This window comes from Simochromis diagramma, unplaced genomic scaffold (genome assembly GCF_900408965.1).
Source record: "Simochromis diagramma unplaced genomic scaffold, fSimDia1.1 OVJJ01000660.1, whole genome shotgun sequence".
NCBI lineage: Eukaryota > Metazoa > Chordata > Actinopteri > Cichliformes > Cichlidae > Simochromis > Simochromis diagramma.
The window spans coordinates 10618-82706 of NW_024387084.1; the positions used below are offsets into that span (position 1 = coordinate 10618).

A 72089-nucleotide genomic window follows, 5' to 3' on the forward strand; every position below is an offset into this window, starting at 1 on the left:
CCAGATAAAATGGGGCCGAAGAGGACACCGACAGCTGAGGAAGTCGAGGACATTAAAAAGTCCCTTGACTTCATAATGGAGGAAATTTCTACTATCAGGTTGCAGCAGAAAAATATCATTGAAATTGTGGAGGAGGTAAAGCTCCTCCGCATCCAAAATGCCGAAAAAGATAAAAAGATTGCATACCTGGAAAGTAAGGTCGCTGACCTGGAACAATACTCCAGGATAAACGACGTCATCATCACTGGGCTCCATATTAAACCCCGGTCATACGCTCAGGCGGTGACCGCTGACAGCAATGAGCAACCTGGAGAGCTTGACATTAGCTCCACGGAACAACAGGTGGCTGCTTTCCTGCGGTCCAAAGGGATTGCCCTGGACTGTAACTCTGTCGAAGCATGCCACCCTCTTCCCAGGAGGAACGGCAACATACCGGCTATTATATTAAGGTTTGTAAATCGAAAGCACAAGATTACGCTGCTGAAACAAGGAAGAAAATTAAAAGGATCTAATGTCTTTATCAATGAACATCTAACCAAACACAACGCTGAAATAGCCAAAAAAGCGCGACACCTTAAGAAGCTGGGAAAAATCCAAAGCACTTGGACGACGAACTGCAAAATATTCATTAAACTAAACGGATCACCAGAGGAAGCCAAAGTTCTGACCATTAAAAATATGGCGGATCTCGAAAAATATCAGTGAGCAACACGATCTGGACGGCAAACAAGGTAACAGACAACCACACACTCACTTATGACACAAACTGGAAGGAAGAACTCAGATACATCTGGAAGAATCAGCTGCATCAGTCAGACAGTTGCAGAATATGATCAATTGGAACTGAAAACATTTAACTATATGGATCACAATACACATGACTTGGAATATGAAATAGATCCAGACAACAACTTTTTCTCATCTAACAATAACAATTGCTGCTACTATACAAATAAAGACTACAATCAGAGGATTAAAACTGAGAATAAATTATCAATTATCCACTTTAACTGTAGAAGTCTCTATACTAATTTTAGTCATATCAAAGAATATCTTAACCAGTTTTCACATCCATTTAGTGTCATTGCCTTATCAGAAACTTGGATCAATATGGAAAAAGGAACAGACTTTGAACTGGAGGGTTATGAATTCACATTTATAACTAGGCGAAACAAAGGAGGAGGAGGAGTGGCCTTGTATGTGGACAAATCCTTGAAATTTAATGTGGTGGAAAAGATGACGATGGTGATTGATAATGTACTAGAATGTATTACAGTTGAAATTTGTAAAGAAAAAAGTAAAAATGTAATCATTAGCTGTATATACAGAGCTCCAGGTAGTAGTATTGAGACATTTAAAGACTGGATAGAAGAAACATTTATTGAAATAGCTCGCAAAAAAGTTTTCATTTGTGGAGACTTCAATATTGATTTGCTAAACCCAAATAAACATAAAACCACTGAGGAATTTATAAACACAATGCACTGTATGAACCTATTCCCTAAAATTACTAGACCTACCAGGATTACATCACATTGTGCAACTCTCATAGACAACATTTTTACAAATGACATTGAAAATAAGACTGTAAGTGGACTCCTGATTAACGACATAAGTGACCATCTTCCAATTTTTACAATCTATGATAGGAATTACAAGATCAATAAAATGGACAGTAAAAAAGAGTACAGACGAGTAAGAACAGAAGAAAGAATGAATGCATTTAAAAAAGATTTATTGAAGGAAAACTGGGGTGAAGTATATCAGGAACAGGACGTTAATAGTGCTTATAATAAATTCCTCAGAATATTTACATTACTGTACAATACCAACTGTCCAATAAAGCAATATAGTAGGAAACAGAAATATATGGACTGTCCATGGATAACAAAAGGTCTGCAAAATGCATGTACAAAGAAAAATGCTCTATACAGAGAGTTCTTAAGAACGAGAACTAAAGATGCTGAAATCAGATACAAAAGATATAAAAATAGGTTAACTAATATACTTAGATTTAGTAAAAAGGAATACTATAAGAAGCAATTAGATATAAATAGAAATAATAATAAAAGATTATGGGAAATCCTGAACAGTGTTATAAAATGTGGGACTGGACAAAAGAACTATCCCAAGTATTTCATTTGTAATGACCATGAAGAATACAATATGGATGTTGTGGCAAATAGTCTCAATGAATTCTTTGTAACTGCTGGACCAAATTTAGCAAGAACAATCACTGATCCTGGGAAAGCACAGGAAAAACCCGATACACTGATAGACAGAAATCCATATGTTTCTCACAGCCGTTGATGAAAATGAAGTTCTTGAAATTGTCAAAAAATGTAAAAATCACAAATCTTTGGATTGTAATGATATTGATATGATAGTGGTTAAAAGAGTCATTGAGGCTATTATAAAACCATTTACATACATCTGTAATTTATCATTTCAAACTGGTCGATTTCCAGACAGAATGAAAATAGCAAAAGTTATACCTCTATACAAATCTGGGAACAAACACCATTTCACAAACTACAGGCCTGTCTCTTTACTACCTCAATTCTCAAAAGTTCTTGAAAAACTGTTTAAAAACAGACTGGAAAAATTTATAGATAAACATAAACTACTCACTGAGAGTCAGTACGGATTCAGATCAAGCAGATCAACATCATCGGCACTATTAGATTCAATAGAATACATCACAAATTCCATAGACAAAAAGCAATATGTGGCTGGGTTATTCATAGACTTGACAAAGGCATTTGACACTATAGATCATGATATATTAATAAGAAAACTGGAACGTTATGGTGTCAGAGGGGTAGTTTTAGATTGGGTCCGGAGTTATTTAAGTGACAGAAAGCAGTTTGTGAAAATAAATGGTGGTTGCTCCTTATGTATGGACATTGCTTGTGGTGTACCCCAAGGGTCAGTTTTGGGTCCAAAATTCTTCAACTTGTACATTAACGACATCTGTAAAGTGTCCAAAGTATTAAAAATGGTTCTCTTTGCTGACGATACAAACATTTTTTGCTCTGGTGATGATCTGCAAAATTTATTGGAGGATATGACTAATGAAATAAGTAAAGTGAAGTTCTGGCTTGATAAAAACAAATTATCATTAAATTTGAATAAATCTAAACTGATGTTATTTGGAAATAGTAGTTTAAATACAAATGCAAAGATTCAAATAAATGGTGTTGATATTGAAAGAGTCAGTGAAAATACATTTCTGGGGGTAATAATAGATGAAAAACTTAACTGGAGAGCTCACGTAAGATATATTCATTCCAAAGTATCACGAAGCATTGCAGTACTAAACAAGGCAAAACAGGTATTCGACAGAACATCACTTCATATTCTCTACTGTTCACTGGTTTCACCATACTTAAGCTATTGTGCAGAGGTCTGGGGCAATAACTATAAAACCACATTACATTCACTTTTTACTCTTCAAAAAAAAAGCAATTCGAATCATCCACAATGCAGGTTATAGGGAACATACAAACTCACTATTTTTGCAGTCTGAAATATTGAAAATTGACGATATAGTGAAATTCCAAACAGCACAAATTCTATTCAAAGCAAAAAATAAAGAACTGCCAGGTAATATTCAGAGTATGTTTTTTTTGAAAGAAGGAAGTTATAATTTAAGGGGTTTCTGTAACTTCAAAACAATGAAGGTACATACTACAAGAAAAGGCTTTTGTGTTTCTGTTCATGGAGTGAAACTATGGAACAATCTGAATATGGAATTAAAGCAATGTCCAAACATAAAACTGTTCAAAAAGAGTTATAAAAATATGATCTTCTCGATCTATAAAGAAAAGGAAAATATTTAAATTAAGTGAATGTCTCTATTTAAAAACAAACAAACAAACAAAAAATTCATGATGTGATATTATAGTATATAGTATATCAGAAATCTGTTCACTATTTTTATTACAAATTATATCAGTAAGGAAGCTGACTAAATATTCACTGATAATTTATGGCAAAGGGGTGGGATTAAATAAGTGTATACTTCTTCCCACTCCCTTTCAACATGTAAATTAATCAGAATGTTTTTTTGTATGTAATTTGTATAATATTTTTTTCCTCTCTTATTTCTTTTCTAAATGTACTTGTATATTGTTCACATGTTGAAATAAATTACTAATCAATCAAAATCAATCAATCAATCAATCAATCAATGTCTTGCTCATGCTTTTATTATGAAAGACCTGGTGAAGAATTTTCTCTTAAGTATGAAAATTAAATAAAATCTTTATGGTACCATTCTCCTCCAGCTTCTTTATAAAAGAAAACAATAATAACAAAAACTTTCCATTTGAACTTTCTGCCCTCAGTGGTTGTGTGAGGTTTCCTTCATGAGGAGAACAAACAGAATATAAACCAGTGTGTTTACAGTGAATGTGTCAGGTCTGAGCTGCTGTGCAGACCAGTTAGAGAGCAGCAGCTGGATTCCAGTGGTTGGACTGGTGGACGACTTCAGTGAGGAGTAGATGACATTTGGCTCTGGTAGAAACTCTGCACACACAAACACACAGGAGGAGAATATAAGCACAAAGCAGAACCTCTCTGTTCTCTTTATTTACAGAGTTTAAGTTTGTCATGAACTTTCTAACTGTGTGTCATTCATAAAGCACCGTTCCACTTTATCAGTTTTACACGTTATTTTGTCATATTTAAGAACATCTTTGTAGTAACATGTTTAGCATCTGTTTTTCTTCATTTTCTGTTTAGAATGAGCGATGTTCATAATGTATGATTAGGCAGCATGACTTGTTACTGAGAGAATGTGATTAATGTTTCAAACATCTTTGTACGTTTTGACAACAGCTGTGTAATTTAACTTAATATCTGATTGTTTCTAGTTTTAGACTGGTCGGTTAGCCTAATTTTATTTTCCTCGTTTAGTCAACAGGAACATCAGCTGAAACTTTATTTAGAAGCTGATTTGTGAAAGTCTGTCAGCGATTATGAAAAATGTTTTCCTGGATTTATCTGTCAGACACTATTTCAGTTTCTCTCTCTGTGATGCAAAAACTGAACATGTCCGGATAAGCCCCGCCCATCATTTAGAAACACGATCAGAAAAATGGAGCCAAACAAAGAAAGAAGAGGAAAAAAAGTGCAGAAGACAGATTTTAGTAAATAAGGACTCTTTATGATTTGAACTTCTTTGTTGTGAGTGACGAAATGTTTCTCGTCTACATCTCATTCACAGTCTACAAGCCCACATCAAATCAAATCAAATCACTTTTATTGTCACATCACATGTGCAGGTACATTGGTACAGCACGTGTGAGTGAAATTCTTGTGTGCGAGCTTCACAAGCAACAGAGTTGTGCAAAATACAATAATGTAAACAAGCAAAATACAAGAATGGCTACATCTGAAACTAATAAATATATGTACAATATATAATAGTATATGCATTCCTGGATGTGTATACTAAATATTTTTCTACGTGTGTGTGTGTGTGTGTGTGTGTGTACACATATTTTACAAATTAAATAGAGTCAACAATAAATAAAATATATAAAAATATACAGAGTTGAGACATGTGCAAAACAGTGGCATTACTGTACAGTATGGAGTGCATAATGTTGAAGTTCCAGTAGTGAAGCTGAGGTGTCTATGACGTGTTCAGCAGTCTGATGGCCTGGTGGAAGAAGCTGTCTCTCAGTCTGCTGGTACGGGACCGGATGCTGCAGAACCTCCTTCCTGATGGAAGTAGTCTGAACAGTTTATGGCTGGGGTGACTGGAGTCCTTGATGATCCTCCCCGCTTTCCTCAGGCACCGCTTCCTGTAGATGTCTTGGAGGGAGGGAAGCTCGCCTCCAATTATCCGTTCAGAGCACCGCACTACTCGCTGGAGAGCTTTGCAGTTGTAGGCGGTGCTGTTGCCATACCAGGTGGTGATGCATCCATTGAGGATGCTCTCAATGGCACAGTGATAGAAGGTCCTGAGGATGCGGGGGTTCATGCCAAATCTTTTCAGTCTCCTGAGAAAGAAGAGGCGCTGCTGCGCCTTCTTCACTGTTTTGTTTGTGTGTACTGACCACGTAAGATCCTCAGCCAGATGTACACCAAGGAACCGGAAGCTGCTCACTCTCTCCACAGCAGCGCCGTTGATGGTGATGGGGGTGTGTACTTCTCTGCACCTCCGGAAGTCCACTATCAACTCCTTTGTCTTTGCGACGTTGAGGGTGAGATGGTTGTCTTGACACCAGTGGGTCAGGGCGCTGACCTCCTCCCTGTAAGCCGTCTCATCACCGTTGGTGATAAGACCCACCACTGTAGTGTCGTCCGCAAACTTCACAATGATGTTGGAGTTGTTAGTGGCTGTGCAGTCGTAGGTGTAGAGTGAGTATAGGAGAGGGCTCAGTACACACCCCTGTGGAGCACCAGTGTTCAGTGTGACGGGGGATGAGGTGATGCTGCCCAGTCTGACCACTTGGCGTCTGTCAGACAGGAAGCTAAGGATCCAGCTGCAGAGGGAGCTGCTCAGTCCTAGATCCTGCAGTTTCCTGTCCAGCTTCGAGGGAACGATGGTATTGAATGCTGAGCTGTAATCTACAAACAGCATTCTCACATACATGTCTCTCTTCTCCAGGTGTGACAGGGCAGTATGTAGTGTCAGGGCTATGGCATCATCAGTGGACCTGTTGTGGCGGTATGCGAACTGTAGAGGGTCCAGTGAGTCGGGTAGTGCAGAGCAGATGAAGTCCCTGACCAGCTTCTCGAAGCATTTGCTTACGATGGGGGTCAGGGCTACAGGTCGCCAGTCGTTCAATGAGGAGATGGTGGAGGATTTGGGTACAGGGACGATGGTGGCCATTTTGAAGCAGGCTGGGACTACAGACAGAGAGAGGGAAAGGTTGAAGATGTGTGTGAACACTCCAGCCAGCTGAGCCGCGCATGACTTTAGGACGCGGCCGGGAATCCCGTCTGGACCAGTAGCTTTGCGTGCGTTCACCTTCCTGAAGCACTTCCGCACATCCTCCTCAGACACAGTGTGTGCACTGACGTCATCCGCGGTGCGCACACTGTCCGGTCTCATGGTGTTTGCTGTGTCGAATCTAGCGTAGAATACGTTTAGATCCTCACACAGAGAGGCCGTGGTCTGCGGTGTGCTGGGTTTCCCTCTAAAGTCTGTGATCGTGTTTAGTCCCTGCCACATACTCCGAGGGTTGTCAAACTGTTGCTCCACCCTGTCCCTGTACTCACGGGCTGCTGTCGGTTCCACCTCTTTACCAGATGAGCTATATGAATTCTTCACTCGCTTTGAGGCACAGAGCTACACCCTACTACACCAGCCTCACCTGAGAAGCCCTCTGCATTACAGGTGACCTCACTTATCAGCTTCTTCAATTTGCTGCCATCAGGAAGGAGACTGAAGAGCCTCCGGGCTAGAACCAGCAGACTGAGAGACCGCTTCGTCCATCAGGCTGTCAGGATGCTGAATTCACTGCCTGCTCTGTCCCAGGGGCGGATCTAGATTAATTTTCTTAGGGTGGCAAATAAATCAAAGGGGGTGGCAAAATCAAAGCCTTTTATTTTCCCCAAACACATACGCAGGCGGTTACATATGGTTAAAATGATTCAAATGCAGTAAGCATACATGTTTATCATATAAATATAGTCTATGACTTAATTATTGTCTGTAGCCCACATAATTACACACTTTAGTTACATAAAACATGCAAGTTTTGATCTTATGTACTGTATAGCCTGTATAATAAATAAATATGTAGCCCAATAAGTATAAAATCCAGAAAGCTACACAAAATGGGGCGGTTCATTTACAAACACTCCTGTCAGGCATCATAGCGGCTAAGATGAACAGGCACATGGGTCAATACATGAGCGGGGCACAGAAAGGGATAGGCAACAATACCAGAGGCGCAAAACACCAGCTACTGGCAGACCAAGCAGTCAGCCGAGACTGCAGGACCAGACTGACCAACCTGTGCACTGCCTTGATTGATTACAAGAAGGCCTATGACTCAATGCCCCACACCTGGATCCTGGAATGCCACCTCCTGTACATGGATGACATCAAGCTGTATGCCAAGAGTGAACGAGACATTGATTCACTGATCCACACTACCAGGCTATACAGCAATGACATCGGAATGTCGTTCGGGCTAGAGAAGTGTGACAGCGTGCTCAGTGAATACCTCAGGCAGCAGAAACCCAAGAAAAGTGGAGGAAGGCGAGGAACCATCATGGAAGGACAGGCCCCTGCACGGTATGTACCACCGGCAGATAGAGGAGGTGGCTGATATCCAGAAATCCTACCAGTGGCTGGACAAAGCTGGACTGAAAGACAGCACAGAGGCACTAATCATGGCAGCACAAGAACAAGCTCTGAGTACAAGATCAATAGAGAGAGGCTGGGGTCTATTACACCAGGCAAGACCCCAGGTGCAGGCTGAGTAAAGATGCTCCAGAGACAATCTAGCACATAACAGCAGGGTGCAAGATGCTAGCAGGCAAGATACATGGAACGCCATAACCAAGTGGCCGGCATAGTGTACAGGAACATGTGTGCCGAATATGGCCTGGAAGTGTCGAGGTCAAAATGGGAGACGCCCCCAAGGGTGGTGGAGAATGACCGAGCTAAGATCCTGTGGGACTTCCAGATACAGACGGACAAAATGGTGGTGGCTAACCAACCGGACATAGTGGTGGTAGACAAACATGAGAAGACGGCCGTAGTGATTGATGTAGCGGTTCCGAATGACAGCAATATCAGGAAGAAGGAACACGAGAAGCTCGAGAAATACCAAGGGCTCAGAGAAGAGCTCGAGAAGATGTGGAAGGTGAAGGTGATGGTGGTCCCAGTGGTAATCGGAGCGCTAGGTGCAGTGACTCCCAAGCTAGGCGAGTGGCTCCAGCAGATCCCGGGAACAACATCGGAGATCTCTGTCCAGAAGAGCGCAGTCCTGGGAACAGCTAAGATACTGCGCAGGACCCTCAAGCTCCCAGGCCTCTGGTAGAGGACCCGAGCTTGAAGGATTGACCACCCACAAAGGGGGGCGAGTGGGGAATTTCTTTTTTTATATATATACTAGGGGTGCAACGATATTCGTATCGATATTGAACCGTTCGATACAGTGCTTTCGGTTCGGTACGCATATGTATCGAACAATACAAAATTTTTAATTTATTTTATCAACTTTCCTTCTGACGATGCTGTCTGTGTTGAGCGCTCAGTGGATCTGCGCTCGACAGTGCAGCCTAGGCGGAGCAGTCGAGTGCAGATTCACTGAGCGCAGGGCAAGCTGCACTCGACAGTGCAGCCTAGGCGGAGTAGTCGAGTGCAGATTCACTGAGCGCAGGGCAAGCTAGCGAGACTAGAAGTTAAGCTCTCCTTGCAACATGGCAAATTGAACCTCCCCCATCCTCATTCAGATCTGGCGTTTGGAACTATTTTGGTTTTCATGTGACGTATGACCCTGAAGGTAAGCGCGTCATGGACTAAAGTAAAACAGTATGTTGGATGTGCCACGCAATGCTCAATTACATGGGTGGGAGCTACTGTGTTAGCGCAGTTAGCTCGTTAACGTGTTGGCTGTCCAGCCCCACGTTCACGGCGATCCGCGGTAGCTCGTTAACGGAGATTTGCCGTGTTGTGGCGTTAACGTCATTTCAACGAGATTTACGCTGACAGCACTAGTGGGAACACAACGAATATGACTGCACATTTACTCCGAGAATCCTAGTTCAAAGACAAGTGGAAGCCGACAAAAACAACAAGCATGCATGCTACAAACTTTACCCGAGTCATTTAGACAGCCGTTAGCACATGATTCTCCTTATGGGGACCTGATATGTTTAATATGCTGCTGAGAATATAGCTCAGAAGAAGCGTATAGTATAGCTTTTATTTTGGAAAGAGACATTTCTCTGTAATAAACTCTCTTTTCCAAAGATGAGTGATTCCTCAATCAGATACAGGGCTCGCAAAATTTTTCCAGTCAGGCTACCAAATCTCTCTCTGCCCTGCCCGTCGGGCTATCGCAGGAAGGAAAAATATATGTCAATGCTTTTGCATTCTTTCAGAAATGTAGCTGGGTAATTATGTCATTGGCATCGGTGAGCCACTGTCAATATGTGACATATTGAAATCGCGTTTGAATTTGCGCTTGTTTTTTGCTTTCACTTTGCAATCGCGCGAACTGTGTATAGAGAGCGACAGCACTGATTGGTGAGTGACGATCATTTGCGCACCAATTCCTCTGACATCATCTTATCAATCGTTAGCTTACTATGCAAACATGACAAGTGAAATCTCCGGCAGCTTAAACATGTGAGAGGTTGATCGCGCAGAGGATCGCTGAGCATTATGTGAGTGCGTGTGTAAAAGCAGCAGGATATATATTTTAGTTCTGCTGAGCCAAATAAGACAGGTCAGGGTGAAGAAGTGACAGCCAAAGAAAAGCTTACCACAAAACGGAAAAGTTATGACAAATCAGACTATAAGGCAAAAAGAAAGTGCAGCTTTATGGTTTCATGGACAAAAGAATTTCTGTGGCTGCAATATGACGAGCTAAATAACCAGGGCTGCACATAAGTGGTCCGCAGGTGCGCATTCGCTGTCAAAATAAAAAATGCGCACAAGATAAGAAGTTGCAACGCGTGTTTGCGTACATAAGATTTTCAGGAGGACAGACATTTGTTTAGAACTCTTAAAGATGTCGAAGAAGCTCCTTTAAGCAATTACTTTGGTGTTCCTCCATCTCCAAAGAAATGTCAGAAGGAGTCCGAACCACAAAAGAAGCGCGTATTCTCGGAAAAGTAGTTGCAGGAGGTGAGCTGGCTTCAAACAAATGATGAACGCACAGAGATGTGGTGCGGAATGTGCCGTGAAAATTTAATAAATGACAAATTAAAAAGGCATGAACATTTTTTTTGTATCGAAAAAATATCGAACCGTGACACCAAAGTATCGAACCGAACCGTGAATTTTGTGTATCATTGCACCCCTAATATATACATATACTTATCTAAAACTGCAGCCAATACACCTGCCATTTTTTTCATTTTGTACAACCATTTAAAAATATTACTAAAACTAAAATGAGAGAACAATCAGGTTTCGCAATAAGATGCCCCACAAATGATGTGTGCCCGTAAAAAAAAAAGTTTTTCCACCAGAACACAGAGGAGGACAGCACAGGGATAAACCCGCAGGCCTGACAACAGGTGTATCACTCCGCTGGTTTTCGATACAGTGACAGTGTTTACACTGCAATGTGCCTTTGTGACATTCATTAGTGCCCTCACTGATACACAAAACGACTACACAAGACAACACAACACACTAAGTATACACTCCACACTAAACGTCACAAATCTAAAAACTCTCTCTCTCTCTCTCTGTCTCGCTGCCGTTACCGTCACTCCCAAAACTTTTCCCTCTTCCTAAACAACCAAATCCCACTTTGACTTTTTTTAATTGGTCGACATGGTGCATTTTTCCACCGATTGGAAAGAGGTGGCTTGTTTTCCTTTCTTTACTGTTTTCGCGCTTTCCTTAGAAAACGCTTAAAACACACACACACACAAAAACGTGACGACAGTATTTAGAACAAAACATGGCTTATATATATTATCATAACTCTGGATTTACTGGCCTGTAATTAAAATTTAAAAACTTTGAAGTCCGAACTTTCGGTGTGGGCTGAAATAGAGACTCAGCTGGCTGCAGCTTGTTGCTGTGTCAGCTTACATCAGTCATATGATTTGGAGGTGCAGCGGATTAATAACACTCACCTTCCGTCCATTTCCAGAGTGTAACATCCAACCACCTGTGTAAAATCCGAAATTCCCATGGTGTTGTTCAAAATGTGCTCTGGCACAATCATAAGCATTGCTTGCTACTGAAAACAAGAAAAAAAGCCGGTCCTGCAATGGACTGAACCATTTGTTAATGGTGGAGGGGGGGAACATTATGCAGTATATTCAGTTTTAGCATTTATATTCACTGTTGACTGTAACTACGCTCAAACTGTTAATGCTATCTTATTTTAATAAACAACACTGTCATATGCAAAACTGGGGTGGCACTTGGGGTGGCAAGGGATCATTTTAGGGTGGCACTTGCCACCCCATGCCACCCTTCTAGATCTGCCCCTGCCTGCAGACAAATACTGCACCATGCTGGGACCTTTACAGGACTGCAACCTTTGTGTTGACTGAGCTGCTTGTTATGTCCAACTAAAGTCGTTGATGCACAGATAAGCTAGTATTGTAATTTGCATATTTGTAAGACAGAGTAGAGACAAAGACTGTTAGACAAACTTAGATCAAGAAATATGATTACAAATTCCACACTCAGGCACTTAGTATGTTCACTGATACTTTCACAACCTGGTGTCAGAGTAAGATTTCAGTCTTGTGTTAGTGAGAACGTGATACTCTGCAATTTTCATGTCACCTGGAGACAAAGGTGACAGAGCTTTCAGTGTGGAACTGTCCACACAGGAGCAGGGTCATTGTGCGGGCTGTTTGGCATTAGTTGACTATGGATTTAAAAGCAAAAGAAACGCAAAAGTTTCAGTGCCACTTGCCACCCCATGCCACCCTTCTAGATCCGCCCCTGGGTCCAGACCAGGTCCACTGCCAGTTCAGATAGAGGGAGAGGAGGTGGACTGGTCATGCAACACAGAGCACCTGTAAAAAAAAAAAAAAGCCCAACATCTGCAGGAAGCTCCTGAGGATGTTTTACCAGTCAGTGGTTGCTGGAGTACTTTTCTATGCTGTGGTGTGCTGGGGGAGCAGCACAGCAAAGGAGGACTCATGCAGGCTGGAAAAACTGATCAGGAAGGCTAGCTCTGTGGTCGGCATGAAGCTGGACACTCTGGTGACAGTGGCAGAGAAAAGGACACTAAAGAAACTGCTGGGCATCCTCTGCACATGGCCATTAACAACCAGAAGAGTCTGTTCAGTGACAGGTTGCTTCTCCCAAAGACAAGAACCAACAGACTTAAAAACTCCTTTGTCCCACACGCCATCAAACTGTTTAACTCCTCTCTGGAGGGGAGAGGGAGGGGGTAAAGGAGGACAAAGGAAGGAGGGACAACTAAGCTGTAGTGTAGTTTTCACTGTGCAATACTTTTTGTTAATATCCATCAGTGCAATAGACTTCAATACTGTGCAATTCCCTTGTATTCTTATTCCTATTTATTCTATTTATCCCTTTTGTATATTCTGTATTTATATATGTGTATATATGGTATATTTCTGCTCACATTCTGCAACTTCTACCGGTGCTGTGCTATTGGAAACCGAATTTCCCGGAGGAACCCACCCAAGGGATAAATAAAGTTTTATCTAATCTAATCTGATAGCCCAAAGTTATTCTGTTACAGGGTTAGTGTTAGTCTCAAGTCTCTTAGCATCAAACCATCCAGACAATGGAGTCACTTTGTGTCAAAGCCACTATGATGACTAAACATTTGTAACATATTATGTGAGGGCGCTTCCCTCATTTCCTGCAGGACGTCCTTACGCTGTTGTTGTAACTGAAGACCTGTCACATGTGACAGTGACTCACTTTCTATGAAATACCAACTCACCGCCAGCTAAAGAGGCACTTTTAACCTGACAAAACCACTTTCGGTTTTTGCCTATAAACAAAATTTGACCTAAAACAGCCTGTGTAGACAAATCCACACAAAGTTTTTATTGGTTATTATTATTTAGACAGCAAGCAACCATGCACGCTTACTCACCGTTTCCACTCACATAGTCATGTTATTGTTAATCTTCATTACTCACCAAAACATTTTAAGTAAACAGTCGCTCACGTGTCACAGGAGCTTGTTACAGCTCCATGTTTGATTTTTTTTTGAACACCAAAATATCTGCTCACTGACTTTTTTGTCACTTTATCTCTAAAACTGTCCGACAGACTGGATTTACTGATATGTCCTAACATGAGAGGCTTGTATAGCTTTGGTTCTACAACAGAAAACAAAATATATATACACATTAATAAATTATTAATCAGAAAATACTTATTACATTGCTATAAACAAACACAGCATAACAGATTTTGTTTATTCTGGGTGACCAAGACAAGCCACGGGCACCTCAGTCATTTTTCCAGGACTGTGTGGAAAACCGCCAAGCATGGACTAAAGGAGAAAGCGATAGGATTTTGGTATTCCTGTGGTATGGAGGGAGCCCCAGAATCACCTCTGCTTAGTCAGCATTGTGATTAACAATGTGCTGTGGTTTGGTAAATGCACGTTTACAATATTGAAACTAACTGAATAAAATTACAAAGGAAAAAAGTAATTTTATAGTAGTCCTGTACACAAAAAAAACCAAGTGTGCAATGAGGACAAGTGGAAAGGTTGACACCGTCATGAAGGTGTGAATCAAACTGCACGCTGAGTAAAAAGCGGATTGTGTTTTTGTGTTGCAAAGATTCTTATTCATTTCTGCAAACACTGATTTTTGCAGTTTAATTTGCAGCAGGTCAGCAGTCTATGATTTATTGCCCTTTTGTTTCTGATATTTCACAATTTACAGGAACAATTTGTTTTTGTTTAGGTTGGAAGGCTGCCAAGGGCCCATTGAGCATAATTTCCAGGAAGCTGAATCACTTTGTGTCAGCGTCAGAAACAAAGACAAAGATACGGCTTTGCATTGTGCAATTAAAGTCACACAAAACATAAAGCTAATGAATATAAAATCATTCACAATTTGCCTTCTCGTGCGAAGCGGACAGTACTCTTCCCGTTTCACACTGAAACTATGCAGGGGGAATTCCTCCAAACACTGACCTACCTCCATTTTGCCTTCACCTCCATTTTGTATGGAGTCAATGCAGTAAATTTATTTCATCACCAAATTTATTGATTTGTGTCTTCTGTCACTAGCATACAATGACCACAGCTACACAAGCTCACAACAACGTGATAATTAGAATTCATCCTAAAATCTAAGCAAACATTGAAGCTGGGCAGATTGAGAAAATGTAAAAAAATAAATAAATCAAGTTGAAGTGTTGTTGTGGAATGAATTCAACTTTAATTAGGATTCTCAGGATGTCTCAAGTACAAAAGCTGGACTAACAAATCATGAATGAAACAGTTTTTTTTTTGTACTCATTACAAAATAAAAATGAAACAAACATACATGAATCAGAACAAAAATGGTTAACATGACAACCAAAACAAACTGTAGGTTGGAATTCAAAAAACAAAAAACCAAGGGCCCCAATTTATGTATGCGTATAATTAATTGTATAATGTTTATCTCTCTCCCTCTCATTCATATACATATACTATGCTTTACTGTTCTATTTAATGCACATTATGTTGTTGTTATTATTATTATTATTGTTATTGTTATTATTATTATTATTATTATTATTATTATATGATCAACCTGAATATCCAATCATTGTCAAAATATATAGTGTTTAAAAAATTTCACGCTCTCACTCCTCCATGTACTGCTACTTAGGGCTGTGCGTACAGCAAAATATATGATGACGAAATGGAAACATCTGGGGTTTTTTTTCCAAATTATACACTACCATTTAGTGGTTTCGCAAAATACACCGTTTCTGGGGTTTTTTTTTTAATCATTCAGAAGGTCACCGCGTGACTGCTGGCACAGAGAATACCAAACAATACTCCACACAGAAGGACCAGTCAAGACAAGTACTTCCTAAATGAGGGGCTACCTTTGTACTGTACTGTGCAAATTATGCTGTAAAACAGTCCCCACCACGGACTCAAACACGACAAACCTCTTCTACCACCTCCACAAGAATCATGTGAAAGAGGAGAATTTACAGATGGGAGGAGGAAAAAAAAAAAAAAAGGGGGGGGGGGTCTTTTAGCTATCAGGTGCTAAAAATAACCTGAGACTAAAACGTTAGAACGGGCTTTTCCCCGAAGCACGGCATGTAATAAATACTCACAAAGAAAAAGGCGGATGTTAGAATTTATGTCTAAAAATGTGTAGCTTCATGGATCGGTGAAAACACTCGACTCCAGGTACATAATGCCCAGCTGAAAGCACTTCACGCAGGTAGAGTTGCCTGAGATCCACAGAATTTACAGAAAATACAACATTTTGTGATATACATCATTATCGGGATGAGAAATGTTTATATCAGGATATCAGATGTTGGTCATATCGCACAGCCCTGCTGCTACTTGCATATTATTTATAATTAGATTTGTGCATCTTCTTCAAATCTTCCTCCCTACTATTCAGCCAAAAAAGAAAACAAACACCAAAAAAAAAGTGTTGCAACAAGCTTTGTTTCAGGCTGGCTTTTGTTCAAACCAATATGACTTTTTCAGTTTTCCAATGATCAAAAAAGCAGCGAAAACACCACAAATGACACCAAAGACTGACAGACCAGCTACCAGAGCAGAACGTCCTCTACTGACTGGATCCTCCATCTCTCCATCCTCCTTCCCTCCTGCCTCCTTCCCTCCATCCTCTGTGTCTCCTCCTGGCTGACCTGCAGGTGAGAAACAGGTGTGAGGTGTCAGCTGTCAGGTAGGTGATGAGTGAAGAACAGAAGAGAATCCATTTCCTCTTCAAACTGCTGTCAGACATTATCTACTGCACTCTGATCACATCACTCAGACCAGCTGCTTTCTACAAAGTCTCATCAACAACATCTTTAGAAACAAACATCAACAACCAGGAAGCAGCTTCACCTCTGATCACACACACACTCAACTCTACTCACTCACCTGGAGGATCAACAACTCTCAGGTAGATTCTGCTGATGGGCTTAGTCTTCAGGTTAGCTCTCTTCCTGCGGTTTGATCTTTTCATGAAGACACGACACTCGTATGTTCCAGTGTCATTAATCGTCACATCCTTCAGAATCAGAGACACGTCTCCATCCTTCATCTGTCTGTCCTGCAGATCCACCCGGTTCTTAAAAGATGGATGCTGGCTGTCTGGAACAAATCGCTCATCTCGATACAAAAGGACATATTCATCTCCCAGGTCAGCTCTGCTCCACTCTACAACTAAGATGTTGTTGTTTGGCGCTCGACATGTCAGAGTGACGTTCCTTCCAGACTGAGCTGGGATGACTTTGGTGTCTGAAATAGAGCAGATAGGTAAAATGGTACAATTACTCATTTCTACAGCAACAATAAATGAGAAAAGGTACAAAAAAAAGAATGAAAGAAAGCAAAAGACACGACTGGTCACTTTAGTAAATGCAGTACAGGACACTGGATGCTAAAATTGATTGCAATCTGATGTTTGTTATCACAGACTCATGGCACTCTTTGCCTTGTGTTTTTGCCCCACTGGAGATTTGAACCAAGGAATTCAGGAAACAGGTTCAAAAGTGTGACACATCATAAAGCTGGACCATGTCAGTGTTTTCTCTGATTATTTCTGACAAAAGGAATCACTTCAATGCTACAATGCTGAAGAATAATCCAAGAGACTGTGCTGATCTGGTTTTGGGGTCAGAATATGATTGTGGTTAGAGCTAAGGTCAGTTTGACGTGTTGTGACTAGGTGTGGGTATCCATTTCAATTGATCCAACTCAGTTTTGACTCAGAAATATTTAAGTTCTGATCACTTATCAGTACATGCCCATAGTTTTATACGCATGTATGAAAGCAAAGCTCACACTTGTGAGTTTTCATTAGAGGTATAAACGTCACTTTGTATAAAATAACTGAGGATAAAACAAAGAAGAACATGAAGGAGATTTAGATTTAGGTCTGGCTTCAGGGGGAATACCAAGGCGTTCCCAGGCCAGCCAACAGAGATTGTTCCAAAGCCTTAAGATGCAACCACAGCCCAGCGTTTCGCGATTTGCCAAAAATGATCACTTTTTATTGCAGTAATCTAAACCATGCAGGAGTACATTAATGACTAACTTTGTGTGGTGGATAGATCATCTCGGGTCTTCTCTTGCCTTAATTTTGGTCAATTTCCAGCATGTTTTTCCTGCACTTATAGCCAACGAGGTAACTTCCTGCTAACGTAACCTTCCTAGCGTTTAAGGAGACTTGCGTGCGGGTTTTTTTTTCTCCTGGGTGAATTCGGTCTTTAAGTATATCATTTAAAAGTAAGGTTGATAAGGTTTACACCTAAACACTCGTGTTTAATCAGTGTTAACGTCAGTTTAGCCGAACTGCTAATTTAACCTGCGTGAATTGTAGAAAGTACAACAACCAAAGTGTTCGACAACATATAAAACATGTGAATTCCTGCAAAGCTCACCTTTGGAGGCAGAAACAATCGAATAGAAGAATAGAAGCCAGACAAGTTTAAGAAATAAAGTCAGGATGCCCATGTCATTCCCCCCGTGCCTTGTCTCAAAATTGCGTACGTCTGTGCACTTTGGTTCTGGTGAATTCGTGATACCTTGATCAGTCGGAGACCAAGTGCTGTTCTAATTAAAAGTACCAACCCAGCAAAGAACGCGAAAAAAAAAATCCCGGATTTTTTCTCGCTAAATTAAGAAAAGACGGCTCCGTGAGATCATCGAGTACACTGCTGTTCCAGATGTACAAATCGCGTGTCCGTACTTGAGAAATGAAAAAGGGCTGTAGATCTTCTTTCTTGTGTTGTTCCGGGTGTTAAAGCAGCAACATATGTTCGTCAGAGCCGCATGCAGGCGTAAAACGTAAATGCAGACCGTTTACACCCACTTGGTGATCACAAAAAATGTTGCCAAACCTCTTTACAGTAATAACTCTTGTTCCGTCGGACTACACTTGTATCGCACATGCAAAGAGCGCCACCATCCGTCCACAGACAATCCAGTTTGTCATGTCATACCGCAAAGAGGCAAAGCAACTACTTTGTGCCCCTTTCTTGCCACAAGGGGTCGCCCCTGCATAAAGGCCTGGGTGTGTGCGCTATCGACAAGCTGAAAATCAAGGCTGACGCAATCACTAAAGACCGGATCATACCCCTATGTGTTTTCAGTCATATTTAGTGGAAATGTACTATCTTAATCTAATGAGCTAAAATAAATGATAAAAAAGGAAAGATAACAGATTAAAAACTCAATATACCTCATTATTAATCTGTGTCCATTGTCCTTAGAGTCCTTTTTAGAGTCCTTAGAGTCTCTTTTGCTTATCCAATTCAGGATCACGGAGGGATAGAGTCAATCAGTTTTCTTAAGGCTAAATATTCCAAATAGAATAGAAAGTTTCAATAAACTATGCGTATCTAAAGACACATGAGAAACACTGAGACTGTTTTTTTTTTTCGTTGAACTTTTATACTCCCGCAGTTTGAGTGGGCTGTTTGCCCGCTCTCTCCGCCTCTTCCTCTCTTGCGACTCGTGTCGAACGAGGCCAATGAACAGCAGCTGTGAGTCTGTGTCTGCCTCCGCCTCTGGCTGTGACCTAGAGAGAGAGAGGAGAATCTGAAATTATTTGAGAGCTAATTTTTTAAAGTATAAAATACAGTTTCAAAGCAAATGAATTTATTTTCAAAATATAAAAAACAATTTTGGTTTAGTGATGATCATTTTCAAACCAATAAATTGAATTTCAAATTAGGCTAATTCATATTCAGTTTTTAAAAGCATTCATTCAAGTTACAATTCAGATTCAATCCTAGCAATTCAAATTCGAATTTAACTTATTCAAATTCAGTTTCTGATGGCACAGATTCCTGCCCATAAACCTGCCTGAAGAAGTTAAAACTGAATAGCATGTGATATTCTGTGTGCTGTGTGTGATTCGTTAACAGAGTCTTTTTGACTGATAGTAAGTCAGTGAGTTTGTTTAAATGTGGTTCACAGTTTTTCAAAGACTGACTGTGTGTAAGGAAGCAGAAACAAGAGCTAATTTGAATATGCTGACTCAAAGATTAAAAGAATAAAACTAAACCAAATGTGTTTAACTGTGTGATTAAGAGTCATAAATGAAATATCTGGCCTGCCCTGTTTTGTGTTCAGGCTGCACAGAAACGGGGAAATTCATGCAGAGTTTGTGGTTTGTAGGCATTTCACACTCTGCTGCAACTCACACTGAGTTTCCTCTTTAGCAACAATGGTTCAAAGTTTGTGCTCAGACAGGAATTGTTCCTTCTCTGTTGCCACACCCACAAGGAAATTCCTGAGTGTCACATTTACCCCTGCAGGGCCAGAGTACTCTGACACCACGGGACATTGGTGCTAGTCTGAGCAGGAATCATATTTCTTCGCATCAAATGAACATCAACTGTGTATCCATGAATATTACAAACACGCCCTGGTGCTGGTTGCTCCTCTGTTTCGTGAAACAGTGATTAGACTTGACTGACTGTTGTGCAAGTTCACCAGTAACTCCGGCAGTTTGAGATTCAATGATTATCTCAGTGAAGACTTTTTACCTTTCATTTCAGGCTTGTGACCACAGCTGAAACACCGCTGATGCACAGTTGTGCGCACAGACATCATGTGTTTATTTTCATCTGAGCTCGTATGGATATAATTTAAGACCTGCTGATGCGATGAACTGAAACGTGTTTAAGTACAGGTCCTTCTCAAAAAATTAGCATATTGTGATAAAGTTCATTATTTCCTGTAATGTACTGATAAACATTAGACTTTCATATATTTTGGATTCATTACACACAACTGAAGTAGTTGAAGCCTTTCATTGTTTTAATATTGATGATTTTGGCATACATAACTCATGAAAACCCCAAATTCCTATCTCAAAAAATTAAATTAAATTAATTTAAAATAATTAAAATCTAAAATATATGAAAGTCTAATGTTTATCAGTACATTACAGGAAATAATGAACTTTATCACAATGTGCTAATTTTTTTGAGAAGGACCTGTATATCCTGTTATGTAAAACCTCAGAAATGAAAGACTTGTTTCACACCCCACGCTTATTAAGGGAGAAACTTAACAAAGGGAACGTTTTGATGCCAGTCAGACAGATAAAGATGACAGTCTGTACTTTCATTGTCCACACAGCTGTGGTGGAGTTGACTTCGCTATGTTTTACATGAAGAGAATAAAAATAAAAATCCCCTAGAGCAGCGCCGAAGTTTCACTTTTAAAGAGTATGCGGGGAGTAGAAGTTTTGCCTGACGTGTTGATTTTAATCAGTTAGAGAGCAGCTAAATTCTCTTAACTGTCTTTGAATGATCTATGTCTATGAGTTCATTTTGTGTTTATTTTGTGCGTCGTTGTTACAGCGACTTTACTCTCAGGGCGCGACCGACCGCAGAGCTGTTTCCTTGTTTGTAAGTGTTAGACTGTGATCTGTAAGTTAAAGCTGCCCGGTCGTTTTTCTTTTGTTCTCTGGTTTAATTATTTTACTTAGTTTGGTTGTTCCTCAGTTTGTGTGACCAGTCTGTTCTGTAAACGTGGTGCCAACAGGAAAGAAACAGGAAAGAAAAAACAGACCGACGACAGTCTTTTTTTCTGCCTAACCCCACAGCCAATAAACGTCTTTCTCGCTGTGATCCTGCTGTATGTCACGCAGCACCAAGCTGAAAACAGGCGCATAGGTCATTATCCGAACATACAGTCATAAAGAAACTATGTTTACTTGAGCTCAGTAAAGACTGGCTTGTAAATCAGGCTTCATATTAATCATATGCTGGCTTACAAATAACCAAGAAATGTAAAATGTCTGAATATGAAATCATATTCAGGTAGAGTCAAACAGGTTTTTCCTCTAACACAGAAAGGACCGCAAACCAAAGGTTTAACACAGAAGATCTGTACTTTGAAGGTAATCTGAGGTTCTCTAAAACCTTCAAAATGGTTTCAAAAGAGAGCAGAGGTTTTCCTCGTTAATGAGACATCGTATTTAATGAAGAGAAGCGAGGCCTTTTTTTTTTTTTAACTTTGTCTAATGCAGCAGCTGCTGTGTGGAAACTTGACTGATAGACACACAGAGGAAGTCCTGAGTCACAGTTCTCTTATGTTTGTGAGTGTAGATGTGGTAATTATATTTATAATAACAGCCCCAGAATCCAAACACGTAAATGTCGGTCTCTCTTTGTGCTGTAACAGAAAGCAAAGTGTATGTTCTACTTTCACTTTTCCTGCAACCCAGGCAGAGTCTCCACTTCACCGAGAATAGAAGATAGAAATAAATCTAAACACCAAAATCCGTACTTGTGTGTATTTTCTGTCGTTTTGTAGTGCGTCTTAACACATGAACATAAAGTGCGTTTAGAGTTAAACAGCGTTTAGGTGTTTCCTTGTATGCTCTGTGTTACCTGCTGCCACCTGGTGGCTGGATTTAAATAAAACTGTGCAGTGTGCGTCACCCCAACATGCAAAGCACGCACAACAATCACTTTATTGAGGAGGTAGAGGCAATTCTTCTCTTTAAACATACTGAACAAGAACTATCGAGGAAAAATTGCATTTATATGGAGGACCACAAGAGCCGCACATGTCAAAATTCTGTCCTTAAATAATGAATTGTACAATAAATTCTGCATTTGCAAATTCATTCATTCATTCATTTAAATATTATATATATTCAAAATTATTTTTAAAACACAATTTAAAAAAAGATGAATAAGTAAATGGTTTCACAAATCAAAGATTTATTTCTGACATTTAAAATGGTGATTCCACTCTTCATTTGAAAACCCATGTTAGCTCACTGATTAGCCATTGCATTAACTATTGGATTAGCTTTTGTATTAACTATTTCATTTCTGAAATCCAAAAGCACATGCTTGAGGCTTACACGGCAGATATTTGCTCCCATCACCCTCATGAAGAGGAGGATCAGACAGCAGTGACCACAGACTGTTACGCAGGTCAAATCTTACTTACAGCAGGAATGGGAAAAATGTCAATTTATAAATTGTAACAATTCATTTCTTCAATTTCAGAAAGATTAAGGTGAGAAAGGACACAGGCGGGGTTCCTGTATATTTAGAGAAAGCTCAGCCAGTATCAGACTAACACAGTGTAACCTTTAATAGCAACAGCAATGTGAACATGCATGTTCAACAAGAGCAAAGTGTCTGCAGAATATTTTTCAATTTTCAATTGTTCGAACAGACCACAGTAACATTTTACATGTCTGTAACTGACGCACAGGGAAATCAGAGTGTCATATTTCTTCTGTGGAAGTAAGATGCGACAGCAGTGTTAATCTGTGCAGGAACCTCATTTTTATTGGCATCAAATGAAAATAAGATCAATTTTGCAACCATCAATTATTATTATTATTATTATTATTATTATTATTATTATTATTATTATTATTATTATATATTCTCCTGCTGGGATTTGCCATGTCTGCATGGTAACCCAGTGTTTAATCTGGAGTTACGAGATTTGTCTTTGCAGTGTGAGAGTCGAGGTTATCTGTGTGATAACTGACAGTAACGTGCAATCATTGTGGTTATCTGACTAAGAGGTGTTCTTATTATTACCACATCCTGAACTTAGCAAGAACAGAAAGTTCACTTTTAAGTAATTTCTCCCACTGTTTACTGTGATATTCTTTTATCCTGTGAGCCTCCTGTGATGAGTCAGCCTCCTTGACCAGTACACATTTTGTTCTTATCCAGAAAAAACAGGCAGCACTAAAAGATAAACAAGACATTGTCTATCATTTTCTCCCTCTCTTTACTTTAATAAGGTTATATTATTGAGCCTGGTTGCACATGCTTGAATCACTTTCTGCGCCTTGACATCTGGGACTAATTCTGAAACTGTTCTGGCTGCTGTGAGCTCTAGCATCAGAGAGCCTTGTTGATTTTTTTTTTTTTTAGCTAGTATGCTGTGTGTGTGTGTTTGAGTTGGCTGGTTGTGCCTATTCTGTGGAGAGGAATGTGTCTGGTGACTCACCCTTTTTTGGCTTTCTTTTCAGGTTACTGACCAACTCCTGGGTTTGTTTTCTTTCTTTAAAAGGTGATAGAGGCTTGGGTGTCTAATGTAATTTAATTAGTTATAGAAACATTAATAGAACCCTTTTAACTAAACTGTTAAGGTCCAAGTTCAGATGGAAGTGTTGGGCAATTTAACGCTCCTCTGCTGCCACCTATTGGCTGTCGTCTTTCTGTGAGTGATGCCTTTATATTACAGTGGATACACTAACTGGCCACTTTATTAGGTACACCTTGCTAATACTGGGTTTGACCCCCTTTCCTTCCTTTTCCCTCTGAAAAGAACATCAGGCGTGAACCAAGGACGGCATGACTGACACATGCCTACACCATGAATCCTGCAAAGAAAACAAGAATCAAACAAACCACAGACAGAAACTTGAGATAAAACTCACTCAAATTTATAAAATATATTTAGTACAATGATTCACAAAACAAACTTTTAAAGTAAGAGTATGAATTTAAATAATATATTTTATGTGTTTCATTTACTTGTACATGACCTATGTTTTTTTTTTAAAATTAAAATCAAAGATAATTAATATAAAATGAACTGTGATCTGTGTGGAAAGACGTTAATATAAAAGGTTATAAATTAAGAACGTCAGAGGTGTCCAAAGAAGAAATCATTGGAAACTGAAATCTATGCATGTGTTTTAATGTTTGCTGCCACCTCATGATTAGTTTTTAGTGCAAACTAACAGTGTAGTGTGATAGCTTTATTCCAGTCTCATTGTGTAAACTGTGGAACCACTCACATTGGATGCTCTATGTACTACATTTTCAATCTGTGATTTGTCTTGATCCTGATAAATTCAGCATAGAAGTAGTAGAAGCTATTTTTGTGAGGGAGCGAGGCAGAACTGGTGGGTTTGCAGGTGTGTGGATAACAAGAGACATTCTGATAGACGCATGAATCAAAGAATCAAAGCAGTTATTAAAACCCAACGACAGCAAAGGCCTCATCTATATACAGTCTTTTGAGTTTGCTGATGGCATCAGTGACGTCTTTCATGGCTGTTTCCCCATTTTAATCGGCTGGTTCATAAACTGCAGCAGCAGGTAAAAGGGTCTGCTCTTGAAAATCAGATTTTAAAAATATCTATCTACATCAGAGCAGTAAGTGTCCGCAGTGTCAGAGGTACACCAGGATTTAGATGCACAAAACACCTCTCTTGTGTTTACCAGATGCTCCTCTCACTGACATAAACTGAGACTGAGTTTAGAGATACCCACTCTGCCATGTGTGTTTGCAGTTGAAAGGCAGCAGTCGGCGGTGTTCTTGCTGGATCACCGTTTTTTTAGCCTGTGGTTAACAGAAGTTCACAGCTCTGTAGTCGTTCAGTTTCCTCTTTGACATAAACATCTCAGAAGAACATGGAGGTGTAGCTGTTTCACACGCTGTCACGTGTTTTATACAATAATACTTTAGTCGCTTTACAGAGTAAGATTAAATGAAAGTAAGTGCTTTAAATGCATTAAAGTAAACTTGCATTACTACCATTCAGTCGTTGACTGGTCCAGGATTTTAGTCATTTTTTTATTTATTCATGAAAGCATGATATAGCAATTTAATTTTGTGGTGTTGCATGTTGTTCATTCACAGAGATGTGACGAACACAACCTGACTGATTAAATGGGAACTCTGTCTGTGCAGCTCAGAAGTGATGCTCAGTGATCACATCACCAATGTCATCACAGTCCTCAGCCCGTCTCTCCCCAGCTTGGGTTGGTGGTGGTGGTGCTGTTACCACAGGGATGACGTCACCGCCTGTCACATGGTGTAATCAGAAATTTTTAAAAGAGGGAAAAAGAACTGAGCTTGACAGATAACTTAAGAGGCTCAGTGTGTTACCTGTGGCTCTCAGTCAATATAAAGACACCATGAGCAGAATGGAGATGAAGTATGGACAGAACATCCCCAGGTGGAGGAAAACTCTGGACACAAGGTGGGGGGGAGGAGGGTTCAAGGGTCAAGTTTGCAGGTCTACCTGCACAGAGAATCACATCTGTTCAGGTAAATATGTGGACAAAATAAAAGGTGAAATCAGAGTGAAGCTCCTCACCTGTGACAGTGATCCAGCTGGATGGAGACTCTCCATGACCGCTGATGTCACACTTGTAGAGGCCTTCATCAGACCTGGAAACATGCTGGATGGTCATGTGACCTGTAGGCTGCTTCCTGATGAGGGAGCCATCTTTATAGAAAGCAGCTGGGAGGTTGGAGGGAGTGGTCTTTGTTTTACAGAGCAGAGTGACGTCATCTCCCTCCATCACAGGGAGGACAGGACTCTGCAGGATCACTGATCCACCTCAACACAGAGACAAACTACAGCATTTCATCCATTTACACACAGCTTCATCAACACTAACTCCACACACTCAGCTTACCAGTGACTGTCAGGTTAACCATGTTACTGATGGGACCCTCTCTGGACTCACACCAGTAAACTCCACTGTCCAATGGGTCGATATAACTGATGTTACAGGAAGAACCAGCTGATCTCCCCACCCCCCTCCATCTCCACACTGAGTCCTCTGTTCTGTGCTTGTGTTTCTCCTCAGAGTCCATCCAGCAGAGCTGTCGTCCTCCTCACAGCTCAGAGACACAAAGTCTCCTTCAAAGAACTGAGAGCTGCTGGGACTCACAGTCAGACCAGCTGTGAGGATGATATATATTAAGTACAAGCCAGCACTGAAGTCTAAAGCAGGTGTTACACCCCTGAAAACAGGGGGGAAAGAATCACGAGAGTGATTATGACTTGCGTCTCTCATGCAGTAGTTTATTGTAGTGATGTGTCCTGTGTGTCGAAGCGTAGAATCGTGTGTCGGGTAATCTCGGGGGCGTTTTTGTGAAGCGCGTATCGAGGCTTGCTTTCATTACGTGTGACGTTCGAGGCCTCGCGGGCAGTCCGTACCACGTGACTGATTCAGGGACTGGTTCACCGGTTCGCGCCAGATTCGAAATAAAATGGGCAGAAAAACAGCTGCTTCCCCATCACACTGTGTTGTGGAATTGGATTACGTACGTGCTACATAGTTACTTGAGCATTTCTTCTTCGATGGAACCAGCAAGGAAGAGATGTTTTTTTATTTTATTTTATCTCTCCTAATAAAGTATGCACACAGTAATAAATATCACAAATGATAAACACCATAATATAAATAAACAACACTACACATCCTATAATCTGATTTCTGTCTTTTAGTTTATTAAAAAGTGAAGCGCCAAACACTAGTTTGTGTCATTATCCAGATGTACATAAGCATGATTACACAGTTACTAGGAGCGGGTTTTGATTATCGATTAAAATCGATTCTAGCTTGTTTGAGGTGATATCGATTCATTAAAATCCTGAATCGATTTTTAATATAAATATTACTACATTTCAACCACCACCAAACAGCTAAAACAGTAAATGAGAGCAGGTACATCGATTCTGCACAAAGACATAAACACAAGGCGCGGACCGCTGACGCATCAGAATCAGTGAGATGTCGCCTTTCTCACCAGACAGCACGGACACGGTCGGGGCTGAAAGCCGACAGTTCACTGATTCTGATCCGTCGGCGGGTCCGTGCTTCGTGTTTACGCCTTTTTTGCGCTGATTCTGAACCTGCAGGTTTTATTTCTCTTCAAACAATATTGACCGAACCAGCAGCAAAAGAAGATCCAAACTATGCTTCACATAAACATCGTCATGAATTTTATCTGATGTTTGCTGTTTTGCTTTCACCAGGATAAAATCACACTTCATGCACAGCTTTCTCTCTCTCACACACTCTCTCTCTCTCTCTCTCTCTCTCTCACACACACACACACACACACACACACACACACACACACACACACACACACACACAGTCACGGTTCTGGGTCATGTTGACCCAGCTTTCTGTTTTTCATGCTTTGGTGTTTTTCTAGGTTATGATTTATGATTTGATTAATCAGTGATACTGTTTTGATTATGATTATTATTTAGTAGGCTTTGGTCAGTGTCAAGTCTGTCTCTCTCTGTCTAGTCTGTGTCTTAGTAAAGTGTGTTTTGTTTATTGTTTTACTTTGAAGGTTCTTGTTCCTGTCTGATGTCAGTGTTCCGGCTTTGCTCTCCCTGTCTCGTTAGGTCTTATTTCTCCCAGCTGTGTCCCCCTTCTGTCTCTAATTCCTTGATGACTCCCTCAGTGTATTTAAGCCCAGTGTGTCTTTGTGTCAGTGTCGCGTTGTTAATGTCTGTTCACCCTCGCGGCCTCTGTGTGTTCCATTTGCCAGCCTGCCAACCTGTCTAGTTATTCTGTTCACCCAGTTTAGTTGGTGTTTTTCCTGTTCAGTTTCATACCAGCATTAAAGCTGTGTGCTTTGAGTTACTTCTGCCTCCGTGAGTCCTGCGTTTTGGGTCCTCTCTACACACACACACACACACACACACACACACACACACACACACACACACACTCTACTTCAAGAACAGTTTCCCGTCTAAAAATCTGTTTTCTGCATTATTCGCTTGTTTGTTATGCATAAGACCTCCGTTGTTTACAGCGCTGTCAGCCGCTGTTTTTCCCTTTAAATACTTCCAAAAAGAGAACCTAATTTCTGCCGTTCAATAGGCTACTAAAATAAAACTTTTTAACATTATGCAAAATTGCAAAACGCTTAGGCGTGTCTCTAATAAAACCTCTGTAATTTGCTCTGCTTCAATTCGGCAGCATCAGGTAATGTTGATTAATTGTTTTCTTTAAATTCAATTTTATTTATATAGCGCCAAATCACAACGAAAGTCGCCTCAAGGCGCTTCATAGATACAGAGAAACCCAACAATCATATGACCCCCTATGAGCAAGCACTTTGGCGACAGTGGGAAGGAAAAACTCCCTTTTAACAGGAAGAAACCTCCGGCAGAACCAGGCTCAGGGAGGGGCGGCCATCTGCTGCGACCGGTTGGGGTGAGAGAAGGAAGACAGGATAAAAGACATGCTGTGGAAGAGAGACAGAGGTTAATAACAGATATGATTCAATGCAGAGAGGTCTGTTAATACATAGTGAGTGAGAAAGGTGACTGGAAGGGAAAAACTCAATGCATCATGGGAATCCCCCGGCAGCCTACGTCTATGGACTACTTGCACTAGGGCATGTGACGTATTTCTGTTTCCAAATAGTACCGCTTGGGCGTTTCCGGTATGTTTGTTTATCTGTCGGTAGCTATGCTAATGTCCCTTCAGAATGAGTATAAAAAGGAAAGTATTTAAAACATAACATTTTCAAAAACAGGAGAAGAAATACTCCGAGCATTGCTGTGTCTTATTTTGTTCGGCTTCAGCCAAATTTAACGGCATACTAAGTTTTCATGGCTTTCCGACCCATTCCGACTTGAGAAGACAATGGCTGGTAAACATACGCCGGGATCATTTCATGATTACCTCTCACACCAGGCTCTGCTGCAGACACTTTGCCAGTGATCAACTCATAGAGCCAACAACCCTCGATGGTCGAAGGCGGCTTATTAAAGGTGCTGTACCAACACTTTTTGAGTGGAATGGCTATAAAGTTGAACCACCGCGGCGTAGTGTTTGGGAGAGGACGGAGTGACGCCCTGAACTAGTTCGTCTTACAAGAGATCATGACTACTGCTCAGTCCCCGAGCCGTCTGCATTGGACATATCTGCATCAGCTGCAGAAGACCTGTTCAAAGACGTGGAGACTCTGAGGAAGGAAATACAGGAGTTACGTGTCCAGCGAGAATTTGGGTTACAGCGTTTTGCTGGCTCCGACACTGACATCCGATTCTATACCAGGTACACCTAAGTTCTATTCAAGCTAACTGTTTAAAATATACCAAGGTCACCATCAGTTAAATTTCAAGTGTTTCCAGTCTTAATGAAACACAATAGAAATTTGCTTTTTCTCTGCTGATTGTATGTTTCATGTAGATGCTTTAGTATTTAAACGATATCCTAATGCTACAGGTAAAATATAACACCAAATACTCTTAATCAGACTATTTTATACAGCATACCATTAGCATATTTGCCACAGTTTATTTTATGCCAATGTTGGATGTTAATTAATGATTGACACGATGTATGTCTCTCTCGTGAATAGATTTCCAAGCTATGCTCATTTGATGGCATTTTGGTTTTTGAGCCTTGCATCTATAAAATGATCCGGGTTTCAAGAGCCAAGTCAGCTGCCAATCGGAACGAAGAAGTGTTGACACCTGCACGAACATCAACGGTAGGTTATGGGTTTGTTGGTAGTTAGAACTAGAGGTGTAATATTATTGTATTTATGTACAATAGCATACATACACAGGTGTATGTATGCTAGACTCAGTATCCTACATACATACACCTGTGTACTACAGCACCTCATTGTTTACCCCATGGTACAGTATGGTATGCATAACCATTACAAAACATTTAGCCAAGAAAAGCATAATTTTACTAGTTCATAGCTTAAGGAGTAACATTTTCCCTTTTGTTTTCACCTTCCAGAGGTAGCTGCTACAGCCAATTGACGAGTTTTTTTTTTTTTTTTCTTTTCCTGGTTTTCCTGTCAGTTGGTTTGAAGGAGAGGGACCTGGCACACTGATTTAACATACACCAGTCCACAGTGAGCCGCATTATTGCCACATGGACAAATTTTCTTGCCACTGCACTGGGGTCTCAATGCATTTGGCTTACACGTGAAGAAGTGCAAGCTTACCTCTCTGAGGAATTCAAAGATTTCTCAGACACCCAGATGATCCTTGACTGTACAGAGCTGAGGTGTCAGACACCATCCTCACCACTTCTCCAAAGTGAAATGTACTCTTCGTACAAATCCCACTGTATGATGAAAGCCCTGGTTGGCATAGCTCCACATGGTTCAGTGACATTCATCTCTAATCTGTATGCTGGTTTGGTTAGTGACAAGGAACTATTCAAACAATCAGGCATTGCTGAGAAGTTGACTGAAGACATGGCAGTGATGGTAGATAAGAGCTTCCTAATCACCGATTGTTGTAAATGCAAAGTGTACTGCCCACCTTTTCTATCTAAGCAGAAGCAGATGCCAGCATACCAGGTTAAGGAGACGCAGGCCATAGCCAGACTCAGGGTACATGTGGAGCGAGTCATTAGGAGGATCAAACAGAACAAACTTTTTGATAGCATCATTACCATGTCACATGTTTACAATATCAACCAACTGTTTGTAGTAGCATGTATGCTGTCAAATTACCACAACACAGCATTAGTTAAAAAAATGGGTTAAGTGAGACAAGATGGATTTTTCCCAAGACACCAGTGCCAGTAACTTATGGAAAATGACCTGCAGCTGAGGCCACTACAGTTGCATTTCTTCCTTCTTAGCTGACAATACTTGATTACAGAAATGGTACTTGAGTGCTGATAGTTGAGTTTAAGTTACTGATAATTCAAATTCATTGCAAATGTTGAATGTTAATACTTTTTAATTATACTACTATATTACTATTCAGATTCAACAAAATTGTTTATCAAAATTATAAAGTAAATCACTAAATCGTTTTAAAATCATAAGTGACATTGTGCTTTTGTAACATCAAAAATACCATTTGTCATTTTCTTCATTCAGTTGTGTTATTGTCTAAATGTATATCAGTATGCTAGGCATGGAGTTTTAAATACCATGTAAATAAGTTCTACACAAATTCAATGTTTTGTGTGTTTTTAAAAAATGAAATTGATGCCATTGCTTAAATAACAGTTTATTGATTTCACATAAAAGTAACAACAAAATAATTCATGAAATACATTGCAAATAAAACATCAGTTATTTTGTTCCAGCAAGCCTGAAGGATCTGTTTTTCTTTTTGTTATGTTTTCACTGTTCATTTTTCCAAACACAGGTATCTTGGCGCATATATGTAAAAAAAGAAATAGTCTGCCTTTCCTCTGGTTGCATTGTGCACATCTGTATCCATGTATATTCTTTGCACTAGGTAGTCCTCTTGTGCCCACACAACAAAGTCACACCACTACATCCCACTGATGAGCAGTTGAACAACAACAACTAAACTAAAAGGTGTAAAACAGTGGTGCATAAGTTGGAGACTGGGATATATATGTACATGACTGAGTTAGCCGTCTTCAGAAAGTGTAATGTTGTATGTAAATTAATACCTATTGTGACACATGTATGTATGAACAAATAGCAACATGAAACCAAATTTTACAAATCTAATTACCGTACTCCAGTCTGGGCCATCCTATTTGGTACCGGCTTAGTGAAGATCATGGAGTTGATGGGTCCTGGCTTCACACCCTAACAGAAGACCCATTTACTATGGATGGTGTTGCTGTTCATATGCAAACATGGACGAATTCAAAAACTTTAACCTCATTTAAATTACCACTGTCCGTGGCTTGTGCCATTGCTGTTCAGATTCCGTGCAGCTATGCACAGGGGGGACAACCGGCACTCTGAGTTGTGAGTAGTGTACTGTTTGGAAGAGCAGTGCCACTGTGTGATTGCACATAACAGCACCTGCCACACAGGAGCACTGACTATGTGTCAGTATCACCAGCGATGACTCCAGAAGCTTAATCTAAGAAGAAAGAACAAAAATTTTAAAATGTAACATCTTCATGGAAGAGCTGAACAGGAACATAGTTCAGTGTTATAGTTACTGACCCCTACAGGCTTACCCTCCTGAATGCTTAGTGTTTCCTTCTCTCCCTATTAAAACAACTTAACCATCCTTGATAACTGTAATAACTTTGATTGTGTATATTTGCAGTATTAACTTGGTGTCAAATGTTTCTGATCACCCAAACACATGATTTAACTATCTGACTAGTCAAATTAGGAGTGATAAAGCAGGGAGACAAGGAAAACATTCAAGCTGATGGGCCTTTAGGAATGAACTTAACTAATGCTTAAATGAACTGAACCCCACTGAACGGGGATTAACAACTTTACACAGCTTCCTGCCTACACTTAGTCTGTGTGGTGCCTCACTCTTCCTCATTGACCTGTAGCACAGGGCTCTCACACCGACCTCCCCTGACAACCTGTCTTTATTGGACACTGAATAAAGATACAAGTACGATTAGCATTATTTCTGTATTACTCATGTCAGCACGTCTTAAACATATATACTTTACACTTAGCAAGAGTAGCATTAGGTAGTTGACTACCTCCTTAGTTAGCCAACTACCTATCGCTATTATAACAGTGTCCAACAACAAAAGTGACATTAGTTAAGAAAACCTCAACTATACTTTCGGACGACATAAAATACCGTTTAAGAAAACATGTAATATAGAGAATTGACATCAAATGAAGGACATAGCGGAGTAACGTAGTGTTTGCATTTGACGTTAGCTAGCGTTTCTTTTTCGGTTAATTTACGTTTTCTTACCTTCGTAGTTGTGTATATATGATGCAGCATATAACTTAAATCCTTTATCTAATTTGCTGGCGGGGGTAGTCGTCACTCTGCAAATCCGATGATCATCAGTGATGTTCAATTTTGGGAGCTCTTGTAGGCAGGAGTGTAGAACGTCGCCATGGTTTAACCACACCGGAAGCACTGGGGCAGGACTACATAGAACGCGGAAGTGATTGTGCAAGTAGTCCATTGCAGCATAACTAAGGGAGGATTCAGGATCACCTGGCCCAGCCCTAACTATATGCTTTAGCAAAAAGGAAAGTTTTAAGCCTAATCTTGAAAGTAGAGATAGTGTCTGTCTCCCGAATCCAAACTGGAAGCTGGTTCCACAGAAGAGGGGCCTGAAAACTGAAGGCTCTGCCTCCCATTCTACTTTTAAATACTCTAGGAACAACAAGTAGGCCTGCAGAGCGAGAGCGAAGTGCTCTAATAGGGTGATATGGTACTACAAGGTCATTAAGATAAGATGGGGCCTGATTATTTAAGACCTTGTATGTGAGGAGCAGGATTTTGAATTCAATTCTGGATTTAACAGGAAGCCAATGAAGGGAAGCCAAAACAGGAGAAATATGCTCTCTCTTTCTAGTCCCTGTCAGGACTCTTGCTGCAGCATTTTGGATTAGCTGAAGGCTTTTCAGTGAGTTTTTTGGACATCCTGATAATAATGAATTACAGTAGTCCAGCCTGGAAGTAATAAATGCATGAACTAGTTTTTCAGCGTCACTCTGAGACAGGATATTTCTAATTTTAGAGATGTTGCGCAAATGGAAGAAAGCAGTCTTACATATTTGTTTAATATGTGCTTTGAAGGACATGTCCTGGTCAAAAATGACTCCAAGGTTCCTCACAGTGTTACTGGAGGCCAAGGTAATGCCATCCAGAGTAAGAATCTGGTTAGATACCATATTTCTAAGATTTTCAGGGCCGAGTACAATAACCTCAGTTTTATCTGAATTAAGAAGCAGAAAGTTAGCGGCCATCCAGGTCTTTATGTCTTTAAGACATTCCTGCAGTTTAACTAATTGGTGTGTGTTATCTGGCTTCATGGACAGATAGAGCTGGGTGTCATCGGCATAACAGTGAAAATGTATGCTATGTCTTCTAATGATACTGCCTAAGGGAAGCATGTATAATGTAAACAGAATTGGTCCTAGCACTGAACCCTGTGGAACTCCATAATTAACCTCAGTGTGTGAAGAGGACTCTCCATTTACATGCACAAACTGGAGTCTATTAGATAGATATGATACAAACCACTGCAGCACAGTACCTGTAATACCTACAGCATGTTCTAATCGCTCTAATAGGATATTATGGTCAACAGTATCGAATGCTGCACTAAGGTCTAGCAGGACAAGCACAGAGATGAGTCCACTGTCAGAGGCCATAAGAAGATCATTTGTAACCTTCACTAAAGCTGTTTCTGTGCTGTGATGAGCTCTGAAACCTGACTGAAACTCTTCAAATAAACCATTCCTCTGCAGATGATCTGTTAGCTCTTTGACAACTACTCTTTCAAGGATTTTTGATATGAAAGGAAGGTTGGAGATTGGCCTATAATTAGCTAAGACTGCTGGGTCTAGAGATGGCTTTTTGAGTAAAGGTTTAACTACAGCCAGCTTGAAGGCCTGTGGTACATAGCCGATTATTAGAGATAGGTTGATCATATTTAAGATCGAAGAATTAATTAATGGCAGGACTTCTTTGAGCAGTTTTGTAGGAATGGGGTCTAAAAGACACGTTGATGGTTTGGAGGAAGTAATTATTGAAGTTAACTCAGAAAGATCAATTGGAGAAAAAGAGTCTAACTTAACATCAATGGTACTAAGAGTAGCTGTAGATAATATTACATCTGTGGGATGATTACTGGTAATTTTTTCTCTAATGATAAAAATTTTATTTGTGAAGAAGTTCATGAAGTCATTACTAGTTAACGTTAAAGGGATGGTTGGCTCAAAAGAGCTCTGACTTTTTGTCAGCCTGGCTACAGTGCTGAAGAGAAACCTGGGGTTGTTCTTATTTTCTTCAATCAGTGATGAATAGTAAGATGTTCTGGCTTTGCGGAGGGCTTTCTTATAAAGCAGCAAACTATTTCTCCAGGCTAAATGATGATCCTCTAAATTCTTTCGGTTTTGATCTACTGCTGAATATTTTTATAAAATCGTTTTTCTGTTTTAGCCTCAGCTATGTTGACACAAAGGCATCTGCTGTGATGCTTACACATTAGATAACGTCTCGAAAGTGTCAGCTTTCTTTTTATAGTTATAAAAATATGCAAATGTACTGATCGTTGATCTGAATTATACTATTGACTGACTGTCTGAGGCTAACAGTTACACAATCATACCAAAACTACGGTGGCCCCTAGAGACAAAGCATGTATAAACTCCAAAACACTTACAAATTCCAAATAGCACGCACAAACTCCTCAACACGTACAAAATCCAAAACACATGCAAACTCCAAGACATGTACAAACTCCAAAACAGGTACAAAATCCAAAACACGTACAAAATCCAAGACACGTGCAAACACCGAGACAGGTACAAAATACAAAACAGGTACAAAATCCAAAACACACGCAAAATCCAAAACACGTGCAAACACCAAGACAGGTACAAAATCCAAAACATCTACAAAATCCAAAACACATGCAAAATCCAAAACACGTGCAAAATCCAAAACACGTACAAACTCCAAAACACATGCAAACTCCAAAACACGTACAAAATCCAAAACACGTACAAAATACAAAACACGTGCAAAATACAAAACACGTACAAAATACAAAACACGTGCAAACTCCAAAACACGTACAAAATCCAAAACACATGCAAACTCCAAAACACAACGGAAGTGCTCCAGGACGCTAGGGGCAGTGTTGAGCTCGATTTGCAAAATAAACGGCAAGTTTGTTGCAAACACATGGGCTCTAGTCTCCGTCGCGCTTCCCAGGTTGCCTAGCAACCATGATACTAACAGCTGGAAACGTGTCATACAACTTTTTTTGACAGAAATGAAGGAGAACATATTTTTTTCATTTGTTTGTTTGTTTCTACAAGAGCTTTGTGTGATTTGATAAGTATCTGAGGCTGAGACCACAGGACAGTAAAACATGATTTTTGGGCTTCATTTCTGTACTGAACAGTCATTTAAGATTAGCTAGTAAATAACAATTAGCTAATGTTGTTCATAAGACTAAAGTCATATCACTTTGGTAATGTAAATATAATATGGCCAATATTATGGTTATTATATTAGTCATTATTAGCTATTACAGCAGTGAACATGAACTCTGTGTCAAATACTGAGCTTCAGTACAGATTCAAGTTGCAGTTATTTACATGTCTTACCACCTTAAATCTTCACTCAAAGACAAGTATATAGGAATGACTGCCAAATTTATTTGCCACTGAAGCCGAAGGATGGCATCTGAATAAAACCTCTCTTGACATGCCTAGATGACATTAAAGCTTGGTTGGCTCTAAACTTTTTAAATTTGAATGAAAAGAAAACAGATTTGTTGGTGTTTGGACCCCAGTGGCCCCTGTGAGTCCTCTTCTTTTCATTTGGAACCCCTGGAGGTTTATTTTAAACCTGTTGTTACTGCCCAAGGTTTTAAGTTGGACCAGTCCATTTTTATCATTTAAGGCGACTGGCAAGAGTGAAATCTTTTCTTTCTAGGCAGCACTTTGAAACCGTGATCCATGCTTTTATTTCTTCCCCTGTGGGCTACTGTAACGCACTTTATGTGGGGGTCAGTCAGTTGTTACTCTGACATCTGCAGCTGGTTCAAAATGTATATTGACAGTGCATATATAGGTGTATCATATATAAGAGACAAATGTTGTTCCTTCAGTATGTTGGCATTACTAAATTTGGCTCAATGCTTACATACATGTGTAAAAAGAAAATGTACAAGCTGTGATAACCGTTTCTGATAAAATGAAGAGTAGACTGATGTATTAAATATTCCTTTATTGGGTGAGAAAATCAGACCATGTCATAACTGCTTTAAGTCATACAGAATAGATATCAGAGCCTTAAACAGGCTGACTTCTGCTAAATGGGTCAAACTGGGCAGAAAGTATACAAACACATAACATCCTTATAGAATATGATGTAACACTATAGATCAACTTACCTCAGAATATATAAAGCATATAAACAATTACAGCAATATGATGCAACAAACACAGCAGTGCTACTGATCCAAATACTCAAAGCTTCATAGAACTGAAACAAACATTTATTTTTAGTTCCATTCTGCTGCTGATACATACTTTAGGTTTCTGAACATTAAACTTGTTGCTGCCTTTCATAGTGTGTAACCTGAAGGCCCTGAGTACTTTCTCCCACACTGAAAACACGGGAATGATAAAAATTATTTGAACATTACCTAATAAGACTGATTCAGGACAGACAATTAGTTATTTTAAACTTTTCTAGCAGTCCTTCACAAACAGGGAACAGTCTGTCTATTCTCTCCATCTGTCAGCCGCTGCTGGCTCTTCCTCCTCCTCTTCCTCACATACTGCTGAGATTGTCCTGGTGGATCATCAGGGGTGCAAAGCCTCACAGATGATGTGCAGCAGTGGGTCCCTCAGTCTGTCCTCACTCTGGACACTTGCACGTGTCACACATAGAAATCAAATGTGTGATAAGCTGCAGGATTCAAACACAAGTGTGACTTATAAATACATGTTCATACTTTTATTCCACAATCAGAGAGAAAGAAACAGAGAGAGAGTGCAGGACAGACAGACAGGTGACAGTCTCAGGTGTACACACTGCTACAAAACAGCACCAGAGAAGGAGGATTTAGTGTTTGTGTCATTACCAGTGCTAAACAAGAAGAGTTCCCAGATGGTGCAGTGGACACATGTGTGACTCCTGTGATTAAAGCATCTTTCTTTCAGCTTAACGAGTGAACCGTCAGCTGACTGACATGACTGACTTTAATTACGCATAAAATCATCACATTCTCTGTAAGATTAAAGTCAGCTATTGAACGGCGAATATTTTGAAGTAAAGGCTTTAAAACCAAGTTAGTACAAACGTCGCTAATGTCACATAACTTTCCCGACATGTTGCCAACAGTAATGTTTTAATGTTCTTCATTATAAAAACATTTGCGCATAAATAAGTGACATAATATTCAGTACTTACTTCTGAAAGTTTACTCTTCGTCCGCTCCGCTTCCGCCGTTTTTTTTCGGCAAAATTATCCACACCACCGCCGCGCTATGAAGTCTGGGATATGTTGGGCCATGAAGGCTACACCGACCCATCCTTAAAATTCAGGGAAATTAAGGACGCATTTGAGGGCCGCATTTCGAGCAGCCTTTGAATTGGGACAGTCTTCGTCGTGTCGCTGTGACATAATCGGCCTTAAAATGCGGCCTTTAAGGCTGCAGACCCCAAATCCGGTCATTGGTACTTCCTGTCTTGTGTAGTTACTAGGTAACAAAAGCTCAACACTGCCCCTAGCGTCCTGGAGCACTTCCGTTGTGTTTTGGAATTTGCATGTGTTTTGGGGTATGCGTGTGTTTTGGATTTTGCATGTGTTTTGGAGTTTGCGCGTGTTTTGGAGTTTGCATGTGTTTTGTATTTTGCACGTGTTTTGTATTTTGTACGTGTTTTGTATTTTGTACGTGTTTTGGATTTTGCACGTGTTTTGGATTTTGCACGTGTTTTGGATTTTGTATGTGTTTTGGATTTTGCACGTGTTTTGGATTTTGTACGTGTTTTGGAGTTTGCACGTGTTTTGGATTTTGTAAGTGCTTTGGAGTTTGCGTGTGTTTTGGATTTTGCACGTGTTTTGGATTTTGTACCTGTTTTGGATTTTGCATGTGTTTTGGATTTTGTACGTGTTTTGGAGCTTGCATGTGTTTTGGAGTTTGTAAGTGTTTTGGATTTTGCAAGTGTTTTGGAGTTTGTACGTGCTTTGTCTCTAGGGGCCACCGTACAAAACTCTGTCCTGATAGTTTCCACTTTCTCTTTTGTATCACACATACTGAGACAATATTCGGGATAAATAACCTTGAAAACAATTTATTTATTCAGTTTAGAGGTTTACACATCATTATAATCACAGAGCCCGCTTCACTTGAATTGTCCACTTGATGGCGCAGTAGAGCAAAGGAATCATCACAATGCTTCGAACCATGAGTCGACCAATTGGGTCAGTTCATGAGGCTTCATCTCACCATCACTACTGATCACACACAAACCCACACATGTGCAATAAGTCTAAGTGCAATACTTTTTTCTGAGTATTTTGTAAGTTGTATTTTTACTCAGTTGTATATAACATTTGTATTCTATTTTTATCCTAATGTATATTTTTATTCTATTCTGTACAGTTGTGTACAGTATATTCTTATTGTATTCTAATTTTTGCTATATAACTTTGCACTGTCCACCTTCTGCTGTGACAAAACAAATTTCCCACGTGTGGGTCTAATAAAGGTAATCATATCTTATCTTAACACGATTACTTCAGTTATACTACACCAATTTCTCTTATACATTAGCACTAAGGGAACACTAAATGAACTGGGGGTTTTTCTCCATTAAACTACTCATCTAAAATGACCACAAAATTATTATGTGCTTGATGTGCCTGACCTTTGACCTGGCTCTTCCCCTCTGAATGCACTAGGACAAATTGCCTCTTGATAAAATAACACATTGATTCGTGCCATATAAAAAGTGAGACATGTCAATTCAGATTATTTGTCAAATCTACACTAATCAATCAATTTACATCAGCAGCCTAACAATTGTAGTGCAAACTGCACTACAAGGTGGAATATTTGCAAAATCATGACTACCTCATGATATTTTGTGTCAAAAAATTAATCCTATGAATATGTCAGTGCCATTAGGATGAAATTATTGTATGACAAACATTTTAACATTAGACATATAATTTTAACAGCCTCTGTAAACTAATATCCTGGCTGCTCGAGGCTGCCGTTTTTTCTGACACTTTCAATCAAAATTAGAAATGCTGCTCTGAGACTGAGAGAACTAATAGTGCTGCCTGTTGTGCAGTTAGTTTCCAAAAAACGTTGGTAAGATACAATTTTAGACTGACGTGGGCCAAAGCCTAGCATAGCCTGTAACGTTATTATGACGGACACATTTTATGAGTGAGCTTGACTTGAAGTGACTTACAGGTTTCTTTGAAAAACACTTTCTTATATTCAGGTTCTTCCTTTGTGCTGCCGTCCTCCTCTCCTCCTCCATTTTGCTATTTTTTTTTTTTTTTTTTTTAAACAGTTTTTCCTCTTTTTCCTTTTTTTTTTTTTTTTCTTTGTCTTATTGGACAAATGTTTTACAAAATGTTTCCGTTTTTTTAACAAAGTTTTTCCTCTTACCCCCTTCAAACAGTTTTTACACTTCTTTGCTGATTGTGGACACATATTTTCCTGAACCTCTCTGTTTTTGCACTCTGGGTTTTACAGTTTCTTGTGTGTGTAAAAAGCAAATAAAGAATGTGTTTGTGAACAGGTTATTGCAGTCTGAAATGTAAAGTGAAACTTTATTTGATTGTGTGAATGTTCAGGCATTAATAAATTTGTATTCCTAAAGGAGTTGCTGCAGTTTGTCTAATACTTTAGTTACATTTGACTTTATCTTGAAGGAAAATTTGATAATCCACAAATAATCATTTACAACAATATATTCTGCTTTAAATCTTTACAACTCACAACAGAGAACACAATAAAACTAATAACTGCTGCACACTGACACGTTCGTGTAATTCCCTGGGTTATCTGACAGTTATTGAATCCTTTAAAATGGAAAATAACAAAGTGGTACAAATAAATAATAATCTGAAACCGAGAAACTGATGTTTTACACATTAGTGTAGAAACATCGGGATTATCAGCCTGCAAAGACAAATAATCAGCTGGACTGAGTCAGAGAAGAGACCTGCTGATGTTTCCAACATGAAGCTTGTGTTGGACAGAACAGTTCATTCTCACGGAGGCTGGGTTCAGTAGCAGCTGCTTAAAGTTTGGCTCAGCTGAGTACTTTCTGCTCCTATTGGTCAGTCTCATAGACAATAGGGGGAAATATTTACAGTAAATGTACTCGTCAGCCCGCAGGATGATGAAGTCCTTCCTGTAGTGTCAGAGTGAAATCAGTGGTCTGTGTGGAGTGTTGCTGAATGCTGTCTGTCTCTGCTCAGCAGCAGGAGACTCAAAGTTCATCTGCAAAACACTCTGAGACATTTCAGACAGGCTGCAGTTCAGCAGGAGGACGCTCTGAATCCTGACTCTGTCCATGTGTTCTGTAGGTCAGAAAAGCAACAAGAGCAACAACAAGCACAACACAAAGTGACGCGCTCGCTATCAGTCCAGCACGTCCTCTTCTGACTCCGTCCCCTCTCAGTCCTCCTGGTTGATCTTCTTGCAGAAACAGGTGTGAGGTGCAGATAGATTCCCACGAGCGTGTTTCTTCCATGAAGACGCGACACTCGTACGTTCCAGCATCCGCAGTCGTCGCATTCTCCAGAATCAAAGACACGTCTCCATCCTTCATGTGTCTGTCCTGCAGAGCCACCCGCTTCTTAAAAGATGGATGCTGCTTGGTGGTATCAAAGTGCTCGTCCCGGTACAAGAGCACATATTCTTCTCCCAGATCAGCTCTGCTCCAGTTCACAACTATGAACTTGCTGTTTGGAGCTCGACATGTCAGAGTGACGTTGTTTCCAGACTCAGTTGGGACTTTTTTTCACGTGTGTGTGAAGAACCGCTGAGCTCGCCTTCAGCAGTGCAAGCCAGGACGCATGCGCAGAGCACGCCCACGAAGAGTGACGTAATTGGGAGTGTAGCCATTCGAGCAGAGAGCAAAGAGGTGTCTCATACATGCTGCTCACACATGCAACATTAATAAACGGAAATTTCTCGGGACCGCTCAGCTTCGGGAATAGCGGCTTGTCTGTTTTGCCTCACACGAAGCTGAAAACACTTCAGCAGCCTCTCTCAGCTTCGGTGTGGACACATCGGCTCTTATGTGCCCAATTTTTTCTTCAGCCTCTGACGGTAAGTTGAAACCTCTTTACCCACTGAGAGGCTGTGTTTAAGGGCTTCAGCAGACTTGTTCAGGTATTGTTCTCTAGTCCTGCTGAACCCTTAAACACAATTCTTTTCAGATGGGTTCCACTTAGACTTTTGCTCGTTTCACTGTAGTTTATATGATTTTTGGTTTTCAGTCTTAGCTTAGAGGCCCTAATTAAAAATCGTATCCACACCAGAGACAGAGACACGACTTTGGCAGCTTTCTTCCCGTTTTGCCACACAGATTTCGGTCTTTTTTGGGGGGGGGGGGGGTTCTCAACCTAGTTTTTTTACTTTTTCAACTTTTCTGGACACGGTTCTTACAGTTTTCTCAACCTTTGATTTCGTTTTGGACATTTTCCAATATTCTGTCTGTTTTTGGGCAATAACTTTACACTTTTTTTGTTTTTACTGTTGTTTTTTTGGTCTGTTTTTTTTTACAGTTTTTACACTTTTCTAACCTTTTTTCTATTTTTGGAGAAGCATTTCACACTTTTTTGCTGTTTTTTTTTAAACACAGTTCTTCCACTTTGACTTTTTGAACAGTTTTTACGCTTCTTCACCTTTTGTGAACAGGGATTTTAGACTTTTTCCAACTTTTTTTTTTCTTTTTAACGATCTTTTCCGTTTTTGTTTTTTTTTGTTTTTTTTTTAAACAAAGTTTTTCCTCTTTTCTCCCTTTCACCAGTTTTTACACTTCTTCGCTGATTGTGGACACAGATTTTCCTGAACCTCTCTGTTTTTGCGCTCTGGGTTTTACAGTTTCTTGTGTGTGTAAAAAGCAAATAAAGAATGTGTTTGTGAACCGAATTTCCCAGAGGAACCCACCCGAGGAATTAATAATGTTTTATCTTATCTCTCTCTCTCTCGGGTTATTGCAGTCTGAAATGTAAAGTGAAACTTTATTTGATTACATTGTGTGAATGTTCAGGCATTAATACTTTTTTGGAAAGCTGAATTGAAAGAATAAAAAGTAAATGTGAAAAGTGTCACTTATCGTGCTGTTTCTTCTTACATTTAGAGTCTCTTTGTTGACGTGATCAAATAAACTGCTGAAGTCTGAGTAGTTTTATAAGGGAAAAATTGGTTTTAAAGGGATTCTGCTAAAGTGAATGAAATGCTAATGAACTGAATAAAGGCATGAAATGACCTTTGTCTTAGTTAAAAGTGGGTGAAAGGTCAGAGATGGAGAGGATAATAAGGTGGGGCTGAAGATCAGTGAATCTTATGTCAAAACCTAATTGGTTGACTTGATATTAGAGGGAGAGCAAGAGAATGGGATGTGAATGGGGTAAAGTATAAACTTGGATGCCCAGAGGTGTTCATCATCATCATCGTCACGACCGAGAGGGGAGCTGCCATAAGAGGTGTGACTCAGAATTGGCCTGCAGGGCTACTCAGGTTTCTTCGTATCAGGCCAAGCAGCAAAGACTCCTGTGCAACAAGGCAGTCAGGCTGGGCGAGTCCTCTCACCCACCTCAGCTCCAGAACCCTGCATTATCTGCTGCGTGAGATTCATCGGATCAGGGATCAAGACGTTGTTTGTCAGAGAGCTGAAATCAGCTTCCTGTGAAGGAGTTTCGTGGGCCTACCGATCAAAAGCACACGAAGTCTCTTCAGGGTCAAATTTGTTTTTGTAGCTATTGAGATCAGCTTTAGATGAACCAGTGTGGCTCAAATAAAAGAAGATGGGGGTTTGAGGGAGTGTTGAAACTATACATGCCATGTCTGTGTGTGGTGACAGAAGTCAAGGAGACCTGGATTGAGCTCTAAAAACATATTCTGAGACGTGTTTGTCAGATGGATGGAAAGATCATCATCACGTGGTTCTCAGTGACTGATCGTGACTCATGCTTTCGGGTGGATTGAGACATCTGGGATGTTCCTGTGAGTCAGTAACAGAGAAAAACAGGAGTGGGCCTCTCAGTGTGTCCACACGCTGCTGTCTGCAACATATCATCCTGTCACAGAGGAAGCTGTCTGTCAAACCTTATTCCTGCTTCAGACTGTGGTGGCAGAGCTGTAGCAGCTACACTCTTCGATCAGAGCTTCATGTTGTCTCTGATTACAGTAACAGGTCCAACGTGAGAGACTGGGTGGGTTTTCCTTTTTAATATATATTACCAACCCCCAGGAACATCCCAAATCTCTCAATCCACCTGAAAGTATGAGTCATGATTAGTGGGTACCTGTGCCTGTGTGACGATCCACTACAGTCGGTGGAGTACAGTGGTTTTGAAAAGTATTCCCGAATTTCCAGAGTTCTTTTAAAAAAAAAAAAATTTTTTTTTTATACATTTACATTGTTCGGAACATCAGATAAACGTAATTATTAGACAAAGATATCTCAAGGAGCACTTGGTTTAAATGCAGTTTTTCTGTACAATCAGAAAACAATTTTCAAATTGACTCCTAACGAATCGACCCCAAGCATGAAGGGTGCCAACAAAGACAACAAAAAATAACACATGAAGCAGAAGCAAACCAATCAAATGATGAGTGTCACATTTATTCTCTTTATTCTTTTACATTTTGAATGAAAAACATGAATAAAATCCTAAACGAGTAATGAAACAGTTTCATCAACGCTTCAAGCTGCATTCATCAGCAAATGTGCATCATAAGTGTCTCAACCATTCATATTTGATTTAAAAACACAACTTTTACATCAGGATGTGAAAGTATTCCTAAAGGAGTTGCTGCAGTTTGTCTAATACTTTAGTTACATTTGACTTTATTGTGAAGGAAAATTTGATAATCCACAAATAATCATTTACAACAATATATTCTGCTTTAAATCTTTACAACTCACAACAGAGAACACAATAAAACTAATAACTGCTGCACACTGACACGTTCGTGTAATTCCCTGGGTTATCTGACAGTTATTGAATCTTTTAAAATGGAAAATAACAAAGTGGTACAAATAAATAATAATCTGAAACCGAGAAACTGATGTTTTACACATTAGTGTAGAAACATCGGGATTATCAGCCTGCAAAGACAAATAATCGGCTGGACTGAGTCAGAGAAGAGACCTGCTGATGTTTCCAACATGAAGCTTGTGTTGGACAGAACAGTTCATTCTCACGGAGGCTGGGTTCAGTAGCAGCTGCTTAAAGTTTGGCTCAGCTGAGTACTTTCTGCTCCTATTGGTCAGTCTCATAGACAATAGGGGGAAAATATTTACAGTAAATGTACTCGTCAGCCCGCAGGATGATGAAGTCCTTCCTGTAGTGTCAGAGTGAAATCAGTGGTCTGTGTGGAGTGTTGCTGAATGCTGTCTGTCTCTGCTCAGCAGCAGGAGACTCAAAGTTCATCTGCAAAACGCTCTGAGACATTTCAGACAGTCTGCAGTTCAGCAGGAGGACGCTCTGAATCCTGACTCTGTCCATGTTTTCTGTAGGTCAGAAAAGCAACAAGAGCAACAAGCACAACACAAAGTGACGCGCTCGCTATCAGTCCAGCACGTCCTCTTCTGACTCCGTCCCCTCTCAGTCCTCCTGGTTGATCTTCTAGCAGAAACAGGTGTGAGGTGCAGATAGATTCCCACGAGCGTGTTTCTTCCATGAAGACGCGACACTCGTACGTTCCAGCATCCGCAGTCGTCGCATTCTCCAGAATCAAAGACACGTCTCCATCCTTCATGTGTCTGTCCTGCAGAGCCACCCGCTTCTTAAAAGATGGATGCTGGTTGGTGGTATCAAAGTGCTCGTCCCGGTACAAGAGCACATATTCTTCTCCCAGATCAGCTCTGCTCCAGTTCACAACTATGAACTTGTTGTTTGGAGCTCGACATGTCAGAGTGACGTTGTTTCCAGACTCAGCTGGGACTTTTTTGTCACGTGTGTGTGAAGAACCGCTGAGCTCGCCTTCAGCAGTGCAAGCCAGGACGCATGCGCAGAGCACGCCCACGAACAGTGACGTAATTGGGAGTGTAGCCATTCGAGCGGAGAGGAAAGAGGTGTCTCATACATGCTGCTCACACATGCAACATTAATAAACTGAAATTTCTCGGGACCGCTCAGCTTCGGGAATAGCGGCTTGTCTGTTTTGCCTCACACAGAGCTGAAAACACTTCAGCAGCCTCTCTCAGCTTCGGTGTGGACACATCGGCTCTTATGTGCCCAAGTTTTTCTTCAGCCTCTGACGGTAAGTTGAAAACTCTTTACCCACTGAGAGGCTGTGTTTAAGGGCTTCAGCAGACTTGTTCAGGTATTGTTCTCTAGTCCTGCTGAACCCTTAAACACAATTCTTTTCAGATGGGTTCCACTTTGACTTTTGCTCGTTTCACTGTAGTTTATACGATTTTTGGTTTTCAGTCTTAGCTTAGAGGCCCTAATTAAAAATCGTATCCACACCAGAGACAGAGACACGACTTTGGCAGCTTTCTTCCCGTTTTGCCACACAGATTTCGGTCTTTTTTGGGGGGTGGGTGGGGGGGGTTCTCAACCTAGTTTTTTTACTTTTTCAACTTTTCTGGACACGGTTCTTACAGTTTTCTCAACCTTTGATTTCGTTTTGGACATTTTCCAATATTCTGTCTCTTTTTGGGCAATCGCTTTACGCTTTTTTGTTTTTACTGTTGTTTTTTTTTGCTGTTTTTTTTACACAGTTTTTACACTTTTCTAACATTTTTTTCCTATTTTTGGAGAAGCATTTCACACTTTTTTGCTTTTTTTTTTTTTTAAACACTGTTTTTCCACTTTGACTTTTTGAACAGTTTTTACGCTTTTTCACCTTTTGTGAACAGGGATTTTAGACTTTTTCCAACTTTTTTTTTTCTTTTTAACGATCTTTTCCGGTTTTTGTTTTTTTTTGTTTGTTTTTAAACAAAGTTTTTCCTCTTTTCTCCCTTTCAACAGTTTTTACACTTCTTCGCTGATTGTGGACACAGATTTTCCTGAACCTCTCTGTTTTTGCGCTCTGGGTTTTACAGTTTCTTGTGTGTGTAAAAAGCAAATAAAGAATGTGTTTGTGAACCGAATTTCCCAGAGGAACCCACCCGAGGAATTAATAAAGTTTTATCTTATCTCTCTCTCTCTCAGGTTATTGCAGTCTGAAATGTAAAGTGAAACTTTATTTGATTACATTGTGTGAATGTTCAGGCATTAATACTTTTTTGGAAAGCTGAATTGAAAGAATAAAAAGTAAATGTGAAAAGTGTCACTTATCGTGCTGTTTCTTCTTACATTTAGAGTCTCTTTGTTGACACGATCAAATAAACTGCTGAAGTCTGAGTAGTTTTAAAAGGGAAAAATTGGTTTTAAAGGGATTCTGCTAAAGTGAATGAAATGCTAATGAACTGAATAAAGGCATGAAATGACCTTTGTCTTAGTTAAAAGTGGGTGAAAGGTCAGAGATGGAGAGGATAATAAGGTGGGGCTGAAGATCAGTGAATCTTATGTCAAAACCTAATTGGTTGACTTGATATTAGAGGGAGAGCAAGAGAATGGGATGTGAATGGGGTAAAGTATAAACTTGGATGCCCAGAGGTGTTCATCATCATCATCGTCACAACCGAGAGGGGAGCTGCCATAAGAGGTGTGACTCAGAATTGGCCTGCAGGGCTTCTCAGGTTTCTTCGTATCAGGCCAAGCAGCAAAGACTCCTGTGCAACAAGGCAGTCAGGCTGGGCGAGTCCTCTCACCCACCTCAGCTCCAGAACCCTGCATTATCTGCTGCGTGAGATTCATCGGATCAGGGATCAAGACGTTGTTTGTCAGAGAGCTGAAATCAGCTTCCTGTGAAGGAGTTTGGTGGGCCTACCGATCAAAAGCACACGAAGTCTCTTCAGGGTCAAATTTGTTTTGTAGCTATTGAGATCAGCTTTAGATGAACCAGTGTGGCTCAAATAAAAGAAGATGGGGGTTTGAGGGAGTGTTGAAACTATACATGCCATGTCTGTGTGTGGTGACAGAAGTCAAGGAGACCTGGATTCAGCTTGGAAAACATATTCTGAGACCTGTTTGTCAGATGGATGGAAAGATCATCGTCACGTGGTTCTCAGTGACTGATCGTGACTCATGCTTTCGGGTGGATTGAGACATCTGGATGTTCCTGTGAGTCAGTAACAGAGAAAAACGGAGTGGGCATCTCAGTGTGTCCACACGCTGCTGTCTGCAACATATCATCCTGTCACAGAGGAAGCTGTCTGTCAAACCTTATTCCTGCTTCAGACTGTGGTGGCAGAGCTGTAGCAGCTACACTCTTCGATCATAGCTTCATGTTGTCTCTGATTACAGTAACAGGTCCAACGTGAGGGAGTGAAAGCCCAGATTATGTGTGTGTGCTTTGTTATGTATGGATGGATGGATAGATAGATAGATTACCAACTCACAGGAACATATCAAATACCACGTGATGATGATTATCTCCCATTTGTCTTACAGATATGTCTTAGCCTATATTTCATGCAGGTCTGGATCTATAATGGATGTTTATGCCTGCATGTGTAGAGGATTGACGTATTTAGCAAAGAAAACACAAAGTGACCATATAAGAGGGTTCAATTATTGTCAGTGTGACTAAAATCTTATGTGCAAACTGACAGGTGTTTCTGACAATGTCAAAAATTGTATATATTTCACGTAATATGTCTTTTATTTCTTCTATTTTTAACATTTGGGAAAACTTAAGTCTGAAATCCAAATGAAACATATTTTAATAGTGTTTGTGTCCCACACTTTGACTGGATCGCTGGCGGCTGATCAAGGTCAGTTTTCAGTCACACACATATTTATTTTACGGCTCCAACATATTGACACTGTTACTGCAGTCCTCTGTAGGTGGCAATGGTAGCACTAAGACAACACTGCTACCTAGAGGTCAAACTGAAACATTTTTGTTTCTTCTTCTGCAAAGTTTTTAAGATTCAAAAGAAGATTAAAATAGAAAAGTTTGTTTTGAAAGATAAACAATGTTACTGAGGAAGAAAAGTAGGAAAAAAAACAGCAGTTGGTGATAAACTGGACTCACTCAGACTGACACAAGGTCAAAAATATAAACAGAATTTTATAGTTTCTACTTTGTGGCCACTTTATTATACGGAGCCCCGCAGGGGACATGGGAGAAGAAAAAAAATTAAGACGGACTTTTGCGAGATCTCGCACAAGTCCGTCTTAATTTTTTGATCTCGCAAAACAAACTCGGGATCTCGCAAAACTTTTAGCCGCATTCTTCGGACGCCGGCTCGAAGCCGACCGGGAGGTCGAGGCACGATGTGCCGGGAAAGCGGTGTTCCTCCCGGCTGTAGAAGGTCTCGACCTCCCGTTAGCTTGAAGCTAACGGGCAGAATGCGGCTACTATACTTATACAACAATATATTTCTAACTAACTTGACAACTCATCATTCACAGCACTTTCTTTAAAGATTTAATTCATATTGGGGTCAAAATGAAAGAAAGACAGATGTTTAATATTTCCCTGTGTCCCAAAACGTCGGCTGCATCCTTCGGAAGACCCGGCCTTCGTGGTCTACGGGGGCCGGGTCCTTCAAAGACTGAGAAGGCCGGAAGTGCGAGGCTGTGAAATGGGACGGTCTAGCCTTCTGATTAGCGTCACCGCTGTCTTGGTGGAGTTTAATAAACTCATCCGTCTGCTCCTTGCTATCTAAAATATAACAGGACACGTGTAAATTCTCGACCGTCTCACACTTCTGTTTAATCAGTTTTCTTTTTGACGTTTATTCAGCTGTGTGAAAATCCCGGAGGAACCCACCCGATGGATTAATAAAGTTTTATTTAATCTAATAATCTAATAACTTTGATCTCAGCCAAACCGATTTACTCCGGAACAAATAAAAGTTATCCGAGTTATTTATATCATGTTTAACCTGAGTAGCGAAAGAGCGGGGGTCTCTCACCGGCTGGAGTGACCATCGAGCGGGTGGGTAACAGACGTCTCCGAAAACATCGGCACACTTTTGCAAATATGCGATGTCTTGATAAACCAAGCAGATATTTGTAATTTACACAGCTACTTTCTCGCCTTAAAATATGTTAAAAGTTTATTTTGTGGCCCAGAAAGATTAATAAGAGTAATTTTAAAACTTAGTAGCGGCCGCCATTGTTGGAAACTGGAGTTTGGCTGGGCCGTGCTATGAATTCTGGGATATGGTAGGCCCCAATGGACACACCCGACCCATCCTTCAAAGTTGGGGAAATGAAGGACGCATTTGTCGGCCACATTTGAAGGAGTCGATGAATTGGGACAGCCTTCGTCGCCTGGCTGTGACGTAATCGGCCTTCAAATGCGGCCTCCAGAGGATGCAGCCGACGTTTTGGGACACAGCTTATATATATAAGCTGGTTCTATAGCTATAGGTTCTATATGTTCTATAGCCAGTGTGGGGACCACACTGGCTATAGAACACTTGCTCACAGATGCTTAATATTATTCATATTTTCATTCATATTTTCATACATGAGAAATGATTCAGTGATCCCTCTTTGGTTATATCATGGTGATGAAGAAGCACATGAACACCAACAGCTTCTCTTTCTGTACTTCTTCCACTTCGTGTCAGCTAACCTCGCACACGTTGCCCTGAAAGAAAAACATAAAGGGATGAAATTCACTGTGAGGCAATGTTTGACATTAACTGTTAATACCTTATCTCTGTGATCCTGTCCTTTGGAGGAAATTGATATACATATCAGAATGTATATCCCAGAATCAGAACAAAACTAGATAAATATGTTGTCAGTGACTGCGAGTAAAGGTAGGGCTCACGATAAAGAAAAAGAAAGAAGTGAGCTTTGCCTTTGTCTAAGATTAAAATTAGCTTCAAACATTAAGAAAATGTTAGTAATACTCATTACAGGTCCTTGTAGTGGTCTCAACATTTAGATTTGCTTTTCATGTATATTTGTATTGACACCAGTTTTATTAAGAATTTAATTGTTTGTTGATAACTTGTCACGTCTTATTGTGTTGATACTCAATTTCACTTTTCACAGTTTGACTACTAACAAATAGTATCAAGTAGTAGCAAATAAAGGGGAAGTTAGGATACAGCATAATAAGACCACACCCTTAATAATCCTGTGCATCTAAAATGTTAAAAGTGAAAGATTTCCCTTAAATACCCCAAAGATATTCAGAACTACAGATGAGAATCGAGAAATGATTTCCAGTTGTTCAGTTCCTTGGAATTGTTTGTCAGCATGTCTGTAGATTTTCCTTATCAGTTCCAGTTGCACTTGAGCTACAATGAGCTGATTTCAGTTCACGCACAGGTGAAGAAAAATAGTGTCACAGTCCACAGCGTGGATATAGACATACTATATTTTATATTGCACAAAAAGATGAAAATGCAATAGATTTATATTAATAAATGGTAGCTATGCAACAATGTGTTTCAGGTCATTTTAGGGAAAAACCAGAAAGTAACGTAATGAGTATTATAATAAATTACCTTCTCCTGGGAGTAATTAAGTAACGTACAGCAATCCTTTTTTTTAAGTGTTCTGTGTAATATGTGTAATACTATGTGTGATTACTTTTTTTGAGTAACAACAACGATCACTGTCCTACATGGAGAATTATGTCCAACATGCACACACATTTGACCACTCAGCATGCAATTTGCATGAATGTAATGTCTTTGATATGCTGCTTAGTGTGAACCCAATGAGAATCAACAAGGGATCAAATTGTTAAGTGATATTGATAATGTATTCAGAATCACTACGTTTTTATCAATTCCCATCCCTACTCAAAACTTTGAAAAGATTAAATTGAGATATTAATATGTTTCTACTTTCCTGTAAAACTGACAGTTGTTACTCTCTTTTTCTACTGTGCTTATATTTTAAGCACCATTTGGAAGCAGTCAGTATTTTTGAAATACAAAAATAATTACACCCTAAAGTCACAAGAAAACATGGTAAATACTGGGACATTACATTTTAACAGGTAAGCTGCATTATGAAGTGCTGCCATACTGTATAGTAACTGTATAGTCACACCATCAAAGTCTACTTTCCAGAGTGTACTCTTGTTCACACAGAGCTCACGTTGCTTATAAAATCATTATTGTGGGTGATTTTAAAATCCATGTAGATGGTAAAAATGACAGCCTCAACACAGCATTTTATCTGTTATTAGACTCAATTGGCTTCTCTCAAAATGTATAGATGTCTTTCTGAAAGTGCTATCACTGATTTTTTAACTTTCTGACTTAATTTCATCCTAAATTATTGTAGGGTCTTCCTTTCAACAAGTGCCTTGAGGTGACTGTTGTTGTGATTTGGCGCTGTATAAATAAAATGTAAGTGAATTGAAAGTCCCTAAGTATGAATAAAATGTTTACAAAGTTATGATGCTGCAATGTAATGTATGTTGTTAGTCAAGTCCTGATGAACTTTCCTTGAACTAAAGCAATGCCAAGCTGGTCCAAATCTTTACCGGAATGTTGGACTTAGCTGAGTTTAACAGTTTGATGACATTGTGTCCTGTATACCGCTTAACTAGCACCAAAATTAATAACTACGTGGAATTAACATCAATTTGTAGCAGGTTTTACTTAAATGTTATCTTGTTGTTTTCTAAAATTACCATTAATAAACAGCTGTACAAGAACAATTTTACTGGGTTCTAAATTTTTAAGAGAAATATAGCTGCATGTTAGCTTCTTGAGTTGAAACATAATTTTTTCATGTCATCTCACAGCTCAGTGAGGGTAGGGGTATATAAAAACGGCCTTGAGGTGACTGTTGTTGTGATATAGTGCTGTATGAAAAAAATTAATTCATTTGACATTTACTGATGCACTAGCATGGTTTTTATTTCAGTGTATTTACGGTGCTGGGCCGTTCAGATTGCATCTTGCACCTTGATTTGCCTCTAACAATATTTCCAGAACAGCCCTTCACCCTCTATGAAATAATTAATTTTTCTCATTTTACTCACTCAATTTCATCCAGCTCTGATTTCATGGCTTCGTAAGCTTCTTGTATTGCTCCAGCCTTCTCTCTCAGGTACCGACTGGCTTCTGTCTCATGGCTGTTCAGATTTTTACAGTTCTCGATGAGCTCAGGAACCGAAAACAGAAGCTCTACTGCCCCTCTGCCAATCTGAAAGTGAGCATTTAAGAATAAGAGCTCCAGGATTTACTGAACTGAGATTATTTTATATTGAAATGTTAGTTCACATCTGAGTATGTTGTTTAGTGCTCTGATTAGTGGTTCTGGAAACACAAACATACTCTGGTCTAGAGTATTTCTTAACCCCGCCCATTGTAATGGCTGTCTGATACTCACTTTTCCAACTGCTGTAGTCGATGCCTTTAAACCCAGGGAATTGGCTTTGTTGACCCTATATTTCATGAGTTTTTCTGACACCAACTCTGTAACAAAGTCTGAAAGCAGTGGCACCTCCGTTGTTGACTTTTTGAGGAGGTCTGATTCTACGTCGTTCTTAAAGATCTTCTCAAGAGGCAGCTGAGATAACAGCTTGATTAAACTGTCCTTCTCCTTTAATATCAAACCCTTGTGTTTGGCCATTGCTCTCAGGGTCGCCTCCTTCACGTATTCTTCTGGAGAAACATTTTTACCCCGTTGCTGTCTGCCTGTTGCTTTTGTTAAGAGGGACTCCATGAGTGCTGTGATTTCTGCTGTAAGATCATCAAGCCTTTTTGAAATATTTTGGGCCTCTTCCATAGTCCTACTTGATAAGACAGCACCAACAACATCAGAACCCACACTAGTAGCCAAACCGAGACCTGATGCCACTGCTCCTGTTCCAGCTAACAAAGGTATCGGCAGTCCTCCTGTTAAAACACTTACTACACCTGCTACTGTCATGGCAGCTGCACCACCCACAGACACTGAGCTCCCGACAACTTTAGTGACATTAATAGTCTTCTGCTGTTCCTCCAACTCAGAGGCTAGCTCGTTCAACTTGTCTATACTGTCCTTTTGTAGATCCATCCATGAGAAGATTTTATTCACGATCTTGTCTGCATCATCCATCTTGGTGTCACACCTACGTCAGCAGCTCTATAAGAGGAAAACATAAGTACAATCAGAAATAAAATTCAAATATTTTGTGATAACAACATTTTTAAATTATTAACAGAATTGTAGAATTTCCAACATTTATGAAAATGTCATGTCAATTTTTTAATTTTAAAACATAATTACATTGTCAACCGATCACCACCTGTGTTAAATTAAAGAGAGAGCTTTGTTTTTACAATCAGCTTCACCAATTAACCAAACAATTATTGGACACTTTCTGTAAATCCAATAAACTTCATTTCACTTCTCAAATATCACTGTGTGTGTCTCCTATATCAGCGGTCTCCAACCTTTTTTGCGCCACGGACCGGTTTATGCCCGACATTATTTTCACGGACCGGCCTTTAAGGTGTTGCGGATAAATACAACAAAAATAAAACTAGTACCGGTACCGAAAAAAAGAAGATTTATTCATAACGCACGTGAAAAGACCCAGGAAAACCGAGTTAACGATAAAAATGATAACAAAATAACCCTGAAAACCGATAAAAACCCTGAAAACCACACATTTCACACCTGAGCCCCAACTCTCGCGGGCCGGTACCAAACAGCTCACGGACCGGTACCGGTTGGGGACCGCTGTCCTATATGATATATTTAACTGACATCTTTTTATTGTAACAACACACACACGATTTATATAGAAAAATAATGACTGTTAACAAGGTTGCCCAAACGTTTGCATCCCACTGTACTTAAACTCCTCCACTTGGGACAGGAACTCATCCCTGACCCAGAGTGGGCACTTGACCTTTTTCCAGCTGAGATCCATGGCCTCAGATTTGGAGGTGCTGGTCCATATTCAAGCTATTTCACACTCGGCTGCGAACCGTTCCTGTGCGAGCTGGAGGCCATCACCCGATGAAGGCAATAGAACCACATCATCCGTGAAAAGCAGAGATGATATCCTGAGACCACCTAAGTGCCTTCCGCCACTTGGTTGGCCTAGAAGTTCTGTCCATAAAAATTATGAACAGAATGGGTGACAAAGGGCAGCACTGACGGAGCCCATCACCAACCAGGAACGACTCCGACTTATTACCGGCTATGCAGACCAAGCTCTTGAAACGGTTGTATGGGGATTGAATGGCCCATAGCAATGGGCCAGACACCCCATACTCCCGCAACACCTCCCACAGGATGCCCCAAGGGACACGGTCAAATGCCTTCTCCAAGTCCACAAAACACATGTAGACTGGTTGTGCAAACTCCCATGCACCCTCAAGTATCCCTGATCTCCTGGTTAGTGGCTTATCTGCTCTGCCACCTGAGCTACAGCCACCCACATCATCAACACTGATTGAAGAAAATAAGAACAATCCTAGATTCCTCTTCAGCACTGTAGCCAGCCCGAAAAAAAGTCAGAGCACCGTTGAGCCAACCATTCCTTTAGTGTTAACTAGTAATGATTTCTTGAACTTCTTCACAAATAAAATTTTAATCAATACTGAAAATAAATTACCCATAATCAGTGATGTGCGATACCACTGATTTGCTTTCCGATCCGATACCAAGTAAAATTCAGGGTGGTATCGGCGATACTGATCCGATACCGATACTTTGTACAAAAACTTTTTTTTAACTGTATCTTTTATTGTATCTCAAATTATAGATTCATAATGATTACAGGACTTCAGATTACTTGTTCTTATCACTTAATAATGCAGAATTATCATACAGAAAACTGAAGTTGTGTGCCATTTGAGCATGTTGCCTGCCTGCAGTACTAAAGGACTCCTCGAGAGACGTTTGTCTCGCCCTAGCAGCACCTGTCCCTCTCCTCATCTTCAGTTCGCCTCAACATACGCCCATCCTATTCTGTGATATGATTTACTCTGAGGTGTTTGACGAGGTAAATGGTGTTGCCAGAACACCTCAGTTTCTTGCCACATGTATCACAAACCGCATCTTGGCTGTTTGTGGAGGTAAAATACGTCCGCACATTACTCCATTTACACCCAGCCATTGTTGTGAGTGCGCACGCCAAGGGGCTGCAACACATTTATACAGCCGTATTTCGCACATGACTATTAAAGGCGGAAGAGGAAGTAGTTCCTTCCAATGTAGACAATCTAAATGTTATAGTTTCTTTCCACTGTGTTCTTATTAATGATAAGCTACAAATTTACCCTACATTACTAAAATATCGATATTTTAATATGAGAATCGATTCTAGAACATGAATGATTGGTATCAGAGGAATTGATATTTCAGTATCGATCCGCACATCACTACCCATAATCATCTCACAGATTTAACATTATCTACAGCTACTTTTAGTACCGTTGAAATTTATGTAGACTCTTTTTCTCCAATTGATCTTTCTGATTTAACTTCAGTAATTACTTCCTCCAAACCATCAACGTGTCTTTTAGACCCCATTCCTACAAAACTGATTAAAGAAGTCCTGCCATTAATAAACCTTCTGGGGTCGCGGGACGTGCCGGCGCGTCAAAATCACATGACCAATTTACTACGACACAGCTACAAGATGCAGCACGTCAGAGTCTCCATTTCAACTTGGGTCAAAAGTGCGGACTTCAAACTATATACCAGTTTTTCAATTGTGTTGATGGGCCACGTAAAACCAGAGTTATGATAAAAAATACACGCAATGTTTTTTTCTGAACAAAACAGTGGTGTTTACTGTGGGAAGGACGGTAAAAACAGCGTTTTCTACAGACAGCGCTAGCAAACACTCTCCCTTTGCAAGTGAAAAAAGAAAAAGAAAATACACCCCTTCCCTATTGGTGTTAGAGTTTACCATGTCAGCCAATCAAAAAAAAAAATGATAAGGCAACATGTGACATTTGGTTGTTTAGGGAAAAGGGGAAGTTTTTAGGAGTGACACCCACGACAGAAAGCGGGCGAGTGAAAAACAGAGAGAGAGAGAGAGAGAGAGAGTTTTCATATGTGAGACATTAGGCTTCCACCTCAGCTCTCCCTCAAAACAGAGAGTGGTGCCTGCTGCAACTCATACAGTTCAGATTCGGCTGGTTCCATTGCGTGTCGGCACATGAGTTGCCATTTTGTCAGGGATCGCTGTGTGGATGTGGAAAAGAGAGGACCCAAATGCACGACTCAGGGGTTGGCGAAGGATGAAGATCGTTTTTATTAGGAAGGCAGGATGAACACAACATGAGACTGACTGACTGACTGACTGAAAGAGTTTTGCACCTAATCCAGCCCTAACTCTATGCTTTAGCAAAAAGGAAAGATTTAAACCTAAACTTACAAGTAGAGATAGTGTCTGTCTCCCGAATCCAAACTGGAAGCTGGTTCCACAGAAGAAGGACCTGAAAACTGAAGGGTCTGCCTCCCATTCTACTTTTAAATACTCTAAGATTTTAGATTTTTTTTTAACAGACAGATTTCAGAGGGTGAGAGTGAATGACACACTGCCCGAGTATCATTCCTTCTTCACTGGCTCTCCTCAAGGATGTGTGCTTTTGCATCTGCTAAATGTTCTTTATACCAATGGCCGCAGGAGCTAGCGTGTGAGCAGGCACATCCTTAACCTTTTAATGCCATTTGTATCATATTTGATACACGAGTTTCTGAGAGAAAAAAACTGTAAAACACATTCTGTAATTTCAAAATGTTATGGACAAAACTCTTTCGTTGTCAAAAATTAACACTGTTATTAACAAAAAGTTGCCAAAAACACCCAATCTATCAAATGCGATAAATAACATTTGTAATAAACAACATGATAATGCAAGGAAAATGTTTTTGGATTTTGTTAGAAGGGTTAATAAACACAAGTGTTAAAGTAAAAGATTTTTTTCCCACAGTCCGCAGGAGGATATGTAACAGCAGCAATAAGTTTTTATTTTGGATGATAAAGTGCTCAGCTGTATTAAATAATAAACACAGCAGTTTGTGAACTTTGTGTCATAGATAACCGTATCAACACTCAGGTTGATATCAACCTTTCAGGATGGGGTGAGTGAGGTCACATTCAGGTGAAAAAAAATGTTAGTTGACTTTGTTTCTTACTGCTCCTCCCTACCTTTGCATGTACGTGTTATTTTTAGTTTAACACAGGTGACCAAAGTGGTTTTGTGCAGGAAATGTGACTAATACAGAATTTGTTATAGACAGCCAACCAAACCCATATGGAAAAGAAATAGTAAAAACTTACATGATTTACTCATGAAAGTGGCCACTTTCTCATTACTTTCATACATTGTTTTAGTAAGTATCCAAAACATACAAGTTTCATTTATATAATTTTTCAAGGGATCTTATATCTGTTTTCACTCTTGTATGCTTTTCATACAAGTTTCACACAAGACAGATACAAACTTTATAAGATTTATATATATCTTTTCCATATGGGAAGACTGCAGTGGACCCTTACTGAGTTAAAGTCAGGAGAAAGCATAATTACTTACAAATTCAATTCAATTTAAATTTCAGTTCACTTAAATTCAGTTCTAATAATTTTATACAGCGCCAAATCACAACAACATCTCCCTTAAGGGAATTTATATTGTAAACTAGACCCTACAATAAAACAACTGAGAAAACCCCAACAATCATATGACCCCCCTATGAGCAAGCATTTTGGCAACAGTGCGAAGGAAAAACTCCCTTTTAACTCTGTTTTAAAGTTCCCCAATTGTCTATAAAGCTCACATCATTTTTTGGACACCACTCAGACAGCTAGCAATTTAAGGAGAACATGCGGCTAAACATGTCATAAAGATGTCACTCCTGGTCCGATTGGGGAGGACACCAGAGAAAACTACATAGTTTGTTTTGACAAATTTACACATCGATTCAATATTGATTTTAATGACCTTCGATTGATGTAACCAGGTGTCGTTACTGCCAATGTGAATTACAGTTTTATGGAATTTCCATTTGTGTTTAGCCAGCAGTTTTAAATTTCCTCAGTTTTGCCTGCTCTGGCCCCTGGAAGACAATTGACTATAGTTGCTGGTGTCTCTAGCTTCACATGTCTCAGAACAGAATCACCGATTACTGGGGTTTGATCCCCTGCAGGCATGTCATTGAGTGGGGAAAAGCAGTTAGACACATGAACAGGCTGATGGTGTACCTGGGGCTTCTGTTTAAGACTATGCTTCCTTAATCCCTCAGATGGGTTTTAAAAATCTCCAAAGATCAGAAATGTTTAACAGCAAATACAACTCGGATTCAAACAAGATGAGAGCTTATTGTTGATCTAGTGATTAAATGCACAGAGCAGTACATAAACATTTCAAATGACATTTTAAACTGAGAGAAAAAATTCTATTACTCACTGTGCCTCAGACTTCGTTTTCACTAAAACATCCACCTGCACTCAACTTTACTTCCTCCTATACCCATAATATTGTGAGGCTCTGCCTTTACCTGGAAATACCTGAGTGATACCGGGAATAAAGGAGCCTGTGATGATTTTCAAAGCAAAGCTGGAAAATCAGAATAACTGTCATGTTTCATGATTATGTCTGTGAAGGTTCTCAGTCATCCAGGTCATCGTAGTCATGATTATGTCCTCCTGAAACCCAGTCTATTCATTGTGTCCTCTGTAGTGGACAAGTGTTAAAGTGAAAGAAATGTTTTCCTCGGTCCTCAGGAGGATATGAAACAGCAGCAATAAGTTTTAATTTTGGATGATAAAGTGCTCAGCTGTAGTAAATAGTAAACACAGCAGTTTGTGAACTTTGTGTCATAGATAACTGCCCACATAGCAAGCAGGTCTGACCCAGTGGTCCTTTGCTGTGCTGCTGTGGAATACAGCCAGAGATAAATAACAGGTATGATTCAGTGCAGAGAAATCTATTAACACATAGTGAGTGAGAAAGGTGACTGAAGAAGAAACACAATGCATCATGGGAATCCCCCCAGCAGCCTACACCTATTGCAGGATAGCATAGCACGGTGGTTCCCAAACTTTTTTTGCTGGGCCTGCTTTTGTTTTACAAGAAAAATGTTCGCGCCCCCCCTCCGCGCCGAAAAATGCACCGTATTTGATAGCTTGCTGCAAGACCTCACACCGAGCGCATCTACTGCGGGTGTGGTGCCTGTTATCGGACCCGGAGTTAGCAACATCCCCCAAAAACCCGAAGAGGAGAGTCCTGGCCCCTAGCCCTGCCAGTGTAGCAGAAATGATGAGGATGATGACGGCAGCAGCAGCCGTTCTTCTCTGCGTGAGTAGCTTAATGTTGTTCGTGAGTAATTTACGTTGAGTAGGCTAACCACGTTATAAAATTAATGCATGTAAGGTGAACTAGCAAACACCTTCGTAGTTACATTCGGCTGTCTTCTTGTTTGATGGCAGATACTCCCTTCACCCTGGCCAAAAAGGCTAAAATGACCAAAGAAAAAGAGGGAAACAGCTAAACATGAGAGGTTTTTGGACAAAGTTTCTGTTTTTTCCATTGTTTAAGCACTGCTTCCAGCCAAGAGTGATACCATATATGCCCCACAGCTGCAGAAAAGGCTAACATTGTTATCTTTTTACAAAAAGCCAGCTTAATATGAGAGGTTTTTGGACCAATTTTGTGTTCTCCATTCTTTAAGCACCGGTTTGAGCACCGTTTAAGCACCGGCACCGTTTCAAAAGTACCGGTTTGGCACCGGTATCGGATAAAACCTAAACAATACCCATCCCTACTTACATACACACATGCAGCTACTGTCCCTCCATTTACAAAGGCAGAGGCGTCACGATGTAATTATTTTACATGTAGTTGTTTTTTTCCCTGTGTAATAATATTCAGCATTGCTATCAATACATTTTTCAATCCCTCTGCAAAATACCCATATGGAAAAGATATATATAAATCTTATAAAGTTTGTATCTGTCTTGTGTGAAACTTGTATGGAAGTAATGAGAAAGTGGCCACTTTCATGAGTAATCACATATAAGTTTTTACTATTTCTTTTCCATATGGGTAGGTTCAACAACATAAACAACTGTTGGATGCTGTTTGTCTGTGATTTGAACCGGGGGAATAAATTGTGGCAGGATCAGCCTGATATTATTTGTATCCCACTGTAACTTTACTGTATAAAGAGCTAACATCTCCAAAATGTCAGGAGTAGTTAGTCATTATAAGAAATGTTTGTAAACTAAAACTCAAGAATGTACGATACTGTTTGTCCATGATTTGAAGAGCCCAGCGCTGCTCCCGACGAAGGGAAAACCAATCCTGCAGGGGAGACCTACCTTGGCACTTGTGCAGGTGAAGCCAAAGGGAATTTATGCGTCACCATATTTTCTAGTCTTTGGTCTTTGGCTTAGAATGAAGTTGGTTTGGAAACATATTCAGCGATGCTTCATCTCCTGATTTGCGTTTGTGGAGGCGCCCCGTGCTAGCAGTGTCCAAGCATTGTTTTTTTTGTTTTGTCTTTTCCTTTTCATACCGCCCCCCCCCCTTAGTGATAACTAAGTGGCTCGGGGACCAAAACGTTGAAATTTTGGGTCCATGGCAGGGCTCTAGAGTGCGACAAATTTGGACACAAATGCAACTCTCCATGTAGTCAACAACAGACACACATTATGCCTCTATGGTGGACTAAACAAATTAGAGATAGTCAGGGGCAGGACCTCTCTGATTGGCCATGGTCAATTTGAAATGCAGGTGGAAGAGGGAGGTGAGTAGCTTGAATAAAGCGAAATCGATTCATTAAATCCTGAATTGATTTATAAATATAACTGTTTTGCCAGAAACGGCAGATTCTCAGATTAAAGCTCACAAAACCATTTCAACAACAACCAAACAGCAAATGAGAGCAGGTACACGGATTCCACACAAAGACGTAAACACAGAGCAGACCCGACCAATCAGAATTAGCTTTCTCTTTCTCGGCTTTCTCACCCGACGGCCCGTACATGGACACGCTGTTGGAACTCTGTGTTTACATCTTTTTGTGCTAGATTCTGAGCTGCAAGTATTAGTTGTGTCCGAATTCAGAGGAAGGATGCTTAAAATGCCGTATTTGGAGGTAATGACGTCACAGTGACGCGACAAAGGCTGTCCGAATTCAAAGATTACTCAAAACGTGGTGACAAATGCGTCCTACTTTGCCCCGAATTGTAAGGATGGGTCCGATGTATCCTTCGTGTCCCACTATATCCCAGGATTCATTGCGGGTCATAGAGGAGATTTGTTTCTGATAACGATGGTGGTCAAAGTGGGAGAGGAAAACACTTTCAAATGTAAGTATATGAAAATCTGGTTGCACAAAAGCTAAACTGTTATAGCGGTTGTGTTGTTAATCTTCAGGCATCTGCATAGACATGTTTTTTTTTTAAATTTAAATAACCGTAAACCAGCTTGTATGGTGGGTCCTGTGTTGCTTCTTACATACAGCTTATTTAGATTTCGTGGAATTGGTGATATGTTGTGTGGAACAAAGACCAAACAGCTTAATTTATTAAAACGAAGAGAAAATGATCACCTCTTCACTGGGGTGAAGAATTGGGCCGCTACGGCGTGGATGTACAAGAATAGATCAATTTACACATCATATTCATATGACTGCGGTCCTATTAACCTTCATGCTGTACAGCAGCGGTCCCCAACCTTTTTTCGTGCTACTGACCGGTTTATGTCAGACATGGAGCGGGCTTTAATATTTTTAAGGTGTCGCGGATAAATACAACCACATAAAATGATCCGACCAAGACAAAAACTTTCGTATTTTGTAAATATAATAATAAACCTGAATGTACTGTGTAATTGTGTAACTTTATTAGCAGCGTCGTCCTGTAACATCATCCTCTCTGCCGCTTAATGCTCTCTGGTTGCTATGGTAACGTGTAAGTATTTCTTTCAAAATAAGACACACAACTACAACAAGGGAAAGACCCAGGGAAATCGAGTTAACGATAAAAACCCTGAAAACCATAAATTTCACAGCGGAGCCTCAACTCTCGTGGCCCGATACCAAACGACTCACGGACCGCTGCTGTACAGAACCTCTGATGTCCCTGGTGTAAAAACTCCAAAACACGTAAAAACTCCAAAACACGTAAAAACTCTAAAACACGTACAAAACACAACAGAAGTGCTCTGGGATGCTAGGCGCAGTGTTGAGCTTTTGTTACCTAGTGGCTACACAAGCCAGGAAGTACCAACGACCGGATTTGGTGTGTTGCTGCAAAAAACATGCAAAATAAGAATCCCCTAAAGCTCATATGATTAGGAGAGGAGCTTGCTGTAAGTGTTTTAGCTGACAGTGCACTTATGATTTCAGTTTTGGCTTTAATTATTGCTTTATACTCATAATATTATACCTGGGTCGAAACCGACCCTAACAACACAAAGGTCATAATTTCAACTAGGGCATTTTATAATTTAGTGAAAATATATATATATTTTGTTTTATTTGGTAGAAATAGAGGTTCCTAACAAAGTCAAAAAGCCTTGATATAATAAACCAGTGGTTCTTAACCTGGGTTCGATCGAACGGTTCGGTGAGTTGGTCTCAGGGGTTCGGCAGAGCCTCCGCTGTGACATGCACGGCTCATTTTGTGCACCAGTACAAAACATATCTATGTCTTGAATTTGAAAAAAATCACATTTTATTTTTAACTAAAGAGGGGTTCAGTGAATGCACATATGAAACTGGTGGGGTTCGGTACCTCCAACAAGGTTAAGAACCACTGCAATAAACAAATGTATGTGATTTTTTATGTATTTGAAATTTAAAATGGGTCGGTGCCGACCCTAACACGAGAGGAAGGTTAAGTGCAAATGAAAGGTCAGTACAACAAAAACTTTTACTTGTCATATTGAAAGATCACATATTAACCAATATTTAATGTTTGTTGCAGAAAAGGAATCACATACTATTTAGTTTGTTTTGGATCAGTTTGAATGAGCAAACTATGATGTATTTTGTTATTTTCCTTTGTTTAAATTCTATTCCTATTCTGTTTTAATTGAGTTTCCGTGTTTGTTTACAATAAAACTCCAGATCCAAGTGACAACAAGGTAAAATAATGTTACCTATCGATAGTGATGGATTATCGCAGGAGGCCTCAAATCACCAGCAGATGTCAGTACTTCAGATCAGAAAATGAATTTAAATAAGTTATATTTGAATTCGCATTGCTCAGATTGAGTCTGAATTGCTCAACTTGAATAAATGTTTTTAAAAAATTAATTTGGATTTGCATAATTTGAAATCCAATGTATTGGTTTGGAAATGATCATCACTAAATTGAAACAGAATTTTATATTTTATAGATGAATGTATTTGCTTGTATTTGTATGCTTCTATAATGTATTTTATGCTTTTTAAAATTTAGCTCTCGAATACTTTAAGTTTCACTTCTACAATTTTGTTTTTGGGTCAAACAAGAAAGCCACAGAGAAATCGAGCACAGGTTAATAGAGCTACACTGTGCCAGCGGACCCAGAGTGTTACTCTGCGGACCTACAGCATCTTGAGTTGGAACAGGGCACAGATTTAAGTGTTGAGTGAGTCCTGTACACTTGCTGAGATCCCCACAGTATGAGAAGGCAAAGTTTACTGGGTAATTTTAGGTGTATAGAAACTGCAAGTCTCTTCAATTTTAGTACTCATGAAAAGCACCATGGGTTCATTCATTAAACGTGCTGAAAATAACCTTCATGATATGAAGCCACAGTGCATCAGTCTTTGGTTAAGATACTAACCCCATGTTGCTCTCTGATGCATCCATCCGAGTGTAAATGTGTATGAATGTTAAATAGGCACTAACACATTAGAAAAAGTGCTGGGTCTGATTGGATGAATGAATTAGTTGTATAAAGTTGTATAAAGCGCTTTGAATGCTCAAGTAGAGTAGAAAAGCACTATATAAGTCCATTTACCTGTTTGGTGGAAATAGAGTTGTCAGTGCAGAACTTCATATACTCTGATATACACTCTGTTAAACCATCAATGTCACTGCCGTGTGGTTCATCATTTGTTTACATGACGCTTTTTATTATACATGTAATACATTTATTACTAACCTGAGAGTTTATCGACTGGTCATTTGACATGACCAGAACTGAAACAGAATCGTTTTAATTTAACTCCTGACAAGTTGGCATATATTTGGTGGTGGTTTAAAAGTCTTCCTCCTTATTCCTGCTCTGCCAACTCTCAGCCTCATTCTGTCTCTCCACTTCCTTCCAGCCTACAGCAGCCAGAGCTTAAAGTCAGGGTCTTCTCTTTCCTGTCCCTTGTAACATTCTGCCTTTTCACAGGCCTCTGCTCTGTGTTGCCCATCAACGCCCCTGAACCTAGCACTCTTCTCTCTCTTTGTTCTGTCAGCCATCAGCAGCCTCAAGCATTAACGTCTTCTCTCCTGGCTTATTTGCTAACTCTCAGCTCTATCACTGACTCTCCTCTATTTCCGTTCCAGCTGTTGTCACATCTTATGTGACAACAGTAAGCAGGCTCATTCTGTACTCTGCTGATCTAGCCCTTGCTAACCAAACCTTTCCCAGCTTTCCTGTGCTGTTCATTATTGTGAATGCACTTATGTCCCATTCCTTGTAGGTCAGGACTTCTACCACAGTAAGATTACCCTCCTTTTCTTTGCAGGTCCTGCTCTAATCTCTATCACTGCCGAGACGGGCCATGGGAGTCTGCCAAATACGTCTATAAAAATTCTGTACATCAACAAATCATGTTCATTCTTTCTAATGATCTCTCTTCATTTAACTTTATTTAACTAATTAAATTTATCAGAATCAGAATCAGAATACTTTATTCATCCCGAGGGAAATTAGGGTTACAGCAGGCAGCACGCTAATGGCGCATGCGCACTTACAAAGGAACCTTCTGACCAACTTTACACAAACATCACATTGGGCAGACATGTCAGAAAGGTAGGCTGATAGGAAAAAAACAACGAAAATACACTACATGAGGTAAGAGGAGGAGAAAAAAAACTCCACTCAGACTGAGCTCCTAGTGGGAGAACAGTTTGATAACAGAAAAAACACCTCAGCACAAAAGCACATGACTATCAATTAGAGATGGACCGATCCGATATTACGTATCGGTATCGGTCCGATACTGACCTAAATTACTGGATCAGATATCGGAGAAAAATAAAAAATGTAATCCGATCCATTAAATATCACGAAAGCACCTCACAAAACTTGCGACACGCCGTAACTCACCTCAGAACGTTAGCACGTCGGAGCAGTATGCATCACGTGATAGAGCGGCTGTGGCATGCGGGACCTGTGGTGGTCTGGATAGCATTTGGAGCTTCGCTAGCAACCCGGCATTTCATCTCCGACAAAGTTATCCCCGAGAGAAGTAAAGCAAGTGTGTAAGTCCATCTCTGAATGTTTGTAAAGCATTCCCACGTTAAGCTTAACGAGCGACTGCCTCTCGCTCTCCGGCTGCTACTTCAATCGTGAAACTGCTAATGATCAGCTGATCGGCTTTTCTGTCGCGAGTCCGTCTCTCTTGTTTGTTTTTGGTCCACTTTGCGCCAGAAAGAGCAAACCAGCGGCTGAACAACAGCAGCACGTTTAAGCTTGATAAGCTGTTGTTACAATTTATTTAATATTACTTTCTACACCAGGATCTTTTTCTATGTAGCTGACGGCTGGTAACTGTGCAGGGGCGGATCTAGCAAAGTTTAGCCAGGGGGGCCGATAGGGCATTAACTGGGAAAAGGGGGCACAAAGACATACTTTTCTTTCTTATTCTCATTTAAAATGTCTAGCTTTTAATAAATAATTATCTGACACCCAAAGTTTTAATTTGATGTAAAATGAATAGAAGTCAATTACTGTATATAGTAACTATTAAGTCTAATATATATATACCCTAGTAAGCTATAGTACATTTTCCTTTGGGAAGGTACCATCTGTGCAGTCTGCAATTTTGTTGAAGAAAGATGTTGAATCTATTTAATATTTCTTGAAAAATAATTGATTTCTGTGCATTTTTTTTCACACTGCATCAAATTAAGGTTGATTACGTCGATTAAGCATCATGAGGTGGCGCGTGAGGGGTGGTTCCCTATTTTTTATTTATTTATTTTTGTTGTTGCTGGGAGTTGGAACCCTATTAGTTAGGTTGCTTAATATTTACGCTAAGTACTCTTTAAAATACCAGAATAGGGAGGATGGTGTAGGTTTAAGTTTATTAGATTGATCAGTATTGCTGAACTATGAAATATTTTTTTTGCATACAGGTATAACAGATTAGCTTTAGTGTAGTTGTTGTTTTAAACTTGAGTATGAACTTATACAAAATGCAGCAAGATATTTAAAAAAACAGTTTTGTTGATTAAAACACACTATATCGGATTCATATCGGTATCGGCAGATATCCAAATTTATGATATCGGTATCGGACATAAAAAAGTGGTATCGTGCCATCTCTACTATCAATACACCATAGAAACACAAGACAAGCAACAGGGGCGGGTAAAGGGTAAGAGAGAGCCGGTGTAGACAGCGCATCCGGTCCTGCAGCATCTGTGCTGGTCCAGTTGACTGCTATCTTCCCCGGTAGGGCACAAGCATCGAAGGCGTTGGAAAGGGAGGGGGGATGAGTGAGTGCTTATCAGTGTAAGTGTGTGTGTGTGTCCATAGTTTAGCTGAGACAGTGTCCTTCGGCCTATCAGGCTAAGTAAACAGTCCTCCAGCCAATCCAGGTGTCCTTTATTTGACAAGCTCAAGCTTTTTGGAAGCTTTGTGTGTTTTCCAGACTTACCTCAAAGACCAATATTGTAGTTATGGAGATCTCAGTTATTTACTTCACAAATTTATCGTTTTTATGTAGTTTATTACATTTACAGGTTTTGTTGTTGGCATTTTTGTTCCCTTTCTTCCTTCTGTTTTGTTTCCTTTATTATAGTCAGATGAATTTTTGTTCACCCAGGGGTTTCATATCTGCCTAATTGCCTCATGTGTGTATTTATGGGCTCAGTCTCCCTTTGGCCTTTGACAGAGCATCTGGTAATACAGGAAACTAAACTTTAATAATAAACATTTACAAAACAAATTTAGAGGATTCATATTTTTCTACTAGTCTTAAAACACATCTTTTTTCAGGGAAATATAGACCTTAAATTTCTTGATTTCAGAATTTTGATGGAACCATGCTTCCCACTCACACACAATGTAACACATACAATTATTGTGATGGTTTTAACGAAAACCACACTTTCAGTACAGTGGATGTCTAGGTCTGGGATCTTAACTTTCTGTTGAGGGAGTCATTTCCAATGTCAATGATGTGTCTCATGGCGTTCATTATTATAGCATCAATGTCAGGATTCAGTTCTGTTTCTGAGTGGTAGTTCTTCACTGGAAAAATAAAGTTAATAGGGATGCCCACACGTTTGCTGAACTGCTCAATCTAAATTAAAAAACAAACAAGAAATATAAAAAATATGAGAATTATTTTGACAGTTTAATTATAATGCATTCCTGTATACAGTTCTATTAAAATAATGTACCCTTTGCTGCAGACATTCGCTTCTGTAGACATTTTTCACATCACGTTTTATCTCAGGAAAAGCCTCGTCAATTTTGGTGAAAATTGCCACTTGTGGAATCTCTGACAAAATAAAATACAGATATTGAGTGAATGGATTGTGATGTGAGATAAGTGTTTCCTAACACTTTTAGTTGTACATAAAAGACGGTGGTCCAATTTCTATCTGGAAAAATCATGAAAAATTTGGTAACTTCCAAATGACTGCGGTTACAACTGTGACTGTGATTTGTGAACTGTGATTATAACTGTGAATCCAAAGACCAGGTACTTGGAGCTGCTGCGTGGCACATACGAGTCTGATGTTGGTGGAATAGTATTGACAGCTGAGATAATGTACAGGATATACAGGGGGAATCTGTGGGTGTTTTAGCAAATAAACTGATGCGCTGTGGCTCCAATTGCTCAGTGTAGCTCTCTCTTAAACCCATTTTACAAACTCTGGTTTAGACTCTGATCCTACCTACATTCTGCAAATCTCAGGTGGGTTATGTTTGTATACTGTTTGTATATTATTTATGTCTTTGTGCTTTGTGCTATTTTGCTCTTGTGAAGATAGCTCTTATTTGTTCAATTCTTCATTTACTTTAATTTTCACTTATAAATGCTATATAAGACAAAAATAATCCTCTTTTTTGAGGAGGTATTTAACTAAAAAAATATATAATCACATATTTTGACTTTGAATTATATATTTTACGTGTGAGCTTACTAATTAATACATTTCTATCTGTATTTATAAATTATATACTAAGAGTAATGCTTCATTAATAAGGAATTAAGGGCTGACTTATAGCTTAACAATGTGAATAAGTGTTATTCTTTATTGATGGGTGTTTACACTGAAATAACAATAACAATAACAAGTACTGATGGCTTACATTAGATTTTTTTAAGGCAGTTAGTTCCCATTGTAAAAAGAAGAAGGAGTGATTTTTGCTCACCCAGCTCAGTGGCTTCATCTCTGACGTCCTTTATTGCTTCCACAGTGGCATCATTTATCAGAGATGCAGTGTTGGCATCAACAACACAAACCAAAACGTGCACTTTGTCATTCTCAGTTGGAGTTCTGTTGTAGTATCTATCGCCTTTTGACAGTTTATTTTCAGGGTTGAACTAAAAGATAAAGTGTAAACATAAAACAAATAATGTAAAATGATGAATTACCAAAAATAATAATAATAATAATAATGTAAAAATCTCATTCTTTTAACTGAATGTCAGAATTTTAAAAATGCAGTAACTCTACCACGTAACCATCTTTTATGTGGCCCTTCAGCGCCTGTTTGACATCTTTCACATGAATTCTTCTGTTTCTTCTGCTGGTTGCGAATTTCAACCCCATCATGTCATTTAGGACAAAAGGGTAAAAGGCATTTCCCTTTTTGATCCTGTAGGTTGTATACTGTGGATCACATATGGAGAATACATTTATTTATTTTAACATTCAAACACTCTAAGAAACAGGTCCCATAATGATTATAAATTCAGAAGAATTTTAGAATCTACTGAGCTCTTGTTATTTTCATAATTTGTTGCCTCCACAGCATCACCCCTGGGTTAGTGGAATTTCATACCGAAACTTCAATGTGAAGACTTAAGTTATTATTTTGGCCTTTTGAAACCAGAGGTGGTGAGCAAGGGGTGAATCTGATAGAGAAACTAAAGTGCCACTACTACTAGAAAGCGGCATTTGTAACACGAGCTGGTGAGGCAGGAGGGGCTAACAAAATCAGACAATGATAGCTATTGCATCTAGTAATAGCTAGTGCTCATTAGCACCAAGTATTACAGGGTTAGCTCATTGATGCTACTGATAGGATAGGAACATGGTGCATTCATTTGGTGGAACATAAGACTATCCGATTCCAGTTCTCACCACATGTTAACTTGGCATACATGACAGTAAAAGATAGATAAAAGCCTTCACCAACTTGCACATTCATGGATAAAGCCAGATCACTGCTCTGCCTACAAGTTATTTAGTGAGTCACATATTAACTGTTACTGGCATAGTTGTACTCTGTCCATACCTTTTTGGTGGAACAGTCACAAGAGTTAGCCACCAAAGCCTCGCAACATACTCTCTTTTGTAAGACGCTGTTTACAGAATTGATGAAACTAGATTTTCCAGCTCCAACTGGACCATGAAGAAGGATCCTAAGATTTTGTTCTTCAACCTCAGGTTTGTAGTTCTCCACAAAATGCTGATCAGTTGAGTTCTCTCTGCTTAGGAAAGGAAATATTACATTATCTCACACCTTACATGGAAAAAATGAATAGACATGGAACAACTGGGTAGTTTACTGACTAAACAGAGGAAATAATTCAAATGTATTTTTTTCTGTGAGCTTCACTCACCCATTGTTAATTTGCCTCCACGGGTTTTCAAGAACTGACATGAAACAGTTTAAAGAGAAAATAATATTTATGTATAGTACATTTTTTTTTGGATGACAACTCGTATCATTATAGCTTTTGAATAAACTTACATAGAGATGGAGCAACTGTTTTTGAAGACGAAGAACCCATAACTGAAATATTTATTCTATTTAATTCAAAGTTTACAGAAACGATTTCATTTTTGCTTTGGATTAAAATGAACCTACCTTTGCTTGACAAAGCCTGCCACCCAATGCCAGAATGTGAACCTATCTACAGTTTTAAAGTCTTCCAAATCTGTTTTTTCTTTCAATTTAGCAGAACATGTGACTTCTAGGACTTCCCCTTTGTCACAGTTTACTTTCATTTTCATCTTGTTTATAGATAACATGAAAACAGCAACATATTGATGTTTCCACTGTCACGTTTACTGAAAATATTTAATCTTACATCCTAACAGCGTGCTGTGTCACTGTGTCTTAATGATTTCTGGAAAATGATAAAATTTTAACTGTGGCTTTTCATTTGGTTGAGTTTGATATACTTCTATCATATAAAGTCATGTATTCCCACAAGGGGTTCTGCAAATTATTAGTTTTTTAAAACTTATAAGTAAGTAAAAAAATTTTTTATATAGCACCTTTCTAGATAAAAGATCACAAAATGCTTCACACAAGGATAACAAAGCATAATTACTTTGTTATTATGTGAACTTGTCATGGGCGACTAGGCTTATTCAGGGTTTGGATTTAACCCTTTAACCCTTTAAAGTCAGTCGGAGCGGGAACGCTCTGTTTTGCGTAACTATTTTTAAATCCCGGTAGCTCTGCAACCACGTAAGCTGGCGCAATAATTTTTTTTGCATATGAAACCGG

At 39.7% G+C, this 72089-nt stretch overlaps 2 protein-coding genes and 2 long non-coding RNA genes across 5 annotated transcripts; 1 reads left to right on the plus strand and 3 right to left on the minus strand.

The window, feature by feature from the left end:
- Window positions 1-30400: 30400 nt before the first annotated feature.
- Window positions 30401-57644, minus strand: LOC120742624. Its single transcript, XR_005697909.1, has 4 exons — window positions 57592-57644; window positions 33241-33540; window positions 32230-32424; window positions 30401-32141 (listed from the first exon to the last, which is right to left on the minus strand). It is a non-coding gene; the product is annotated as an uncharacterized LOC120742624 (long non-coding RNA).
- Window positions 40863-47512, plus strand: LOC120742623. Its single transcript, XR_005697908.1, has 2 exons — window positions 40863-46495; window positions 47209-47512. It is a non-coding gene; the product is annotated as an uncharacterized LOC120742623 (long non-coding RNA).
- Window positions 49659-54413, minus strand: LOC120742621. Its single transcript, XM_040046040.1, has 4 exons — window positions 53608-54413; window positions 53258-53421; window positions 50699-50890; window positions 49659-49768 (listed from the first exon to the last, which is right to left on the minus strand). The coding sequence occupies exons 1-3, from the start codon at window positions 54316-54318 to the stop codon at window positions 50803-50805; spliced, it is 963 nt and encodes a 320-aa protein (XP_039901974.1). The 5' UTR covers window positions 54319-54413; the 3' UTR covers window positions 49659-49768; window positions 50699-50802.
- A 10077-nt stretch (window positions 57645-67721) lies between the features above and the next one.
- On the minus strand, window positions 67722-71510 carry LOC120742622 (interferon-induced protein 44-like). Of its 2 annotated transcripts, none has more exons than XM_040046042.1 (8): window positions 71442-71510; window positions 71325-71366; window positions 71194-71227; window positions 70866-71058; window positions 70082-70237; window positions 69777-69948; window positions 68795-68895; window positions 67722-68694 (listed from the first exon to the last, which is right to left on the minus strand). In XM_040046042.1, exons 2-8 carry the CDS (start codon window positions 71362-71364, stop codon window positions 68518-68520), a joined length of 873 nt encoding a protein of 290 aa, XP_039901976.1. In that variant the 5' UTR covers window positions 71365-71366; window positions 71442-71510; the 3' UTR covers window positions 67722-68517. The 2 variants fall into 2 exon arrangements, with proteins under 2 accessions (XP_039901976.1, XP_039901975.1); XM_040046041.1 differs by having other exon boundaries at window positions 70866-71061.
- Between the last annotated feature and the right edge of the window lie 579 nt (window positions 71511-72089).

Bases quoted from the DNA above. Each gene is read 5' to 3' on its own strand.
- LOC120742621 (XM_040046040.1), bottom strand. From the start codon at position 54,318: ATGGATGATGCAGACAAGATCGTGAATAAAATCTTCTCATGGATGGAT. The intron at 53,422-53,607 runs GTGAGTATCAGA...GCTCACTTTCAG, and splicing joins CGACTACAGCAGTTGGAAAA to ATTGGCAGAGGGGCAGTAGA. The intron at 50,891-53,257 runs GTGAGTAAAATG...TTTTTCTTTCAG, and splicing joins TCAGAGCTGGATGAAATTGA to GGCAACGTGTGCGAGGTTAG.
- LOC120742622 (XM_040046041.1), bottom strand. From the start codon at position 71,364: ATGGGTTCTTCGTCTTCAAAAACAGTTGCTCCATCTCTAT. The intron at 71,062-71,193 runs GTGAGTGAAGCT...TCCTTTCCTAAG, and splicing joins TGGAGGCAAATTAACAATGG to CAGAGAGAACTCAACTGATC. The intron at 69,949-70,081 runs GTAGAGTTACTG...TTTATCTTTTAG, and splicing joins ACATAAAAGATGGTTACGTG to TTCAACCCTGAAAATAAACT.